This window comes from Streptopelia decaocto (genome assembly GCF_964273445.1).
Source record: "Streptopelia decaocto genome assembly, chromosome: 2".
NCBI classification, from domain to species: domain Eukaryota; kingdom Metazoa; phylum Chordata; class Aves; order Columbiformes; family Columbidae; genus Streptopelia; species Streptopelia decaocto.
This window is the reverse complement of record NC_138655.1, coordinates 13,911,467-13,983,555: the sequence shown is the minus strand read 5'-3', so window position 1 is coordinate 13,983,555 and position 72,089 is coordinate 13,911,467. Positions and strand designations below refer to the sequence as shown.

The window sequence follows — 72,089 nt, the reverse complement described above, 5'->3', positions numbered from 1 at the left end:
ACTGATGGTGCAGAAATATGAAACAACCAGGTTTAAAGCATATGTTCTCCTGACTGCAAAACAAATAATATTCTTAAATTTAACTCTGATGGAGTCAAGACATAGATCTGTACCAGGAAATTGAACTAAAGACTCAGAAATGTGCCTCAGACTAGAAAATCTCTAAACTCACCTTTAAGAAGAAAAATGAATACATTTTCCAAAGCATGTTTTCCATATGTGGCTAAATTGCAAAGCAATTTCTCACCACTTATCGCCCCAATCCATCTGGATGGCTTGCAGTACTTAAGGAAGTGGGGCAGCTCTGCAAGCTCAGAAGGAAACCAAAACAATACCGGGAACAGCTTTTGACACCCCGCCACAAAAACCCAGCCCTGCTGCAGTTCCGAAGACTATCATGTTCTATCTTAATGTTTCACAAATATCTTTGTCCAAGAAGCTGTCCTCCTCCCCGTGCCTGCCACTTCATTATGCAAGTTATTTAAACACACACTAACTAGGACATATACTCAGGTACATGGTCTCTACAGGATGGACTATGTTGCACAGGTCGCTGGGGACCAAAGGAGAAATCAGATTTAAGATGAAGTTAATGATCTTGGCACCACAGAAACAGCAGTTTCCAGACAGACTTCCTGGTTTAGTTCCTCTGCTCTCTCCCTTGTCCCATCCCCCTTCTTCATCACCTGCAGTGCTTTTCCATTAGTTGTCTCTCAGGATCTTTCTCAGCACCAAGTGACTGCTTTCCCTTGAGACATAACCCTACTACTGTTCTGGGAGGGTTTATTCCAGGGACTGCTTCCCACATGCACTATGGATGAGACAGGACTGTCCTTCCTCCCATACATCCCCCAGATCTATATCAGAGCCCTTTGCACCACGAAAACCCTCCCCACCATCTACGAACACATGCCACCCACTCCAGTGCTACAAACAAAAGCCCTGGGGTTGTGTGGTGAAGACCCTGCTCTGGAAATTGTGATGCAAACGGCTGAGTGAACTTCGTGTTGCAACATGCACATATGCACCAATGTGCTTTATGGTCTGTAATCAAAAACACTCCCTCACACAATTAGGTCTTGCCCTAAGGCTCCCCAGGATGCCACTGGAAAGGAGTCTACCTGTGTTTCAGTGTCGATATAAAACTAGGCATTTGTTTTTGAATAGATGAGTAGCTCCCAGCAGTTACATCATAACTCTATCCTCTGACTACAGAAGGAGGCTGGAGTGAGACCTAATTTTAAACAATTATGGTAAGGTGAGAAAACTCCTATAACCAAGATTTTTTCTCTGAATTACTTGTTAAGCAAAGACCAAGTTGGAAGAAACTGACATTTTCCTACATGAAAGGTGACATTACAATAATATTAACTAATCATGCAATGATGTAATATTTTATGTGTGCATAACTGAAAAAGTTTAAAAGACCTGTAATTTGCAGATGTACTGGTCTCAGTACAAAAAAATCCTGGAACCCAAGATGTTGTTTACTCTTTCTCTCTGATTTCTTGATACAAAATAAGTAGATTTTTACCAGCAGCACACGACAAAATATCAGCTAGCACAACATTGCCATGCTCAGCTGCTGAACAAATGTAGTGGCATTACTGGCAGGGAAAGAATTAAAGTTGTCTGGGTGGTGTTTTTCCTATGGTTCACTTTGGGATATATTTGTAAGCAATATGGCATGCTTGAACACCAGCTGGAGGAACAGATCCAACATGCTCACCTTCACCTCAGGAGGAGCAGTTTGCTCTCCACGATTTCACCCCCCCCACACTTTTAGAGGTGTTAAGAGAGTTCCAAAATCACTTCAGAGAGGATCCCTGCAGAGGGGGCTGCAGGGGTAAGTGCAATTCTCACTCACTTTCTCAGCACAGAATGATAAATAATCTCATGACATCATAAAAACCGTGACAAAATCCATTTACAGTGGTGTGCCCACAAATTCTCATTCAGCCTTCCTGTATGTTCAGATAGGCAAACATTGACATGTTATTTTAGGAGAGAAGGTTTAAAAATACTGACGGGCGGCTGTTAGAAAGAGCCATTGCTTTCCTGGGCCAGGAGACACGCTCGTCAGAGCTGAGGGCTCAGGCAGCACAAGAGCTTTATTGTATCCGTGCATCATACCACAGTGCTCATAAACAGTCATATTATTCATGTGTAAAGACTTTGATTTAATTTTAAGATTGAGAGCTTACATATCTTTAGCTGGAAATACAGTTGGTAGCAGCTTTTTTTTTTCTTAAATAAGTGATAAAACTGTTGGTATTCTGGAGCGAAGCAAGATGACAGAACAGCCTGTTTGTCTCTGGTGTTTACTCACTCAGGACAGGGAAGGTCTAAAGAAACATCTGGTGTTAGCTTTTTTCCACTGAGGAAAAAAAAAAAATTAAGCCAGTACGTTCTTTAGCCAGAAAAGTGGATTCATGAGTCATGAAAATTCAGCTAGAAATCACAGAAGTTACAGACGTTGAAGACCAACAAGGTTCACTCCTACGTAATCCATAAATGAGAATGGGGCATTCTTACTCAGATTTTTCTTTTTTTTTTTTTTTTTTTTAAACCTGAATGTGTCTTGATTCACATTTCCAGCTGGGAAGAAGGTTGTGAGAAATTTAGGTGCTGAGGCCAGGGGGGAGAGAAGGGCGGGAGCCAGACTGGCCGCAACTGTGAGTTTACAGCGAGCAGAGTAATGAGGTGGCAGGGAAATGTCTTCCCCTCTGGCCTCCCTCTCCACCTTCTCTTTCCTTTTTTTTTTTTTTCCACTTTGAAAGAGGATGAGGATTGCAGAGACACAAAAGGGTGCTTTCTTTCCCTTCTCTCTGCCCCCATATTGTCAGCTCTCCCCTAGTCTTCCCGCAAGTCACCTCAGGTTTCCTGCATCTTGGTGGGAGCTGCAAGAAAGCAGGTTTGAAAGCCATGGGGGAAAGTCCCCTTGCTCCTCATGGACATGAAAAGCAGGGAGGACTAGTCCAAAACCTGCCACTGCACCCTGTACTTGGGGCACCCATAACTGCACATTAAGGCCTCGGCGTGATTTAGTACGAAACTCCTTGAAGCAGATTCCCCATGCAAATTTTTATGGGTAAAATCAAGTGGTTGGTATGAAAAACTATCTTGTGTTAAAATTCCCTTTGCCTCAACAACATAACAGACTTGCTGGGAAATCCTGTAATCTCAATACAAGCTCAGCACCATCCATCAAAGGGAGGATGTGAGCAGCACTTGTAAAAAGTCAATAACTTCCATGGTGGGACAGGGCAGCATGAAGGGAAAGTGCTGAGTAATGGCCAGGAGAAGCCTTTCATCTCCAAGTGAGCTCAGTGACTGGAAATGTGAAGTTCACTTCAGTTAATGGCAGTTTTTTAATGTCTTTTAAAATCACTATGAATAAACAAACAATAAGACTCAAATCCAGTCTTTCTGACTTGAAGGTTTTGGAGTTATTTTGGGTGGATAGTCTCAAATTCATCTGAACAAAAAGAAGTTTAGCTTTCAAGCCAACAGTAACCAACCTGGGTAAATGTCCATTTTTCCTTGGTACAAACAAAAACCTGAAAATACGTTAGTGCATGTCTCAAAAACTGGATAGCAAAAAAAATAAGACATTGTTTCTCTTTAAGTCCTTACCTGTAGTTAATGTCTTCTGAATTCTTGTAAACTGCATCCCCTTTGGACCACAAATGCCTACGTGCGTACTTGCACCTGGATCGTACACAAAGGGACCTAATTTATTTTGGTGCCAAACAAGGCTGTGAAATACTTTGACTTCATTTTAAAGAAAAGCAAACAATGACCAGTGCTTGTGAAGACACAAGCTGTGTCATAAAATGCACCCAACAGCCATTTACATTGCAAAAAGTTGCCCCAACTGTTGTTTATATTGGAAGTAAGATTAGCACATTCATATCCTCTGGCTAGCAGATACCATCAGCTGCAATCACTTGCTACCCAACAGTGACAATGAAGAAAGGGACATTCTCAAAGTTGAAACACACAGAACATTTTTTTTTTAAAGCAGAACTCAAGTCCGTTTTGGTTTGTTGGGAAAAAAAAAAGCAGTTATTGTTAAAAACATAGTAAGTTTTCTGAATTTGTGTGAATATTGTGTAGAATATTCTATCCAAAACTCAGTATGTGTTTATGTTTAATTGGTATAAATCAGCAAAAACCTGCTGACCAAGGCTGATTTATACAAACTGAGGATATAGCTTCTAGTGTGTCCTATTATATGCTTCTTTCATTTATTAATGAAAAAATATCTGAAGTTGGTGAATTAGTCATAGTACACCTGATAAACACGATGTTCTTAACGCTACTACAAAATACTTCTTCTCTCAGATGTTTTGATCTACTTCACATGCTCAAGGTTAGGCTCACCACTAAATCTGAGACTTGAAGAAACTGTGTCCCAGGCCATGATGGCAGATAAAGTGGCATTTTGGTTTTATGTATTGGCACTCAATGTCTAAGGAACACCTTGTGCTTTTAATCAAACTAATCCAGGACACTATTAATGCCTTTTAATTCTCCTTTTCTTTCCAGGGGAAGTATTTTACGGTTACGGTGGATTGATTGATCTGCCAAGCCACCTGCACTACACAGACTTACCTATGGACTAAACAAGTGTACTCTTAACCTAAATCCCTAGACCATGTAATGGACCAGTCCTAAGTCACAAATTGTGAATAGCCTTTTGAACATATTACTGTGTTGTACATGTGCAAGTTTGCATCTGGGACAGGATGTGAGTAGATTTAGCATATAAAACTTTAAAAATAATTTAACATTTCAAATTTTCCTTACGCAGTTTGATTTTTTTTATTGAGCAGGACAAAAACATTAAAACATAGCTAATTTAGAAATAACTAAGAACACTGTTTTCAACGCTTTTCATTTTTGCAAAATTTTTACTGACTGAGCTTGGTGAAGAAGAATAATAATTTCATAAACTCTTATTTTCTTAAAGGGGAAAGTGGAGAAGATGAGTATGTGTAGGGCAGTATAAAAGAAAATAAAGGGAGGCATGAACCAATGATCTATGGAGACTCAATGTTGAAGTTACACATCAAACTGATCTCAACTGTCCACTTAGAAACTGGGGGAATTTGGGAATGTTTCCAGATTTCACCATTAGCCTCTGTTTTGTCACGAGACCAGCTGAGCCCTCACACTGAAGCACTTTCAAACTTTCAGATTCCAGCCCAGACCCTCCAGCCTGTGGTTGTCTCTCAGCAAAATAGAAACATTCATTAAGCACCAAGTGTCCCACTTCCAGCCTGGGATATACGTTGGAGCTTCCCATTGAAGTGCTGGTTCCCACAGTAGGACGGAGCCCTTTGGGGAGGTGTTGGTTGTCAGTAGTCAGTTGTCAGGATAATTCATTGCCTCAGGGGGAAATCTGAGTTGAGAAGCAACAGTCTTCTCCAGTTCAGAGGAGGTCAGCCACATCAAAGCAGAGATGTGCAGAGGCCTCTGAGCGGGGAGGAGTGGCCAATGCTCTTGAAGTTGACAGCTTTCCTTTTTCTGTACAGGCTAGGGAGTGGCAGGGGATGTGTTTGAAGATTTGGGGAAAATCTGGGATCATTCAAGCTGGAGATGAGGAACTAAAGAGAAGGGCTCCAGCTCAGTGAGGCTTGATGGTTAGATTTTGATCAAATGGGTTGGGAATCGGAAAGAATACAGTGGGGCATTGCTGCTTCGCATTGCTTTAGCAATGATACAGTGCAATTCACTTCAACCTCTCCTTTACAGTGGAACAGATAAGAAAGAGCAGATCCATCTTGCTGAGAGCTAAAGGCTATTCTGGGGGTCCAGGCCTTGTCCCTTGGGACTGTGTGGTTTTACTACGAACATATGTCTTTCCCACTCCTTTCATTTAGGGAATTGGGGAGTGAAATCAGGTTATGGAACTTTTTTTTTTCTTTTGTTTTTAAAACCTAAGCAAAAGTTTACCAGGTGTTTGAAACAAATGAGCTTTACTAAAGCATCTGTGTGGTGAGAGAGAGAGGGGACAGGTCTGGAGCTGTCAGGGGAGAGAACACAGTGAGGGGAGAGAGGGAAGATCACTGGGGTGGATAAGATAGGGCATGACCAGAAACCAAAAGTTGCAGAGCATAGTTCATTTCAGGTTTCAAAAGCTATTGATGTTCAGATCATTATTGATTTACAACTGGAAAAGTGATACCTATTCTTTCTCTTTCATTAAATCATACACATTCTATACAAATATATGTCTCCCTCTCTCTGCATTATGCACTTATGTATTTTTAAACTAAACAACAAATTTTACCCTGAAGTTACTTCATTTTAAACTGTCTGTCACCAAGGAGGGAGCTATTTGAAAATGTTTCACTGCTACTGGGTGAGTAAACAACAGAAGACAGCCCTGTGTCTGGGACATTACTCTGGCAAGGTGAGAAGAGAGTCTAACGTACAGATGGACTGAAACAGGATTTAAAAAAAATAAAAATAAAGGGAGGGGGGGATACAGTTCAGAGCATTAAAATGGATTCTGCATTTGATTTACATGGAAATCATTATTCATTTCAAGCTATGTTGTCGTATAGTCTTTGGAATACATTTGTCAGCCCATTATGTCTGCAGTCAGATTTACGAGAGCAGCTGTAATATTGAATGGACTGTGAATATAACTTGCTTTACTATATAATACTGGTTCTGCCATACAGCTGAGTGTGGCCCATTGAGAAGTGAACATGCTGCTTGGGTCATGTCACTAGAAAAGACTGCTGGACACTCCTGCTCGTATTCCTCTTTGCTGGAGTTTCCTGGGACTCCCCATCTCTTCCTTTCCTCACCTTTGCCGTGCTCTTTGAGTGCTCCCAAGCCAACCTAAAGCAAGTTCACCTGGTATAGACAGCTTAAGATGAGTTTGGCTGGCTCTGATGTGGCTAAAATGTGTCTAGGACATAATTGCTCTGTAAGCAGGCGACACAAGGAGCGTACATGTGCAGCAGTCCAGGGTTTTGATCTGGAACATACTGTAAAAAGGACATAGCGTGATGACATTTATCACCACTGGGCATCTAGTTAACAACCCTTTGAAATGAGCAGGGCAAATAACACCTCAAGCCTATTGTTTTAAGCGAAGTTGGAACAAATATATAAACTTGCCCCACTTGCTATGTGTTTTTGCTCAAAGATTTTCATAGCTGGGAGTTCTTTGCTGAAATCTGATTATCTAACTGACAAGTTAGCCCCCCAAAATAATTACAGGTGGCTAACATGGCACCGTTAACTGTGAAATGGTCTTGCCCATTTTGCCAGCTGTGAAAGCCGAGATAGGGTATCACAGTGAGTTAAATTGTGTAAGGAAACCAGGTGGTATGTTCCACCTTCTCCCTAAGTTCATATGTCAAAAAGCTGCCTGTGGATATCCTTGCTGAAAGACAGCAGGGAGAACTCCAACTGAATGGCCATGAGAGCAAAACTGATCAACAAGGTCTTCCAAGTAGGTCAAAAGCAAAGAAAACTGATGGAATGTTAAAAATACGTTATGCAAGTTAGGATTTCTGGCTGTACCTGTTGTTGCTGTTAGTCTGTGGGACTGTCATTCCCACAAATTTCACACATATTAAGCCTGATTAAAAACAACTAAAGGAGTATTTAACTCTCAAAGAATCCTTTCATTATGGAGAACACTGAGATGCTTGTTACTGTTACACTTAGTGAAGTGCATAAAAGACACTTGCTGAAATATGTTGTACTATGGCAAGCGGCTCAACTAACAGAATTTGTGGGGTTTTGTGAAATCTGGTCTCAACACCAAATCTAAAAAACCACACCCTTTCTGCAAGTACCGATCATATCTTGACTGATGGTATAAGAGGACTGAGTAGGCTACAAATAGCTAAGTAGGCAGAAAAAAGCCCCTGCAGAAATTCTTCATACCTTGGCAAAAATTCTCTCAACTGTCTGATCCCTTCCAGCACAGAAGTGGAAGTTTCCACTCTGAGCTCAAATTTTGCTACAGGAAGGTAAAAGAGCAAATGAAGGAATGAATTGCTCATAGTAAGCCACTCACTAGAAAATAGTAAATAGATAAGATAGAAATATCACAAAGCAGTACATTCTGTATATACCAAGAAGAAAGGTTGCAGCAGAAGAATAATTTGCACTTCAAAGAGCTTTTATTAAAACAAGTAACATAAAAAATAGTAATAAATACTCTTTCCTCAGGCAAAATGCACATTGAATTTAGAACTGTAAGAGAGTTTGGTGCCTCCTCTGCTAGTAGGTGTATGGGCTTAGTACTTCACAAGACTAGACCCATACCTATGTTACACTGGGCCAGAAACTTGTAGTAGTTTTACATGTACTTATACTGGGAAAAGCCTACTTCTGAATGTAATAGTAGCCAATTTGTGACTGGTTTTTATGAAGTGTGTGGGTGGTGGTATGTGTCAATTAGGTAATTCCCATTATCCTAGTGTCCCTGCTGACTTGGAATACACACATCTTGAATTCATTGAGTCCCATGTTGGTCTAGAGAAGAAAATGAAGAGAGTCATCTTGTCTTCTAGCTTACAGATAGAACAGATTCAAGGTCTAACAACAGCACAGGCTCAGTTTCTCATTGCTGCACAATACATTGAGACAGAGAATGTAAAGTGCTCTAAATCACCCCAAATTGTGCTGTAGCAACCAACAACTGAAATAAACCAGCCTCGTCAGGGAGAAGGGGTGAAAGTAAAGACTCAATTGCCACAGTAAACGTAGAGGGGAAGGCTGAGATTGCTTTGGGTGCGTGAGAACAGATGGAAAAAGCCTCAAAATCATGATTCACTTCTATCTTTTTGGACATGGTTGTGGTGCTTAAATTTGCCTGGATTTGGAGGGTGGCTCTGGACTACAGCTTAGGAACTAGCCAAAGCTCAGGGGAAGGAGCACAGGGCATGGTTTGTATAATAGGAATGGCGGTACACCAGCTTATGTGCCTTCTATTGCCTCTTATCCAATGTCTGCAGTCTGGGCCAAAAGGAAAGACTCCTGAATAAGCTGTGTATGCAAGTTAGCATGGACTTGAGCAGTCATTGAGCTAATGCAAAATTTTCTGTGGACCACTAGGGATTCTCTGGGACATGGGAGGCTCCAGTGGATTGAAGACTGGCAAAGAAATAACATCATAAAAAAGGAAGGTAGTAGAAAAGCAAGGCAGATCGAAAATAGTAAATGATAAAATTATCTAATGTGTCTTTTCTGGGAACAAATTCTGTCTAACTATTCAACACCTTTTCTGTGAGAACAGAACAAGGAGAAGCTGTAGACATGTTATTTCTCATTTTTATGAGACTTTCAAGACATTTCACAGAACAATGTCTTGAACAAACTAAGGACCTACAACCCAAAGGAAGGGGTCAGGCAAAACATTGCAAGGTATATGGTTGGTGAAAATACATAGACAACAATTATATGACAGTTGAAAGAAGAGGTTGTATTTCAAAGTGAGTGTCTCAGCAAGGACATGATCAATGTCTGTCTGGAATCCATTTTACATTTGGGGATCAGCCAAATGGTGGTTGAAATTTTATTCAAACTCTAGGACATGGCAATGGTGCCATAGAATTTTAATCCAAACTGGCCATCATTCAGCATGGATGATGCTTGTCAACTCATCTTTGAAACATTTCATCCAGTTTTATAAAATGTTCCCAAAATCTTAACATTCCTTTGGAGAGAGTGTGATTTCACTGAGCATTTGTATGCACAGAATCTGTATTTATGGAGCTGTCAAGCATCTTCAGATTTTTAAGTGGAAGACTTCTGAGGAGTCTTATTCTTACCAGAAGTGTGTTAAATGGGAATTAATTTCACAGGGCTTCAGAGTTTCTTAAATGGAGAGTTTCTGGTGTTTCTGCTGAACACTCAAACATAAATAGGGATGAATTTAAGAAGAAGAAATTGAACAGTGAGATTATAGCCATTAGAGATGGAAAAAAACCTCAGTGCTCTTCAGCATGTATTTAGCTCATGGGTGGAAGTTACAAACTGCAGAAGTTAAAAGCTCAGCTCTGCCTGCTGGTCTCGTCTTTAACTTATTTCCTCTGACCACAACCAGTTTTTGAGGGCTGTCAGAGTTGTGGGTTGGGAACTACTTTTCTAGAGTATACTGCCCTTATGTAAGTAATGTAAGACTGCTCCTTCTAGCATTTTAGTGTTGGCATGTTCCTGTTTGTAATGAGTTGTGGCTTGTCTGAATTTTACTGTTTGTATAAACATAGTAATATAGGACAATCCATGGGGGAGGCCTCTTCTACCCTTGGGTAGACTTATGGTGGAGTAAGAAAGGCTTTTTTGTCTTTGATTCCAGAGATTTGGCTTAAAATAGCAGAACAGGTATGCCTGAGTAAACTCCCAGGAGTTTCATTGTTATAATTGATTAAAATAAATGACTTAGCATATACTAAATAAACTGACATGTGCAGACAAGTCTTTAAAATATGCAGCCCCTCCCCTTCAGAGGTTTGGCAGCAGCAGTAAAGGATGATGCCAGCTGGATTACAATCTACACGTACCAGGGCAAAGACAGTGTCTTCCTGATGTAGCTGTAGCTCTTGAAGAAGTAAATATCCCTTGCTGTTGGCTGCTGTCGTTGCCTCCACAACTGGGATCATACAAGGGATTGAGAGTGTTATTCAACTGAATTCTGCTATTCAAGTATTTTATCTGAAGTTACCATTGCTGAACATGGTTTGCATTAACCTGGCTGATCTGGTGCTCAAGTAGGTGAGGATGCAGAGCATAAAATCTCCTGTGGCTGCAGGTAAAACAGTGGGAGCACCTTGCATGCCTCAGCTACTTCTAAATCAATCTGAAGTATCTGGTATGTAAAGACAGTCTAGACGCTAGTCTGCTAGAACACAATAATGTCCTAAGCAAGTTATTTTAGTGGCTTACCTCATACAAACAAGTAAGCAGAGCTCTGCTGTGCTACAGTCCAATAGCACAGTATGTTTTGCAGCCTAAATCGATCTAAGGAATGATGCATTTTCTGCTTTTCTGATTTACTTAGAAAATTGTGCTTCCCTGCATCCTGATGACTTGTCTATGGACAAGAGGACAAATCAAGATCAGATGATTTAACATTCATTATACTGCAGATAATTGGTAGATCTTTTCAGATTTCTGCTTATGCCAATGGATTCAACGTAGCTGAGGCAAAAGGGATTTTTCCCAATTATTTTAGATGCAGAAGTGCTTGAAAAAAACAGAGGCATCACTTTACCATCACTAGAAATGTGGCTTTGTCTGCCTTGGAAAGCATCTGTTTGGTGTTATGCAGCCATGTTTTGGGAAACACAATGGTTCAGAGCAGAGGAATACCTGCTCCATTCAAACTCAGGGGCAATTCAATTAAAAAGAGTGTTAACTACTGGAATTTATGAAGTGCTTCCTGTCTAATCTCATGAAACATAAGGTGTAATTGCTATGGTTGGTTAAGACTTTAGTTTTATACCTGCCTGGCTGTGCTGATTTAAACAGAGATGTAACAAATTAGATTAGAGGAAGTGGCTGGAAAACAAAAGGATGCAGGTGTCCTGTGAAATGATGCTGAGTTTCCCAGGGCTTTACTCATTAGCGCATAGTGTAAAATCTAAAATGCATAGGCAGAAACCCTAGAAGATCATAAGTTTTTTGTTTTGTTTCAACACCAGGTTGATCAGAAAACTGCATACAGTGCTCAGGAAGTTGAAGTCACTGCCAGATATATTTTGAAATAACTCCACTGGTTACGTGTTTTGAAGAAGAAAAAGCTCAAGGTATGGAGTGATCAATCGTGTGCAGAGCACACTCTCGCAGACCAGCACTCTCCCCAAGATTTACCCACATGCTGCAGAAATGTATTATTGGAGAGTGTGTTTCTGCTGACAGATTCTTTCCACCACAATTACAGAAAGAATAATGGCTGAGAAACAACACCCATATGTCCCCATTAACTTTGCAATCTGTCTAATCTGTGTACTTAGAAAGCCCTCATCACATCTCAGATATTATGGTGATAACAGGATAGATTAGACAGACTTCAAAGCTGCAAGAGAAATATGAACGTTGGTTCCTAGCCATTATTAACTTGGCCAGAACCTCACACTCCTTTAATTTAATTAAGAACATAAGGAGCAATCAGATCAGTGATAAAGAGAGGGTCTGAGCTGGCAGCTGTGGACAACATGTGCTGCCCAACAGGTATACATATGTGTGTGAGATCGTTCCTGCTGCCTGGGGAGCACGCTCTGCCTGGGGCATGCGGGTGATTCATTCTCCATTGAAGCATTTTAACCACACTTGCAAGGAACACTGCTACCCAGCTGATTACATCACATGTTTTAGTCCTGGAACTGAGTTGAGCCAAATGGCCATCAATTAATTAGTTACCAGAATTAAAGACTAATAATTATAAAAATGGTAGTTAATGGATCTGGCAGCTTCTTTCATCTTGCAGTATGTGAAAAACAGTTGGTCTGTCAGCAAAAGAGTAAACTTCTTCCACTGGGCCAAAAGTCAAGAGCCTGCACTGTAGCAAGTGCACCCAGCATAATGCACTATAGGTTCACACTCTTCTTCCTCTGGGTAGGAGGCTGATGTGCCAATGCTTCCAGGCAAAGCAGCTGGAGCAATGGTCATCTGCCCACAAAGGGATGTGCCATGCAGCAAGACAGCATATTTACAGTTTACTTACGCTGCTTTTAATGATGAAACCCTTTCATCTCCCTCTGTTGCTGCCAGAACTCTTACACACCCGTCTCCAGTGCTTCATGGCAAATATGGTTTTGCTGCACATACAGCATGTTCTGTTTTACTGCTTGGGTACACCATGTAGGCAACCTATGCATCTGTCAGGCACTGGAGTTGCTTCTCAAGGGCATATGCAGCTGTATAGCCGAGTCTGCTCCTTGCTCAGCCAAGAGCAGCCTGAGGAAAACCGGCGTTGGTAGCAGGAGCAGCTATTTTGGTTCTGGTATGTGCAAAGTCTTGCACTAGGCAGAGAGGGTGCACACTAGAACTGCCCCAGTTTAATTTGCTTTGTGGCAGACAGTATGTGCTCAGTATCTTCTGCTGCTGCCTGCAGGAGGGCAACTTCTTACAGTACGCCTGTGATCGTGTGAGCACATCTTGGTCAGACTCTTAATGTGCAAGAGGTAAACTGTATTAAAGTCCTATCTAAAAATCAGGGTCATTACTAAACCAAAGCAAAGTTGCTTTTATTCTGAAAACACATGCTTGATGGAGGCTTCCCACAGTTTAAATAACCAGCTTGAAGTCTTCGTAATTCACTTAGGCTCTCCTGGCTGTCTTTGTGTACACAGCCCCTGGTTTACCTAGAAGGCAGTCCTGATCAGTTAAAGGTACAGATACACTTAAAAGCTTATTTGAGCAGACTAGGGCATGAGTTTACACGGCTTCAGTCATCACACATCTGATGCTGCAGGCTAAGCAGCCTCACACTTACTGCAGAGCAAGGATTTGCCCAGGGCAGTCATTATGGACTGTCTGAAGTGCTGTAAACTCACATCTTGGCTTATCTTAAGGTAAATCATGCAAGACTGAACTAAAATATATCTGGCATAGATCGACATAAAAGTGTCATGTTTCTCTGCCAGTTTGATTAAACCAATTTATTATCACAATTTAAGTGAAGCTTTCTTCTTTGTTCAAGCTAGTAAACAGAAGTTCCAATTTTACAGTTATTGGCATAATTTCCAAAGAAATGTAAATCAAAACAAACCAAATAAAATAACACTTACACTACAATAAGTAAAATAACAAAGGTTTTGGTTATATCAGGTAAACTTTCTTGTGTGAACAAGGCTTTCACAGTGCATACGCTTTTACACCAATGTAAACCTGTCTTATATCTGTTTAGCTTTTATCTTTGAGAGAGGTTTTAATGGATAAAAGTGTCTAAATAGAACTGTACCATGATGCAAATGGATAAGATTTTTTAAAAAATGTAATTTAATTCCAATCTCATACCTAGTTTACATTAAATTTCTGGGACATAGCCATGCTAAGAACTACATGGATACCCCTTTTAGGTGGTTTTGTTTGAACTTTCTCTTGGCTGGAATCAAGCACCACAAATTTTGTACCTGAACATTTAATCTCTTTACATGATATGCTCAGCCAGATGGCAGGTCAGAGTATTAATTATCCACTTCCCCTCCTCCCTCTGCCTCCAGGAAAAGTTGCCAGCAAGTCTCCTTGGTGGTCGTTTTAAAGAAGACAAGATCAAGTATACATAGAGCTGTTTATAAAAATAACAAGGAAAAAGAACCTCTCTCTGCAGCATCGCTTCAGTGTGCAGGTTCAACACATGTGATAATGTCCATCCATTGGGATTTTGGCTCAGTATGAGAAATGGACTATTACAGTTCTAGGACCTAGGAAGGAACATAGCTAGATATAGATATAGATATAGATATAGATATAGATATAGATATAGATATAGATATAGATATAGATATAGATATAGATAGATATAGATATAGATATAGATATAGATATAGATATAGATATAGATATAGATATAGATATAGATATAGATATAGATATAGATATAGATATAGATATAGATATAGATATAGATATAGATATAGATATAGATATAGATATAGATATAGATATAGATATAGATGATACATGTATATGAACCCATGTATGGTGGAGAACTGAGGACAGAAGTACTGTTTGAAAGATGTTGAGCTGGGAGAAACAACATGGCAACAGCCACAACTCTTGCAAGGATTCTTGCCCCAACACCTAGGTGTTTGTCTGCTAGTGCCAAAGTGTGGGGTGGATGCACAGTGTGCTGGGCTCAGCCTCTGGAGCAAGATAGTGTTCTTTGCCTGGAGACAGCTGAGGTAGGACTTGTCTGACCAAGTGTGAGCTTCTACAAAAGTCAGCATTTAGGAAAGGCTGTGCTTATGCTGTGATTGTGTCTTGTTTCTAGTTGTATTTACTTCATAGCTGTCCCTACTTTGAGCAGGAGGTTGGACTAGGTGATCTCCTGAGGTCCTTTTAACCTGAGTTACACATGAGCTGATAATCTGAACTGATCACTGAGCCTCCCTTCATAGTCAGCAGAGAAACAGGCACTAGTAGGGAAGAAAGTCCATCACTTGACCGTGTAAATGTGAAATAGCCATCATCAGGTGAGCTGTGTCCAGTCAGGGCTCCTTCTCTCCATTGCCTAGAAAAGAAACTCAGTAATATCTACAGAGGTAGCAGTATCTGCTGCAGGTATCTAAAGTCACTGAAATTCACCCCAGTCTGTGTTTGAGGATGTCTTTTGAAGTCTGAATGTAAGTTAAGCTTCCACATAGATAAGCTCTCCTTATAAATAAAAGCAATTTTTTTTTTTCTATACCTTAATTTGCTGTTTCTGGTTTTCTCTTCTTTCTGTAGTCTCACACATCATGTCTTCTCTCACAACTTATCTGTCAAGATAGAATTTTGTGTGCTGTGAAATGCTAGTTTTTTATCTATGTTATCAAGAAGTTCATATTTCTTGGAGAAGCCTGCTCCTATGGTCTTCACAGACTTTGTCTTTTGATGCTGAGGTATCTTCTGACACATCTCACATTGCTGTCATGGTTATACAGGTATCATGGAAGCTGGCAGAAACCAGGCCAGCACCAGCTCCTGCTGGTAAGGTGCTGTACAAATTTGTGGAAGACAAAGAAGATTGAGAGCAGACAGAAACCACTTGTGGCCCTCAGCATCAACTCACTGGATGGATTCAGCCTATAAACTACGTTCATTAAAAAGAATCAGTATGGAAAACTTAAGAGCACTTTTGGTGAACAGATACAGGCCACAAACTTGTAATTAATTTAGAACAAGCTGCCCATTTAATCTATTTTTGGTCACATTCACCTCAGTTCTTCATCGCTATGGTGATTTATGTGTGCCTAAAGTGCTGTAGGGTCAAGGAATAGTTAAAAGTGATTATTTCCCTCCTGGAAACTGTAAAATAAATAATTATATGGGCAGAGAAACTTGCTTACACAATCTAATTTCCTGTGGTTCACTTGCTAGCTCTCTCTCTTGTGCTTGCTCTTTGTGTGAGTTCTCTAATGCCTAATAATGTGACTGATAATGTTAAATTCCAGATATCATTCTCTTGAGTAGTACAAAACAGCCCCAATCACAAGCAAGCCCTTCACACTCCCTGTTCTTAGTGAACCTTGTGGGAAGCAGATCAAAAAAGGTTGTGTCATAACCATTTAAATTCTACAGGGTGTGTCACACATGGAGCAAATGGAAGTAGATTGTTACCAGGAGAAAGGCAGCCCAGAAGGGATGCTGTAAAAGAAGCAATGGAAGTATTCATGTAATGGGTCCTAGACCCCAAGCGCTGTGCCTACAGTCGGGTTTGATTCCCAGGTGGTGCTAGTTTGTGCTTCCTGGACATGAACAAAAGAATTATAAAGCATGTGGGGTTTCTTAACTGGAAAAAAAAAAAATTAAAAAAGGAAGAAAGAAGGTGTTTTCAAGAGCTGCAGAGCTAACAACATCCACTGACCGCTTGAGAGTAAGATGCCATGTCCATGATGTCCCATAAGGGATGTGCTTACTATACGTTGCTCTCCTCACTGGGGTATCAACAGCTTATATTCAATCTAGTAAAAAAACAAAACAAAATAAACAAACCAAAACAAAACAAAAAACACAAAAAACAAGGGCTGTTCTCCAATCTTGGGACCAGCTGACAACAGAGATTGCACCTAAGTTCCTAAGTTCTAGAGTCCCCCAAACCTGTTTGGGTCCCACTCCATGCATTTCTCCTACATGTCTCCAGCATCATTTGGGACACCACTATCTGGCCCATGGCAAAAACACGTCATGGACCTTGTTTATATTTGAACAGTACAGAGTATTATTGTGTACCAGAGCTTGGACACATGGCCTTTATTGCATTTATTTAGTGTAAATGTAACTACAGGACCATTTTCCTCTGCGCATTCATGGTAAATTATAGAACTTTTAGGGTTGTTCTAGAAGAAACTCCAACTGGTTTTCTTTGGGAGAGGCAGAATACTTTATTATATGAAATACCATAGCTGGAAGAAGCAGAAACTAAAACAGCAAACTTAGGTCAAGTGAAAGCTGGGAAAAAAAATTGTACTATGTGTAAGTTAATTGTGTTAACTGTAGAGAAAAGTGGTATTTCCAGCAAAACCTCAGTAGTACCAAACCTCATCAACAGCTTTCAGAATATTTAGTCTTCTCTTTACTATCTTTTCTCTTTGCTAAGAATCAAACTCAAACCAAAATTTTTAACAGACAGATTTGCAACAGCTTGTGCATCAGGACATGTTTGGCACTATATGTCTGACAGTGTTTTTTCCATCTCCTAGAAAAGTTCTGCTAAATATTCATGCATTTCCCATTGAAAGAAACTTGATTCTTGGCCAAACCAGAGCTTGTCAGCAGACAGAACAGGAGGGCTCATTCCTTCCTGCTACACCTTTGATTCCCGCAGATTTTGCTTCACACCTGGTCTCTGCAAACAGATGCTCCCAGATCCAAGTTATTCTACTCTGGAAATGGGTTATAACTGAGATATTGCAGATACATTGCATTTTTTGAAAGATTTTCTTTAAACTTTTCTGTAGAATTTATAGTTTGTGGGAGTTCTTTACAACATTCAGCACCATCTGTCTATAAGAGATGGCTGAAAAATATCTGTGTTCAAAACAAAGCATGAATTTTTCTTTTAACATCTGTTGTTCTTTTGACAGAGATCTCACAATTACATTTGCTATTAATGAAAAACACATTTTTTTCCAAAAAAAACCAAAAGTTGTTGAAAATACAAAGAAATAATTTTGAGATGAAAATGAGCAGAGGAAGTGTTATTGAATAATCCAATTTGTCTAAGAACATTTTCATTAAGAACTGTTTTGTAGCCTTGTTTTCTGGTGAAACCTTTTTTTTTTTTTTACACAGCCATAAACACGGTGGGGACACAGAGTCACAGGAAAGGCTCTGATTTTTCTGGGTACTCAGCACCAGCTGCTGATGAGCTATTTGTGCCCGAGGTCACAGCGGATGTGTGGGGAACAGAGATGGGAATGAGCTTCCACGCAGGCGGGAGCTGTCAGTAGGAAGCAGATTGTCAGCACCTACTTCAGAAAAAATGACAGGAGAATTCATGGTGGAAGGGGCCTCACAGGTCTCCAGCCCAACCTCCTGCTCAAAGCAGGGACAGCTCTGAGGTTAGACCAGGCATCTCAGGGCTTTGTCTAGTACAGTCTTGACACTCTCCCAGGACGGAGGCTGCACTGTCTCTCTTGGCAACCTGCTTCAATGCCTGACTGTCCTCATGGGGAAGAAGTCCCTATTTATACACAGATCAAACCGCTCCCCTTTCAACTAAAACCTGGAGTCTTTCATCTTCCCATCAAGCAGCACTATGAAGAGCCTGGTTCCATAGAATCATAGACTCATAAAATAGTTTGGGTTGGAAAGGACCTTCAAAGGTCATCTACTCCAATGCCCTGCAATGAGCAGGGACATCTTCAACCAGATCAGGTTGCTCAGAGTCCCGTCCAGCCTGGCCTTGAATGTCTCCAGGGATGGGGCATCCACCACCTCTCTGGACAACCTGGGCCAGTGTTTCACCACCCTCATTGTAATAAATTTCTTCCTCATGTCTGGCCTGAATCTCCTCTTTTCTAGTTTAAAGCCATAACCCCTTATCCTATCGTAACACGCTCTTCTGAAAAGTTTGTCCCCATCTTTCTTTTATAGGCCCCTTTTAAGTACTGAAAGGCTGCAATAAGGTCTCCAAAGAGCCTTCTCCCTGCTGAACAACCCCAACTCTCTCAGTCATCTTTTTGATGACCTCCCTTCCTATAGGTATCAGAGGTGACCTTAGGTGTCCTCCTGCTAAAATCATTCCTTCTCCAGCTAAACCGGCCCAGGTCTCTCAGCTCCTCTGCTCCAACACGCTGGCTCTGCGCTGAACTTAGACCAGTTTATCAATTACTTCCTTGTACGGGGAAACTCAAATTTGGGCACAGTATCCAGACACAGGGTAAAAAGCACGAAGTGCTGAGAAGCTGTCACCTAAGTAACTGAGCTGTGACAAGCCTGTCATGGTCTGAGAGATGCATGACATGTGACTTTGCCCCCTGCTCACTCTATCCCTCTGCCAGTGGCTGCTGCCTGTCACCCTTAGTGATAGGGGAGATTTAAATTGGGTACTAGGAAAAAGCATTGTCAAGCATTGGAACAGGCTGCCCAGGGAAGTAGTTAAGTCATCATCCCTGGAGGTGTTTAAAAGACGCAGAGATGAGGTTCTTAGGTACATGATTAAAGTGGTGGACTTGACAGTATTCAGTTAATGATTGGACTCGATGATCTTAAAGGTCTTTTCCAACCAAAATAATTGTATGATAAAATACATTTATGCACTTTACCTGTGCCAGGGCAATGCGGGTTTGAGAAACTGCAGTAATGAGGAGCAGTAGAAGGCCAGGTACATATTCTCCTCTGCTTCCCCAGCTATGGAGGGTAGCAACTTCCAGTGGACAGGAGAGCTGGAAAATATCAGCTCTGGTGTAAAGTGCTTTGGCCATAAACTTCAAAGCACTTCCCAAAAAGGAGGCTGGATTGCCATTTGTGTTTTACAAATCAGGAATCTGAGGAAAGAGGGAAGGAAGTGGTTTGATCGAACTCATTTAGCAGCTGCTGGCAGAGGCAGGCGGGGACTCTGAGCACTACCCATATACTGCGCCATCAGGGCGCTGGGTACCAGCACCCAGGGGACCTGTGGTTGCCAATTCCTGAGCTGCCTCTCACAGCAGGGACCTGTCCTGCCTCCTCCAACTGCTCTGTTATGCCGTGGCAACTTGGAAATCTGGCTGGGGACAGTATAACAATGTGCTTCAAACTGTGCGGATTTGTGGCTTCAAAGCAGAGCTGTTGATCAGAAATACCATGAATTAGTCATAATCTTATCAAAAATATTTTATTTATGAAAGTAACAATTATACTATACAACCTATATTGGAAGTACATTGAATAATTGCTAGAATAAATACAGGCAATTAATTCAATCTTTTTATAGAATGAGAGGATTTATTTGACATTTGAATGTTAACCCAAGCTTTAACTTACATCATAAATAGTTAAAAGGCATAGTCAAGTTTTTTTTATTGTTTCTTTTGCTTTTTTAAAATTTTAATACTGTTCTATTTTGTAATCAACATGAATCAACTCTCCAATCATTAACATATTAGTATGACTTTCAAGCAACCATGTACCTCAAGATAATCAGACAAATAAGGTAGTGTGTGTGCAGTTCATTCTACAGCAGAATCTATTAATGTCTGCATTAAAAAAGAGAAGCTGAAAATGCTTCTAAGTTCTTTAAGCATCATATGCTGATTTCTGCTTTACCACAGTGCTTTTAAAACCAGAATCTAAAAAGGGCATGTGTCTGTATGCAGCTGGCTTTCTGTTGCTCTTTATAAAGTATAATGGGGCTCAATGCCACATTCCTTTGGCTGGTGAAGGATTGCAGAATTTAGTCCTGAATATTATTTCTCAAAACCATGGTCCAAAATAAATGTCCAGGACTGATTATTAGGCACCAAGGAAGTGATGGATTTGCTAAGACTTGATGTTTCTGATAAAAAATTGGCTTATTTGCTGGTAGATATGCTTCAGTCAAACACAAATTATTGGGCTCAGTACTGGGGTCTGTATTACACTGGACTGAAGAGCTGATGTTTGCATTTTCTTTATCCTCTGTGAAAGGCACTGCCGAAGTTTTATAGTAACACACCCACTGTTTGAAAGTGTTGATAAGCTTTCCTTCCATGTATGTTTTTTAAACTCAAAAATCTGAACGATCTGCTTGATACTAGCAGATTATGAACACCTATGACCATCAGTGAAGTCAGCAGTAGTTTTAGGTGTCCAATATTTCTCCAGATTAGAAGTTTTTGACTCCTCAGGTCCCATGAAAAGTCAGTGGGAGCTTTGCTATAGCAATGTCTTTTCCAATGGCATCGAGGCCTGCCTTGCCTTATGGCTATTGCGCATGCCAGGGATATTATGCTGTCAGCAGAGAAGCAAATTTCCCTTTTACAATGTTATCCAAAACAAAACCCCAAATTGCACATGTCTACCCCTTTGGCCTTTTTTATGCACAATATGCTTGTATTCAAAAACCGAAAATGTTGGGCCTTTCCTAATTAATGTCTTCAAAGAGCACATTTAAACATTTTTTCACAGAAATAACCATTCATCAGTTTCCAAAATGCAGAGAGGTTTTTTTATTCTTTCTGGTGTGAACAATATCAATTCAGCACAATTTTTGGGGGAAGAAGTAGGATTTTTTTTCCAAATGTGTTTAAAAAGACTAAAGAACAAAATGTTCAGGAGGCAGCTTTTTTTGGCAGATAGTAAAATATAAAATATGTGATTTAACAAAAAAGTTGGTTTAAAAATACACACACACAAATAATACAATAATATAAAAATACAGCTCAGCCAATGGCCTCTTAAAATTTACCTTTGGCATTACATTTGGCAGCCTAACAAAAAAGACCCTTCCTATAAACAGAACTATAAAAAAGAGAAGTTCATAAATTAGGTTGCAAGGGGTTGTAAGATACTTTTCTCGATTCTCCAAACTCCTTTCATTCCTGTCCACACACATAAGCATGACCAGTGAGGTATATAGAACGTAACACTGTCAGGCATATGCACAATAAAAAAGTGCATAAACATAGAAGTTCTCCCATTTTCTTGCGAACAGGTCGAAACTGTGTGGTTTGTGTTTGCCCCCCCTTGGCAATACAAAAAAATAAAATAAAATTTAAAAAAATCATTTTTTATTGTTTTTTTCTTACTTTGGCAGGATGAAAATGAACCCAGAGGAATATAAAGGTCCTATTCCCAGCAGCAATGATCCATTTCCCTTGGCAACATTCGTCTGATGCCACAGATACTACAAGGTCGTTGGGTTGCTTTACAACTCTCTGGGTAACTTCCCACGGAAACATCATACATCTAGCACCATGTCAAAGTGTGGCTCTTTCTTCCGCCTGCCACATTTGTTGATAAGAGCAAAGTACAAAGTCAAAAGCATAACCCAGTAACATGCATAGAGTATTGTGCCAATGATGAGAACTGTCTGTGTTGACTCTGAAAATGGCTTTTTTGATTCCTTGTAGATAGTGAAAATTACGCCACCTAGGAGGATTGTAAACCAAATGGAGACTGGAATGAGTCCTATAAAATTAACTACAATGGTTTTTCTTCCTGACGTGCCCCACCCTGCTTTGTTTATCGTGGCAATTGCAAACATCTTTGCTGGCAGTAAACTTGACATGTACAACACTGAGTAGAGTGACATGAAAACCATGACAACGTTGCCCCTAAGGAAGCTGGCAAAGGAAGACTTTATCAGGCCCACTAACTGAACTGTCAGCAAGAAGAGGAGGATGTTCCAGATTTTTCCCCTGTAGAAGAGCTGAATGACAGTGGCGATAAGGAAGAAAGGAAAGAATCCAGTGATTACAGCTTCATAGGTCATCCACAAATGATGCTTGTGGAACCACATTGCATTATAAAGCCACTCTCTAAAGTACGATTTACTCCAGCGGGTCTGCTGATTCAGCCACCTGAGATACTCTATCGGTGTTTCGGTAAGGCACTTGGATCTAGCTGTGTATTTTGTTGCATAGCCCAGACTTAGCACTCTGTTAGTTAGATGTCTGTCATCTCCAAAGCTGCACTGTGAGCCCATAAATTCTTGATTGTACCAATCTTCCACGAATTCATGGAGTAAAGAGTTTCTGTACATTCCCAGAGGTCCGCTGATGCACTGTACACAGCCGAAATAGGACTGACAGGCTCTTTCTATGTTAAATGCCATCCAGTATCTCACACTGCTCAGAAAGGATATCCAGGAATCATATTTGTTCAAAATCTGCAAAATACAAAAAATTTTCATTTTAGATAGGCTCTTGAGAAAGGAAATACACACATTAGATCAATAAAGAATTTGCAGAGACTAGACCACCATTAGCCAAAATACAGGGGGAACCTTGCTCCTGTGTCCAGCTCATGACAAATCCAGGAGTAACCTGTACAGTCCAGGACATTGACAGGAAAGATGAGATGAAGACTTTAAAAGTCTATTCTACCAAAACATTAACTTTTTCCTAGCAACCTTTCCTCTTTTCCCCCATGAAACTTCTTCTCTGGCTCATTCTTCCTTTCCCTTCATCCCCAGTTAAGAACCTGCTGGTCTCAGCCTCTCTTGAGAGGAGATGGTAGACTCCCAAATGTGGCCTCCTGCTTCTTTCTTGTAGGTCTTTGGCCTACATTTTTGGTATCATAAGGCTTGCCCTAGAGGCTTGACCCTGAACTATGTCCCCATATCTGACATTAGGCCCTCTGAAGAGCAACCCGTTCTGATTTGTCTTCGCAGTACCAGCCATGTTATGTTGCTTCAAGACCTGTTGTGATACTCCAGTAGCATCATACTTTGGCCTGTATAAAGGTCTCAGTCATTCTCTTCTGTATGCTCCAAAGCTCACCTGAAGCTCAAACCTATACTTAAAATACAACATAGGCATAGTCTAGGAGTCTGAATGCTCAATGGAGGCATGAGTGCACGGAGACACTTAAGTCCATGTTCCCACATCCATGTTCTCAGCACACACCTTGTGCTGGTGAATGTGGCAAAGAAGTGTGCAGCAGAGTGGCTGTGCCAGCTCTGCATCGATATCTTCTCAGTGTGGGGATTTTCACGGGAAACTGTGGCCTTCTACAACTGGAAAGCAGTATTCTGCAACTAGAAAAAAAGAAGTGGTTTGCTCCAATGGCCCTGACTTCTGTCAGGTTTGAAGGCCAAGGGCCCAACTTTTCTCTGTTTCGACCTAATTCCAGAACGTTTAGAAGAAGCAGGGCTCAGGGATAAGCTCAAGCCTAACTCAAATGTATTTGGTGTATGCTGGAAAGTGAATTAGGAAAAAAAAAAAAGCCCAGATCCTTCATTTTAACCACCTTTTCTCCCAGAGGACATATCCTTCTCTTTCTCTGCAGATACTTATGAACCTTCTTCATTGTCATAGTTGAGCCCATACTGTCCCATGCCAGTTGGACTCACATGTGTTTGGCTTCTCACAAGTTTAGGGTGAGTGTGATGCCTGGTTCATGGTGAGCCCACAGCTGAAAAGATATTCAAGCTTCTGTGGGAAACTTAATTTCTGGAGTTAAGAGCCACATGTCTGAAATACTTCTGACTACTGGGGCATTCATTAGTAAGTGCTTGCCCATATAGATGGCCCTTTCTCTTTTGTTTCACATAAAAGCCCAACTGAGTACGAGGGACCGATCCCAAGGCCAGTTGAAATATTCATATGCAATTTTCTTTATAAATTGTCACAGAAGCAATTGTATCAAAAGGAATGAAGAGCCTTTTGCTGTAGTTGTCAGCCAAACTCCACAATAGTGGAAATCCTAGCAAAAGTGGAGCTGGGCTGACTTGGGGGCTTTCCATTGTCCTGCCTGACAGAGGTGCAGAGGAAACCCAACAGCACAGAGAATGCATAGTGCACTGCATTGCAAAAAGGCTTTTATTCCTGACAATCTTGGCTGCCAGTAATAACATAATTGAAGTGCTTGGTGTGCTGGACTTGGCTTTGGGAGACCTGTTCTCAGTTGCGTGCTCTCCTGTAGCTTTTCTTTGGTACCCTGAGCACGAAGTTATACCTAGAGACCCAAAGATGCCAAAACAATCCTAAAAATGCCAGTGCCCCACTTTTCACTTGTATGGGGGATAATAATATCGGTTTGCTTTCTATGGGTGTTAAAACCATACTGTGCTCATATCTCATAGTAAGGGTTTCTGTTTAACAGATAGAAAGGTTAAGGTTTTATAAGAGCCTCAATAATGGTATCGCAGTATATTCAAAGCCATTCCAGTCAGCAAAATCTCTTATGGTGCCAGTAGTTTCTGCAACTCCTCTGCTACTCTGAAAATCATCGCACTCACCTGCACATCACCTCCAACTCCTCCAACCATTGGATCTTCTTCTAAAACCTTTACCATCTCCACTGATGAGGCTGGATCAAGCATGGTATCTGAATCACAGACCTACAAGTAAGAAAAAACAAGAACAAAAATGAGCTAAGGAGTATACTAGAGGAGAAAATAATCTGACTGTAGGAGGTCTATATGCATATTCTCCTGAATGTAATTAAATCTCACTTTGGAGTCTGCATTGATACTTCTGTTAAAGGCCAATTGTATCAAGCAGCAAGGAGCGGTGCTGAACAAAACAGAGCACTTGTTAGTGCTGTGCACACAAACAATCCTCTCTTCTGTATCAGCTCTATTTGTTTTACTGGCACACTGAGCTGGCTCCTTTGAATAAGAGATATGCTCTCAGAGATGGGGCACTGCAGAGCAAGACGATGTTTGTGGGTATGTGGCAGATTCCTGCTGAGTCCTGACATAGGGTTTCTCTGCTTTGGCTGCACAGTTGGAGTACCATGGTCAAATGCTTCCCACTGCCATATGAGGGAAGGAGTGAGAAGTTAAATTCCAGACACTTGTTATAAAAAAGAAAAAGAAAAAGTCAGCTAGGAGTCTGGGAAGAAACCTAATAGTTCTTTCACTCACAGAAGGCTTTAGCAATTCATGTAAGATATGTATTTTGGATTCCAGAACAAACTCATTTATAATTTTAGATGTGTGGTGTGTTATTATTAGTGCAGGGATTTGACATTTGATATATAGAAATTGTTTGCTATTTTCCTCTGACATTCTTATAAAAAACGCGTAAAGCCAGAAGGAGCGAGTCCCGAAGTGCAGCATTCCACAAGACCAGGGCAGAAATAGATGACACACACAAGGCGTTTCAGCCACACAAACACTCCTAGTCAACTAAACACTGTGTACATTAGGAGCTAGCTTTCCCCCGGAGAGTGGGAGGAGGGCTCAGACAGGCTGGCCGAGGCAGCTGGCATCGCTTTCGTTTGCTCGGAGGCGAATGACACGGGCTGCAGCCTGTTTAAAACAAGTGGGTGTCTCCTTGTTACAGCTGCTGCTGAAAGCGGTGCCCCCATCGTGTGTGAACTCATTTTGCAGCAGATGCCCAGAAACTGGAGCAGGGCAGGGGAGGTTGTCCCAGAAACACCCTCCTGGCCGGCTGGATCCTGCCCTACAAATTCTCATACTGCTTCCACTTTAAACCCATATTGCATTCCTGTGATCTCAGATGGGGACGGCAGGGGCAAAAGTCAGTAGCGCTGCACGAATAACCTATAAAGTCAGATTCTGGTAAGGCTTCATATTGTGTATCCTAATTTTGGTGTCCTTTCATCCAGCCTTTCAATTCAACTTAAGGCCCCTTGCTCCAGGGGAGCAAACACCTTCATGTGTATTCTGTGAAGGGTGAGGTGAGCATTTTGGGGCTCTACTATGGGCCCAGTTTCAGAGAGGAGGTAGCCCAGGATAGTCGGGCTGCATAGCTTGAGATGCAGCTGAGTGTCTGCTAACATACTCCTCCCAACACTCACATGGAGATGAGAGGAGAAAGCCAATGGAAGGTCTTGTATTTCCCTGAGGAGAAAAGCCACAAGCACCTCCAGCTCCTGCTAACTTGATGCATCCAGCACCTCTCCTCAGAGGACTCATTCTGAGGAGCAGCTCTGTATCTTGGCCAAAGTGTCCCTCTAGCTTTGGTGGAAAGATGTCATCAGTGACAGCGGTGATAGAAAGGGAGCAAAACAATTATTCTGAAGAGGGGAAAAGATGCCTGTATTTCTATCTGGGGCTTCCTGGACAGACCTGTTGTTGAGAGTTTTGCAGGAGGAATCTGTAGTTTGCTGAGTACCCAGGGCTCAGGCAGCAATACTCAACCCATTTCTTGTAACCATGAGTGGTCGGATGGGACCAGCTCCCTCCCCAGCCCCTCTTTCCCTCTGGTGCCTGTCACTTGATGCATTTTATCTATATGCATTTATCTATAGAAAAAAAGATCTGTCCAAGAGTAACACTGCTAATATGAGATGAGGAATACTGAAAACACTGGGTTTATTTACAAATTATCAGCATGTGTTCTGGGCCTGTCAGCACATTGAACATGTCTAGGTTTCTGGGGTAAACCAGAGAAGACATTATTTTCCGTCTAGACGAGGTTTTTGCAGGTGAAAAGAGGACATGCCCAGAGAAAGCCAGACACTTAAGAACCCAAATAAAACACACCAAGGTCTGCCCAGACAGGGGTGGTCCAGCACAGTCCAAGAGTCGATTTGCCATCTTTTCTCATAAGGGCTGAGTGACCTAGAAATTATTGCCTTGGGTCATAGACCCTAAGTGAGCTGGTCAGATACTTGTGATGTAACCAGTGGTGGCTTATCCAAGGTGCTCTGAGAAGTTCAGGCTGTGTTGGCCTGTTCACACAGACATCTCCATCAAGTCAAGATGAATTGCACCCTGGCTGCTCCAGCCAGCTCCACACTGATGTCTGCCAGTTTAAGTCCTCTACCTGCTTGCTTACACCCCCCTATCCTCCTCCAGGATGGAAATAAGCCTTCACAACAGTTTCAGGTATTTAATGCGATGCCACTAATAAGCAACAGCTTATTATCTGCATTGTTCTGACTGCTTATGATTGCCTGCCCATAACCCCAAGGTGTCTTTTAAGAACCTTGAGGCCCACAGTTTCAAGGGTGGGCAATGGTGCTAACTGGTCCACTTTTTAAAGTGCTTGATCATTGATGTAGATTGTTCAGCCCTTAAAATATCAGTCTTGTTTAAAGTAGTTTACCCAGGGTACCCCAAAAAAAACATTTGGAAAATCTCATCTTTCATTCATTCATAAAACAGAGCCACAGTTCAGCTGCATTGCTTCATGACTGTGTAGTAGCCAGGGCCACCAATGTGCTGCATTTCTAAAACACATGTGACTGTGGCATTAATCATTAGTGCAGCCTTTGGTGGCAGCTTGCAGCTGCGTTACAGTCCCTGACACATTCATCAGGACTTAAGAGCCAGGTCAGGAGTGTTAATTGACTGAAAGATCAGAAACATCTCTTCCATATTCTCAGTTTATGCTATGACTGTTGAAACACTTTTTCCAGATTCCCTGAACAAATGCAAGAGCTGGACTGAGGGAGGAAAGTTGCAATGAATCTGTTTCCTCTCTGCCTTCTCTCTCTGCAATCTGATACTTCTAAGCAAAGTGATTATAAAACCATGCTAATAAAGAAAATTGGCATTTTTATCCCATCTTAGTCCATCATAGCAAAGAACCAAAGTGCAGACAATGGAGAGCTTAAGCCCATTGTTTTCAGCAAATAAATCAGTCTCAGTTTTGGAAGTGGTAGGGGATGGGTTTTAAATCTTTGCCTTACTCTCCCAGCTCCAATAACAGAGCAGTTCCCAGCACACTTCAGTTTCTGCCCCTGCTGTGTGCAGAGGACTTGCTGCTCTCACCCCAGCTGCTGGCAGCCTCTTCACATTGCTCGGACACTGTGCCCATGGACACTGGGCCATGCGGGACTTGCATGCACACCCCAGCACAAGGCTGTGCATGGACCCCAGAAACATATGTGGCTCAGCCACGCAGCTGCCCCAAGCCAGAAAAGAGCATCTCACAGGGAGCTGCCGCTCCACTGAAGGAGAACACTGGATTCTCTGCGGTCAGGAGAAGGTAGGAAGGGCTGATGGTACTTAGTTAAGAAGATCATCTCATATTAAGAAAATCATCTCATACGGGGAGACCTTAGTGGGGTCTTTCAGTACTTTAAAGGGGCCTATAAGAAAGATAGGGACAGACATTTTAGCAAGACTTGTTGTGATAGGACAAGGGGTAATGGTTTTAAACTGAACGAGGAAAGATTCAGGTTAGACATGAGGAAAATATTTTTTACAATGAGGGTGGTGAAACACTAGAATAGGTTGCCCAGAGAGGTGGCAGATGCCCCATCCCTGGAGACATTCAAGGCCAGGCTGGCTGGGACTCAGCAACCTGATCGAGTTGCAGATGTCCCTGCAACTGCAACCTGGAGGGTTGGACTAGATGACCTTTGAAGGTCACTTCCAACCCAAACTATTCTATGATTCTATTAACAAAACTGCTCTATTCAGTGGGATTAATCAAATGAGCCTGGCTAGCCTTGATTGATAAGGAACGATCCTCAGCATCCAGCCAGAGACCCTGATCCCACCCGCTTTCCTCCACATGTAACCTCTTCCCCTTCCCACAGTCAGCAGGGTTGTTTGCAGGAGTGAGGACTGCTTCCATGTGTAAGGCAGAAACATAGAAAATCTTTCACGGGATCCAAGGCAGCTGGAAAGAAATGTGTCTTTGCTGCTTTGGAAACAGGGAGAGAGGACCCAGCCTAATTCATTTTTAAGTGAATAGTGTCATAAGGGTTTTAAAGGCCAAGTCGTGGTGAGTGAGGTAATGCAGCTGTAAGTGATGAACCAAAAGCTCCTTCAAGCTTTAGCTGAAGAAATCTTTCAGGCTGCACATCGACCCTTTTATTGAATACTCTGCACAGCTTTTGAAGCCTTTAAAATATCCCCATCTTTTTTACAGACTCCACCACTGCTCTGAGGTATTCCCTAGTGCCACTAAATACCTGCCTGTCTGCTTACATTGAGGCTGCTAACAACCTCACAAAATAAAACCTTGCTGAGATCTTGTCTTACAGGAGCAGAGAAGGGGTCTTCAGGAGGCCACTGGCTTTGTCTGAAGCAAAACCGTTTGGGTGAGGAGGCAGTACCAAAGGCTGAGGAAGGATTTCAGATTTCTCCAGTAGCTGGTGCACAGATTTAACCTATTCACAGATAGGTTGACCATTTTAAAAAGTAGCAAAATAAGCTTTTAACGGTCAAGCTGTTTCCAAACAGACTGAAAGGAGCACTGTGTTCATCAGGGACTAGGATGGCCTCTAACATGCTGCACAAAATATACAAAAGCTGCTTTCTTTCAAAGTGTGTTTGAATTGGCACTGACCTGGTGCTCTAATACCTACCTGTACATAATCCACGCTTCTCCCCAGTGCTTTGAATGCTGTGTACATTACTTCTCTTTTTCCACCCCATTTCTGCATGATGCAAACACTTTTGTTGGACAGGACCAGCTGAGATACATGTTGCATGCTCTCTCTGTGAGACTCATCTGTCTCACCCGGACCTTTGTCGTGGAAGTTATTACTCCAGATATAAGTGGCAGATTTGTCCCTACCCATGATTTCAGTAAAAATGTCCATCATGTAAACGTCATCTTCTGAGTTCCCATCAATGACCATAACAACTTTAATTCCAGGGTAGGTCAATCTTTTCACAGAAAGTAAACATTTTCTTAAGTAGTCAGGATCCTCTTGATAGGCAGCAATACAAAGGGCAACTGTTTTGTTCAGCTTGATTGGAGTTTCTAGCGACCGCTTCATTTTCCTGTGCTCTAGGTAGGCAAACAGGCTTTGGATGATGAGATGTGATGCCAGGATAGCACCATAGAGTCCAAAGGAGAAGTAGTAGTTGTCTGTTTGGATGAACTGGTAGCCCACAATGTAAGCAGCGGTGATTCCCAGCAGGAGGGACACCCCGAAGAGCGTAGTTCCAAGTATTCTCAGGATACATATAAACCTCTCACAATGCATCTGCAAAGAAGCATGGAAAATATTAGCAGAGCCACCACTTGCTGATATAAGACCTCATAAGGGATGTGCATGGCTTCAACATAGAACTCAGTATCAACAGATACACCCAGTGCTTCTGGCTGTGTCACAGACTTACTGCATCACCTTGCTCAATTCAACTTCCCTTGTGTAAAGTACGATTTAAAGACACCTTAATGTATCAGGGATGTTTTCTACTACTTGTAATATCCTCACAGAAGATTTTGTCTGTGTCAGGATCTTATTTTGGCAGCCTGGGCTTGCTGAATCAGATGCTCTGTCATACTACCCTGGGAGAGCTGGAGAAGGGGCTTTTGGGTCACCACTCACTTCACATGGTCACAGGCGAGCAGAACAGCTGAATGTCTGGGCAGCCCCTCCTCATCCCCCATCCATGTCATGACTGCATCGCACCCTGAATTGCCTCTGTCGCTTAGTTGTGTTTGCAAGAATATTGGAAAGACATTCTTAAAACAGATGTCTGAATGTATTTATAATTTTTTAAACAGATGTCTGACTATATTTGTAATTTATATTTATATAATCAGACATCTGCTTTAAAAGGTCTTCTCAATACCATTGCAAAAATGTATTATTCATACATTTGTGTACACAGATATATGCATGTGTGACCACGTGTATATAGCACTAAAGCCTGACTGAGATTAAGTCTGTGGCAAAAGTATGCACTAATATAAGAGAGCCAAGACTCCACCCTGGGCTGAGAAATTCATTAGAACATCAGTTGACTCTGACAACTCTGCGTATTTAGGTCACCTGACTGTGAAACCTTCTAACCTAAGCTCTGAGCTATGGAGGAGCTGGCTGGCATGGAGGGCCCTCTGGTATTTTTGAGGCAAATGATGAACAAACGTGTAGGCATGTAGGTAGGCAGACAGGCAGAATATAGTGTTGTTTTTTGTTGACAATCAAATTAACCGTATTACGCAACAGCTTTCTCAGAATTACAGGAAAGTTAATGACGATGTTTTATGTCACTTGATGTGTTTGACCTTGAGGACATAAACAAGATAATATCTGTTTAGGGCCAACCCAGCAAGCCCATTGTAAATTGATGAAACTCAAACACATGCTTGAATATTTTGCTGAATTAGGGGATCTCAGAGTAATGGACTTGTGTTTTCTTACTATTATTCATATTTTCCCTGCTGCTGTCATCTTACTCGTCTGCTGATCATGTTAGTTCCACCATCTGTTGGCCAAAGCTGATGTTGGAATAGTGCTTCCTTACATCATACGTGTCTTTAACTCTTTCTTGAAAAAATACTACCAGGCTACAGCAGCATATCTGTCAACAATTATATTTCTGTCTGAAAAGTTACAGGCTTGGAAAAAAACAGGCAACACAAAATCACTTACAAAATAAAAATAAACCAGGCAATCCTAAAGTCTGAAGTTATGACGACTATGCTTTTTTCCACTGGCTATTTAGGGTCTTAAATTTCAAGACAGGAGGAAGCCTCTTAAATGTATATTTGGAGACACTGTTAAAGAAATTGGACCCTATCTCTAGGACTTCCTTGAATACTTATGGCTGGGCTCTGACAGGTGGTGTAATCACCCACCAGCAAAAGGGACCGTCTCTGCTCTGGCCTGTCTGAAAGTCCTTCACAACAGGGGTCATGGAGAAGCCTAATAAAAGATAGTTTACACTCACCACAACTGTAGGTGAATTAAAACTCAGCGTCTAAAATAGATTCATTTCAGAAAAAAAGATTAAGTAATGGATACCCTCTAGATTACCTTGAAGTCAAACAGCCCGTGTGTTTATTAATCCCTCAAGCAGGCAGAAGGTCACAAACATCAGGGTACATGTTTCATTAACGGGGTCCCATTTGGGGTCCACTACTTCTCTTCTCTTGCCAGAAAGAGAAAATTCCTATTAGTGAGTAGGGGCTAAAGTCTGCTAACATTAAGAATTATATGGCTGACTTCAGTGGGCCACTTGTATAGGTAGAGCTGAGAGGATTTAGATTAAGATCTGAGGCGTTTACATTTGACTGACTATATACCCTCCCAAGCTTCTTTTATATTAATTTGCTATTGCTTTTTCTATTCCTATGAAGTGTTTCTGCACAAAAGGGAAAAAAAAATGAAAGAAATGAATTCTCTGATCTTGTCATTACAGCACAGCTTCCCACCCTTGCAAAAAAAAAAAAAATAAATAAAAAAATACAGCCTTTTAAGATCAAGGAATGGATTTCTGGTCTTAATAAAACAGCATTTTTTTTCTATCCTTTCACTGTCAACCTTGGGAGAATAAACTATGTTTTGATCTAAATTCCTGGCTTTCATCAAAGAAACTTTCCCCTTTGTATGTGCAATTGGGGTTTTTATATATCGTCTTTTAACTGACTGAATCTCAGAGTAAGTCTGGAAAAAGTTGCTCAATATTCTCAAGCTATAGCACGTGAGCTATTGATAGCTTGCCCAGCAGAACTGATCTTTATCAACTTGAGCATGCCCAAACAATGGCAAAGAAGCCAAAAATTCTCCACCCTTCTCCAATAATTGAGCCAAGAATTTAAAAGGAAATGATGCTTATACAAGTCTGGGACCAAAAATGAACTGCTGAGTCAAATAAGAGCACTGAGGGCAGGGAATAGCTGCATCAGATATTTCAAGGTCAGACAGTGCTGTTATGAGTATCTAGCCTGGCCTAACACAGTGAAATGTAAAAGAACATCCTTCATAAGACATCAGTTAAAATCCATTCCTGAAGTTTCCTGAACTTGTCACACAAAGGTAAAATCAAGTATTATCAGAGAACCAGCATACAGATCTGTGTTTTAACTGTGTAAGCCTAAAATAATGCCATGCTGAGTCAATATGCATCAAATCCTTGGTGAAGGACAAACACATTAACTTTCAAAGGTACAATTATTTTTCAGTCATTTCATTGATAAACACTCTTTCTAAGGGTTAGCAATAGGCTTTCAGCAAAATGTAATTGCGTATTCCCAAATTTGCCATCACTGCAGACCTACTCAACAGCTGACTAACTGGTGGAGGGTACTGTAGACACCTTGTATGATCAGTACATCTTAGTATTTTGTTTATGTCTCAGCCTAAAGGATCTTCAGTTCCTTGTGGGATTTAATGCAGTAAGTGTGTCACAGAATCACAGAATGGTTGGGGTTGGAAGGGACCTCTGGAGATCATCTAGTCCAACCCACCTGCTAAATCCTGGGAAATGGGCACTGTAGAATGTAAAAAAACAGAAGAAAAGCAACGCCTGAGCTAGGGATGAGGTGCACAACACATGGAAGACATGCAGCCAGTCCCTATTCTTGGATCAACAAAGACAATTGCAGGTCACTTCTGTGTACACATGGAACTGGTGCTACATGGGAAGATGTGTTGGAGTGAGGTGAGGGACAAAGCTCCTCACCTGTTGAGAAGGTGAGTTGGTGGGTTACCTCACTGTCTCTGGAGTCAAACCTGGATCTTGCACTTTCTGAGCAGGTTTTTAACCAGTTCTGTGAAGTAGGATGAGGAAGATACTACCTGCAATGCTCTTTCTTTCTTATTATTTTTTAAGATGAAAGCTATGTAGCACTGAATGAAATTGAAGGATCCATTGCTTTGCATTACCTCTGAAGGACATTTCCAGGGGGCAATAAGACTGCACCGGCTGTGTCAGACTCTTTTTGGAGGTGCCTATGTCCGCCATATACTGCACAAGAAGTCTGAGACAGGATTGCTAATTCTACTCTGCAGTTTGTCCACCTAAATCCTCTATTGGCACCTTCACCTAACCCCACAGTGCTGAATCCAGTACAAGCCTTGCACAGCCTCCAGCAGACAGGGTCAAGGTTTGTATACAATAGATGAGTGTATGTAGAGCATCTTCAAAATCTACTACTGAGCAATTTGTTGTCATGATCTTGCAGACATTTATTTCCATGGATGGACCTGGTCAGAGCTAACCAGCCCACCCAGTAGAAATGAAATATGAAAGCCATGTGCTAAATCCTAATGTTATGTAGGTTGTTGCTGATTCAGTGACACATTTTGATACACCAAGCAGTCCCAAGTATGCGTTTGCTTTGTGGCAACTGCACAGGAGGAGGCAATGCATGCCTCTCTTTGGAGGCTCCTATGGAAAAGCATGGCCAAGAAATGAACCCTTGCATGTACTTGACATCAGAGTCCACCTAGTGAACTATTTGGCATTGTGTCTTTTGGCATCTTGATAAAGCCACACAAAGAGTATTTTTTGGTCACACCTATGATGAAGGAGAAGTTACTCTACTGTTAACAACTGGCATAACTAAAAGTTGTAGTCTTCTAACATTATTTTCATCAAAAATCTCAGGTTAACAAAGGGTTGACTGATACCTACAATGTACATACAATGACTAGGTTATTAACTCTGTAACACTAGAGATCACAATTTTTTCTCTGAATTAATGCCTTGTATTGCAAATTAGAAGAACATAGCAAAGTATGCTTCAGTTTTCTCTATTGTGAAAAATATTTAGGCTAGCATTTAATGGTAGTTATGGCACATAGATCTAACTTTAATAAGATCTAGACACTTGACTGAAATTCAGCAGCTTCTTCTGTCCTGATTGGGACTGGGTCTTTACTCAGCAGAGAACACTGCTGACTTCCATGGTAAAGCACCACTTTTCCACACTCCAAAATGATACAGCATAGTCTGTCCATGTGGTTATTACTCAGATTTCATGCATCACTGAAACTAACAGGACCTGGAGATAGTTCATGAGGAGGCAAAGAGAAAAAAAAAAGCTTGATTTGTTGCTAATTCATGAAGAGAGCGATAAAGAGAATAGGGTCAAATACATATTCAGAAAACCCACACATATTGGTGTCTGAACACATCAATATTAGCTGCAGTCCATTCACTTATTGTGCATCAGCCACTGTGTAGCTGCCCTGAGGATTAAGGAAGTGACCGGGTTGTCCCCTGCAGCTGCTCACACAGGATGTGGAACCAGTGACTGACAGGAGGTCAAGCTGAAGCTGGGCTTGCTCGCAACACATGCGATACAGCTCACTACATCATCTGTTTCAGAAGTCATCTCTCATGTACAACACTCACACGTATTGCTGTGTAGTACTTCTGGCTAGCTTTCCCCCCAAAGTTTAAAAAGCAAGAGAAGGAGACACAGGAAGTTTATGCATAAAATGCAACAATTTGGAAGGTTGTTTGAAAGAATTGGAGCTTATTAATGCCAAACATCTGAATGCATTTTTAAAAAAAATGTTACACTGCAAAAGTCAATATTTGTCCAGGAGACAGCAGTAGAAGTTCAATCACAAGTGTGCTTATTTGTCTCATTCACCTCTGAAGGTTCAAAGGACCTGTGCCTCTCTCTATACATCTCAGGCTACAGCCACGTCAGCAAATAGTCCAATACTACAGGAAAGGATCTGTAAAAAGGAATACCTGGTGCTGAGTGCATAACTTCCACCCTCCATCCATTCTCATGTTTTACTCTGACCTAGTTTTAGTCAGACCCTATGGACCAAAACCCCATTAGTGTCTGAAAAGCACACTCCAGGGGTACATCTTGCAATTAATTTCTTTCAATAAGAATCCAGCGTGTGTGCCCAGCAATCACTTTGCAATACAAACCCAAGCAATTCGGTTGAAGGAAGGGAACACACTCCTGATTCAAACCGAAATGCTAATGCAAACCCACTCCGTGTACGAGATTCATACATCGGACTTGTCTGCAAATCTTTGGTGCAATCAGAAGTGCTGAACACTGAAAACCTTTGAAAATGCCTCATTTTCACATGCCTGTATAGAAGCTAAATTTTTGAATGTCCACTAGCCATGGTTCTCTGAACCTCAGTGCTGAGGCTTTGGATTCAGCAAAGCTTGTAAGTATGCCATTAAAGATAACTGTGCACTTCAGTATTTTGCTGAAGAGACAAATCAGTGGATAACTTATCTTGCAGTTCTGTAGAACAGGTGAAAAAAAGTTTCTCTGTGAAACTATTTCTGGGATACTCATTATAAAAATGTAGACATACATTTGACGTTTATTATACAGATTAATCTCCCTTATGAAGGCTGTCAGATGAGTCATTGCTTAACCACTTCGTTTCTTACATTAGGGAATCTAAGAGAGGACCAGGACTCAGACAATTTGGATTTTGTTCCTGGTGTTGCTGTTCATCTGCTGGGTGACCCTAGGTAAGTGAATTTGCCTCTCTCTGTCTCAGCTTTCTCACCTGTAAAATGGGAATCATCATCACGCCAGAGGTTCTTGGAGATCTACAAAACCCTTCATACAGCTTCGGTTACTGATATGTGTAATGATACTCTTTTCTGGTGTGATATGGGACCCCAGCGCTTCTCCAGTTCCATACAACTGGTTTTCCTCAAAAAAGCCATCAAAAACCAACACATCACTTCCTATTTTCCTTGCCTATATTCACCTGAAGGCAGAGCCAGTAGCAGTTTGTCTGTAATAAACACACAACTCCTACTCAGCATGATTCTTGGGATCAGTGAGGTCTGCAACATAAAGCTGACACATGTGGGTGTATGTGCATGCAGCTACTGAGGGCTGTTTTGCACACAACCAAAGGAAGAGTATCATCTTTTATAAGTCTTAAAAAAAGCATTTCTTACTTGTGAGAGTAATAGCAGCTGCTTAAATGACATGAGCGTGTTTGGGTGCGTGTGTGTGTGCATGCACACAGGCTGACACATGCTGAATGTGGCCTTATACACATACGGTCTGGGTGTGCACACAAACTGTATCTGAGCCTTACTATTTTTTGACCAATATTTAGATTCCTTATTAGCCTTAGTTTGGCGGCCAAATAAATCATTGATCTTTGAAGTACAAATGATTCCAGGTACACGTTAATTACAAGCAGAAAATAGCTGTCCAGACTCCCTCTTCTATTTTACAGCCTGCAGAGAGGAAACTGAAAAGTTATGTTACATCTGTACATCTTTACTACAGCAGAGTTACCATATCTGGTGCTTTTGGTTATTTATCACTTCCAGATTTTGTCATGCCATTGATCTTCTGGAAAGGGTTCACATAAGACTAAAATTAACTCTGGGGTTAGGTTTAAAATGAAGAACAGGATTAGTAATGATGGTGAACTGTATCTGCATTCACAGACTTTGATCAGCAAATCAAGAATCTCCTGTCTGCTCAATGCATGTTTCCCACTAAACCACCCAAATTTAGTCTCTTACAGGTTTGAGTAACTAACAGCTGCTGGTTGAATTTGTCCCTAATGTAGACAGTGATACACTAGTTGATAAATTAACCAAAAGAAGAAAAAAAAAAAAAAGCTCTAGGAAATAAATCAAGGAGTAAATAATATTTGTATTCAGACATTTTGGATTGCAGTTAAACAAAAATATAGTTTAGAAATATTTTACGGTTGCTGGGTATGAAGTCCATGGTGGTTTTGGCACAAAACTGACTACTCTGCTTTACCCTAGCAAATAATTATTTATTTGTTGTTCATAGCTTATTATCTTGCAATTTGCTTATAAATCACAAGTCATATCTTGTTTGACTTTGTCAAGTCCCACCACACTGAATGGAGGAGTAATTTGCCGCTTTATACACTAATCTTGAAGACCAACAAAATGAAGCATATTTGCTTGCACACTGTAAATAAGAACTGCTGAGTTTGTTGCTAGTAAACTAACATGGGAAACACTGCTGAATCCAGAGGAGCTGCTCTTCTCACTGGGAAAACTTTTCCCAGGTTTTTCTGCACTTGTGTGTATTATAAGGAAGTTTCACTATCATGAAATAAAATCCTGGCTTTATTTACAACACTGACAGACTCCTCTAACCTTGGTGTGGGCTGGATTTTGAGCAATTTTTCAGGGAAAGGGAATACATTTCACTGCTACCACCCCCAAATGAAATGACCTATCCATTCTCTTCAGCAAGTCCCAATGCACCCACGTTACAGCAATGTGTGCTGGAGACAAAACGTGTGTGTCTATGGAAGGATGATCCATAAGGAAGGAGACCATGAAGCAGAGCTATGCCTTGGGAGATGTGGGGTCATTGAGTGCCCTGAAGAAAGGTTCAGACAACACCTACCACAAGTGATGGAGTACATACTTTTTTTCCCTTCTTGTTCTCACCATACTGATAAAGATACCATGAATTTCAGAAAGATGATCACCATACTGCAGAAAAGAAGGCTACAGGGAAATATTTATTGTAGCCTTTCAGTATTTAAAGGACACTTAAAAGAAAGATGGAGACAAACTTCTTAGCAGGGCCTGTTGCAATAGGACAAGGGGTAATGGTGTTAGACTAAAAGAGGGTAGATTTAAACTAGATATAAAGAAGAAATTTTTTATGATGAGGGTGATGAAACCTGGAACAAGTTGCCCACAGAGGTGGTAGATGTCAAATTCAAGGCCAGGCTGGACGGGGCTCTGAGCAACCTGATCTAGCTGAAGATCATAGAATCATAGAATCATAGAATGTTAGGGATTGGAAAGGACCTTGAAAGATCATCCAGTCCAATCCCCCTGCTGGAGGAGGAACACCTAGATGAGGCTACACAGGAAGGTGTCCAGGCGGGTTTTGAATGTCTCCAGAGTAGGAGACTCCACAACCTCCCTGGGCAGCCTGTTCCAGTGCTCTGTTACACTCACTGAGAAGAAGTTTCTTCTCAAGTTTAAGTGGAACCTCTTATGTTCCAGTTTAAACCCATTACCCCTTGTCCTACCATTGTTTGTCACCGAGAAGAGCCTGGCTTCATCCTCGTGACACTTACCCTTTGTATATTTATAAACATTAATAAGGTCACCCCTCAGTCTCCTCTTCTCCAAACTAAAGAGAGCCAGCTCCCTCAGCCTTTCCTCCTAAGGGAGATGCTCCACTCCCTTAATCATCTTGGTTGCCCTACGCTGGACTCTCTCCAGCAGTTCCCTGTCCTTCTTGAACTGAGGGGCCCAGAACTGGACACAATATTCCAGGTGTGGTCTCACCAGGGCAGAGTAGAGGGGAAGGAGAACCTCTCTCAACCTACTAACCACTCCTCTTCTAATACACCCCAGGATGCCATTGGCCCTCTAGGCCACAAGGGCCCAGTGCTGGCTCATGGTCATCCTGCTGTCCACCAGGACCCCCAGGTCCCTCTCCCCTACACTGCTCTCTAATAGGTCATTCCCCAACATATACTGGAACCTGGGGTTGTTCCTGCCCAGATGCAAGACTCTACATTTGCCCTTGTAATATTTCATTAAATTTTTCCATTAAAAATATCCCTGCTCACTATACGGAGGTTGGACTAGATGACCTTTAAAGGTCCCTTCCAACCCAAACCACTCTGTGTGATTCTCTCGGAGCAGGGAAACAAGGAAAATTGTCTCTTAAGGTATTTTCATCCCTCTTTGCCAGCATCGCCGTGGAGTCTGACAAGACAAGGTGAAGGGCATTAAGACTCTCAAGAGCTGGGTCTCGGCGTGTCCCACAGACACGCTCTGACGCGCCACAGGCTCAGGGAAAGGCCATGGGGGACGCAGAACGCCGGGGTTTCCAGCCGGGGGGACACCCCAGGACCAGCGGGGGGCGGTGCCCCGGCCCGGCGGGTCCGCGCGGCTCCGCCCGCCGCGGGGCTGCTCGTGCGGGGATCCCCGGGCCGCCGCGCAGCCAATGGGGGCGGGGCTGTGCGTCACAGCGGGTGGGCGGGGCGCCGAGGGGGATCCCCCGCGCTGCCACGTCACGGGGGGCGGAGCGCGGGCCGTGCCCAGGCCGGCGGGGACGACTGGAGCACCGCGGGCAGCCGGGCGGAGCGCGTCGGCCTTCCCCGCCCGACGCCGGCCGGGCAGAGGGCGTTCAAGGCTGCGCTGGAGCCGCCTTCGCTCTCCGCGGCGGCGGCCCCGCGGTGTGACCCTCCTTCAGCCGGCCCCCGCAGCCGCCGGGCGCCCGCCGCCAGCCCGGGTCTCGCCGGCGGGTGCGGCGGGCTGCCCGACGGGGCGGGGCCGGGCTCAAGGCGCGCATCGCTGGAAGTTCGCGGGCAGCCCTGCAGCTCCCGCCTCACAGGACCGCACCCCTCCTCTCCAGTCCCTCCGCCGGGAAACCGCCCTCTCCGCTCCGCGCGGCGCCCGGGCAGCTCGATCCGCTCGGTTTCTCCCCTCCGAGGCGGTACTTGAGCCCTCCTCCCGCCGGCCGGCTCCTCGCCTTCCTTCCTGCAGGCCCATCCCTCCCTCCGCTCCTGTCACGTTCCCCCTCCCGCTCTGGATGCAGAAGCAGGGGACGGCCGGGGAGAAGGCAGCCGGGGCTGCGAGCAGCTCTCGCCTCCTCCGCTGGGCTCAGGGGAGCGGCTGCATAACCTGTTGCTTGATTTTATTTTTAGGTTTGGTTGGGGGTCTCATTATTTATTTGTTGGTTTGTTTTTGCAAATCGTAAGGCTCAGCAATATTTTAAACGGATTACACGGAAGAGAGGTTGAAGCTGAAAACCTCATTCATCCTCACTGCGGTTCTATTCATTACTCAAATAGGTGTAGCATAAACCCGGTAAGATCCTCCCCCAGCCCCACTCGTATTTTGGGATCTGTTTCAGCTTTCCTCCCTTGAACAGTGGGGATGGGAAAAGAGGGTCTTTTGCTCTTGAGGTGACAGAAACATAATCATAAATCACCTACCTTGCTTGTCCTTCTGTCCTTTGGTCATAGAGGGGCTCCAGCCAGCTGTGTGGTCTCACGTACCGTTGCTCCCGCTGAACAGTTTCCAAGTTTGAGGTAAAAGATCAAATCGCACTTTTCATGGACTTATTGAGACGCTCAGAAATAAAAAATAATTAAAAATGAAGATTTGAAAAAAAAAAAATCGTTTCAGGCTATTCAGTCCTACTCATTTTCTCCCACGTGTTTTCACAATTAATATGTATTTGTCTTTCTCTGCTTCAGTTTCTAGCTCAAAGCTGTGGGATTTTTCTTTTCTTTTTCAAATAATAATAATATCAATAAAAAAAGTTAAAAGTAATAAATTAGGAGTTAGTTTCTCGTGGTCGAAGCTGGAGATCTTATTTCAAATCCGGCTAGCCAGGAGCCTGGAGAAGTTGCAAGGCAGCGTCTGAAAGTTTGAGAGATGTATAGTATAAGATAAAGTCTCTTTGGTGATGCCTTGCTGACCGAGTAACTGTTTCAATGAGGTTTCTCAGCAGCAGCAGCAGCAGCAAACGGGTAATATTTTCCAGACGTCTTTTTCTTTCCTGCTGCTGCTGCTTTTCTGCCTCCTCCACGTTATGGGGTCTTTTAACAAGTGAGACTTGAGTTGTTTTAATAGGCGGAGGATGGGAAGAAGGAGGGGAGGGAACTCCTGTAAGGAGGAAAAAAAAAAAAAAAGAAACCAACCCTGCCCATTGAAATGATCTCAGTCAAGGACCAGTTCAGCGTCAGGAATTCAATTAGCTAAGTTGCAAATTTCTCAGAGAAATGCAATGCGCATATATTGCCACCATCTGATTTCCTCTTCATGTTCGGTAATTAGGGGAAACCCCCACTTTCCCCTCTCCTTGCTCCCTTCATCTCTAGGCTTGGGGTGTGGGACTTGTTCCTCCCACAGCCGCTATTCGTCTGGGACAGTTTTTGCTGCTGCTGGTTTTTATTAATAAGGGAATTGCCTCTATGAATGGATGAACTTTGCAGTTTCCAATCCTGCTTTACCCATTCATTCTCGGAAACATTTGTTGTAGTAAATACCCAAGAAAGTTCCCACTGGCACTAATACTAATGCCACTTGCTTTGAAACAACCAAGGAAACATGTTAGACAATATAAGAACTGGAAAATTATGTGTGTTGTGGGTTTTTTTTGTGCTTTTTGGTTTTTGTTTTTTTTTTTTTTTTTTGGGGGGGGGGGGGCGCGGACGGGGTGGGGGTGTCACCAGAACTGTTCACTGTGCACTCTGTTGACAGTTTAGTTAGCCAGGGGCGGGCAGGGCCATCAGCCGTTCACAGCAGACCCCACAGGAGACCCCACCGTCTGCCCGCAGCTTTCATTCGCACCGAGCGGCTCCTGCTCTCCCTAACTCCTCTCTCCCTCAAATTCGGATTTCCCCAATTGCGAGCCCCAGTTCCACTAGAAATTGTTTAAAAAAGGCACTAGGTGGCACTGTTGAAGTGAGAGGAGCAGCGCGGAGCCCGGTAACACCCAGGGTTGGGATGCGCGGCCGGGGGGGCCGGGGCGGGCGGCTGCGCGGAGCCGGACTGGGCGCTGCTGCTGTGTCCTGGCAGGGACTCTCCGGGAACGATGGGGGGTCGGCTTCTCATTCCCCTGTGCTATTTCCTCAAGGACCACAAAAGTCTCTACTTGGAGGCGTCGAGCCCGCAAAGGGGACTATGTCCAGACACCGTTGGGAAACTTGGTGATGACTCCTCGCCGAGTTATCACCCGTCGTTAACCTTCTGGCATGGGAAAACTTCACGGCACTCTGGGGACTCCTCATGTGCAAGAAATGGTTTTAAGTCCTTGGTTACCTAGACTGGAGTTTTTGGGGTGCCTCAGGGAAGTGGTCGTATTTTCAGGTGTTGTTCAGTTGCTGCCAAGGGGAAGAGTGGCTTTAGGTTGTGGATCAAAGTGGTCCACCTCAAAAAATAAGTCTGCCTCTAGTTTAAGCTGGAGTTTTGCGGCTGTTTTAACCTGGCAGTGCTAGGGACAGCAGCTGTCTCACCTTCCTCTTGCTTTGAGGTCCTCATTCCTGCCTCCTCGTTGTCCCTTTCCCTATGTCGGGAGAACTGACCTAGGTTACGATGGTTTAGAGCATTCTTGGAAGGACAGCATGGCTTAGCAAGCATGAAGTCTGGTAGGGCTTTCAGGCATTCTTCCATTTCAGGCCTTCATCCCAAGGCAGCACTGTTTCCGTACTCCAGCCATCTCCAAATGGTCTGTGTTGCAGCAGCTCCTGCTATAGGGCCCAGCATATCTCTCTCATCAGTGAGTCCTAAAGCGTGATTTAGTGACGTCAGACTTTCTCTGCTGCTGGCAGAGGCAGGAGAAGATTAGATTGTAACACTGATACCCCAAGTCCATGTGTGAATTTGGCAAGCCCCAAAGCTCTGCCTTGGGGAGCTGTTGTTTCCAGTATCTCTTGGGTTCCCTGGGCACTTGTTTGCTTTAATTCAGGGACACAAATGTCCTTCACAGGGGACTTTACATCTAGGACCATTTCTGAAATGAGGGGTTTTTTTTTGGGGGGGGCTTGTTTGATTTTTCTTCTCGCAACCAAATGAACCAAATGTTACAAACGAACCATTTCAAATGAGAGTTTGTTACAAACTAACTTCTTTTTTTTTTTAAGTATTCCACTTTTTAATAGTTTAAATGTAGAGGCAGCATGTCTCCTCTACTGATGACTGTATATTACTCTGGAAATACATGGTGTCCCATTGGCTTAATCCCATGCTCTTTAAGTTTGAACAGAGATCAAGAGAGAGAGTCTGGTGAGGCACAGATCTTTGTGTCCTGCTTGTATTACAGAGGCAGCAATAGCAGCACTTAAATCACTCTGAAACTTTGTTTTAGAAAATGACATAATGGGAGTGGTGAGTCTCTCATGTCCACAGCTACTTCCTTCTCAGCCATAGCTCATGTTGTGTGATCGTGCTGTCAGGGCAAGCAGGATAACGTAGGTCACTGAAGCCAGGTTCGCCTACCAGGAAAGAATTAAAAGTAGGAGGATATGATTAATGCCAATCCATCCAGTGCTATAGAAAACAGATGTAGATGTGTTTCATTGGAAGTATATCACATTTACATGTTATGTTACGTCTACATGGTTACCATTATCAAACAATTCTGTTTTCTAATTGAGATTTATAATCACAAGTAGTGGGGAAAAAAGGACTTGGCTGTCACTGTTCACAGGCATAGATGACCGCTAGCCATAGGAGAATAATTTTAATAAACTAACCTGACTTCATTTTCTAATGAGGCAATGGGTTTGCTTGACCAAGGTCAGATAAAACATAATTTGGGAGAAGTTTGACATAGGCTATGGTTAAATAAATTGATTAGCACAGAGCAAATTAGGGGATGAATTGATAGTATGCTAGCCACTCTCCAGCAAGTATTGAGCACTTGCTTTTATCCTGAGGGGATGGCTCTATGTGCATTTTTCCTGCCTCTTCTTTCTTATCACCCTTAAATGTGTCAATCCTCCCTCCCAACACACACCACACACAGAGACATGTCCTTTTACACCCTTGCTTGGAGCAGCAGAGGTTGCAGTGCTTAACTGGTAGCTTCAGTGAACTGATCAGTGTTGAAGACAGACACAAAGCATGAAAGCCATTTCCTATGTCTGTGTATGCATCAGCTGTCCAGGGCAAAGAGAACCCAGCGTGATGGAAACGGGGATGTTTGCAGGTGGAAATGAGCAGCCGGTGGTAGCTGGCAGCAGGACTGCCCTAAACAGCATCTTCAGTACCATCGCTGCCAGTAAAATACAAACAGAGATGGCACCTCAGCCAAGCTGAGGTGGCCGTGCCCATCCATGCTGAACAGCTCTTATCTTGCATCTTCCCTAAGTAAGGATTTACACAGAATCTTTTAGTACAGATCAGCTACTGTGCAGAGCTTATCAAAAGAAAAGCATGAAGCAAACTGTTTGCAACGCACAGTTGTCTTCACAGTGAGAAAATGAGAGACAATAAGGATCTTTTTCATGCAACAGTGAAAAGTTAGAAATGGAAGGTAGACATATTCAGGCTAGACAGGAGGCACATTTAATAGTGAGCTTTCTTTAACATTTGACTGAATGATGAAGGGGAGTGGTGGATTCCTATGTTTTGAAATCCTCTGGATGCTTTTTTGGAAGCTACATTTTAGTTCAGTGCAGTTTATTGGACCCAGTACAAGAATAGCTGGATGGATTTCCACAACGAGGATGTCAGACTAAACGATCTAGCAGTTTCTTCCATCCCTAAACTCCATGAAACTACCTAACAACCAGACTGACATGTCAGGTGTGTTCCACACCTATTTTTACATGTAACAGGGAGTGATTCTGCCTTCTCTTACACCCCTACCAGTTTCTGTAACTCTCTCACATCCAGCAGAATCACTCCCTAAATTATGATTTTATAGCAAATGAGAATTCACTCACAGATTTTAATATAAATGTTGTGGACAGTTTGAGGCTCACAAAGACTGGGTGCAGGCAGACCTAAAACTCTAGATACAGAACCATTATAGAGGCTGCCAGTGTGCTGGGCATTTAAATCCAAGGTTATTTATAAGTGAAGCTTTACAGGATCTGGAGAAAACCACTAGTCGTTAAAATTAAGTCACTCATGCAAAATTGAATCTTCCCAACAATTTCTCTTTCATATAGCAAAGAAAGCTGTAACTCAAAGCAACAGTTAGAAGTTAAGAGCAGACAGGTTCAGACTAGAAAGAAATTATGCACATTTGAATGTGCCCAGTACTTTTGGCTGGAATGGGCTGTGATTGTTAGCAAAAATGCCCTTCAGGATGGTTTGAAGTAACGAGTTTTAATGTGTAATCAGCATGGAGCAGAAGTAAAAGCGGGTCAGTTAGAGGTTTCTTTTGTGAAGTCTAATTTAAGAGAAATGACTTAACCGCATTCCTATAGTCTAATATGACAGTAGTGACAGCCCAGTTTAGAATGACTTGATGTTATTTTTAAATAGCAGCATTATATTCTGTGTAGGTTCTATAGATAACACCACAGAAAACAAAGAGCTTGTGCAATTGAAAGATAGATCTACAAACAATGACTGGGTAAACTAAACTGACCTGAGCCAGGTGGCTCCAGGTTGGCACATGTTCATTCACGCTATTTCACTGCTGCCAAGCTCCTGGCAGGGCTGATCCTGACCAGTCTGGAGAGCCTCACCATCCCTGAAGAGGATCAGTTCCCCATCTGGGAGGATGTCAGGGCTCTCACCTCTAATGGGCTACTCACAGGATGGGGACATACTCCTCTACATGCCCAGCTGCCATCAGATGGAGAAACTGGACAGAATGGTGCTTTTTACACCCCCTGGCACAGTGGTTTTTAGAAGCCTCCATGACTGGTTGGAGGTAGTTGCCTTTATTAACCACCCCACTGCCTGGGCAAGACACTGAGGTGGAGCAACTGATCACAGCCCGTCTGCAGTATAGCCCTGGCCTCTCCCAGACCTGGAGTCTGGGCTTGTTCTTCCAACTGTGCTGCCAGCTGAGACAGTGCAGTCATCCTCAGCTGCCATGTGGGAATGAAGACACAGGGATCTAGACCCTCAAAGGGGATTATTATTATTATTATTATTATTAAGAACAACAACAATAACAATAAAAATAATAATTAATTGAAATGACATTTACGTTTTCATTGCATTTCAAACTTCAATGAAATGAAATTTTTTGTGACTGAAAGAAAAATAGAGTGATATTTTCCTAGAGCAGCATATGAGATTTAGGTGGGGGCTCAGGACACCCCTCTAATTCATTTTTAGGATGATCTTTTATCTGATGCTGGTACTTAACAACCTGTTCACCCAAACATATCATTTTGCACAAGTAATTACATAGTGTCTTTCTCACTTCCCAACAATATGATTTGTGTTGCAGATCAGTGGTAGGAAAGTGAATACTATTAAAATGACAGCCCCTCCTCGCTCACCAGCTCAGTGAGAGATGGGTCACCATCCTGCAAGCATATGAGTACAGCTGTCCCAGAAGACCCCAAGGGGTGCAACTGCACTCATATAACTTGGAGGTCCATTTTCTGGCTACGCTGTATCAAAATTTGCCAGAAATCAAAGGGCATTTATATCTCTTGTTCCTCTCTCTGGAAGTCTCACATCTGAGCAGCAGGTCACTTTACATCAAAAATAGCTAAAAACCAGAAGAGAACCTAACACTTGTGGGGTGCTGTGCACCCCCAGCTGGCTGCTGGGCATCGTGGCTGTGTGATGTGTCTGCGACATGCACACCTCGCCAAGAAAGGGTACATCTCAAGATGGGACCCATTGCACTTCTCTACAGCAACGTCTTGTATGACATCACTAACCACCCATTGCTGCCTAAGAAGTCTGGTTTTGCCTGGATTTTTATTTGTCTGGGATGTGCTATTAGGCTGTGGGAAGGGTGCAAGTGACACTTTGTGGAGCTTTCTGGCCTTCATGGATTTTTCTCAGCACGCGGCCTGGGTAGGAATTGGGGATTGGACTAGATGATCTTTCGAGGTCCCTTCCAATCCCTAGCATTCTATGAATCTGGGTTGCTGTATATGACAGCTGAACTGTTTGGTTAAATGGATTGTCAGGCAGTCACTTAGTTGCTGAAGATTTGTGCCCCATGTCACAAAATGCATCCAGAGTGTGTGAAAATGTCCAGCGGTGTTGCACTGAGGAGCAGGAAATGAACCTGAAGAGAGCAGGACTGCTTGCAAATACCGAGTATCAGAGAGTACTAATGATCCCCAGCAGCTTGCACACAAAGAAGGCAAGACCTCATCACAGGCAAACACAAACCAAATAATTTTCTTGCTCTCCATGATTCAAACACAGCAACTGTCCCACAGACCTTTTGCAAACATGTGTTTGCGTGTACGTGCTGATAACAAAGCGGACCTGCAGGTGATGACAGGCTGCAGAGCCTGCTGACTCAACTTACTCTCCTAATCTTTTACTGAAAATGTTGTTTTCAGTTCTAGTTACAAGGGCAGATTTCAAAGACACTTCTCTTTGATGCCTGTTTTCAGACTGAAGCCCTGACAATGAGGTGGTCTTTTCCCTAACCACAGCCACAGGAATAGGTGACATTTCAGAGCTACCAGTGAATTGACAGAGATTTGGCAGCATTAACATACCCAAATGCAGAGTTCAGCTTTTCCTGCTGCTGCTTGCTGTGGTCTGAGGTGATATTGACTGTCTGGCCTATGGCAAGGGAAAGTCTTTCCATTGCTGGCCACGGGAAGAGGAAATCCTCTGGATCAACACAGGAGTGGAAACAATGCCAGAAGAAGCATGAACTTCCATGTTCATCTGCCAGGGAGAGCCATGAGCCTTGTCACCCTGCTGTCCCCACTGGGGCTGCTGGCCTCCACGGTGTCTCTGACCCCCGAGATGGGCAGGAGGGGAGGGTGTGTGAAAGCTGGGTGATTTTTCCAAAACCTTTACATAGTCAGTGGAGGACGGCAGCTTCCTACAGGGTGTAACTCAGAGCTATAGTGGACTGACTCTTAAAGGAGCATCATGGCTAAAGAGACATTCCACCGTCACATCTCCTTGTGTTCTAGTGAGTGGCTTCTCCCTGCTGTGGCTGGAGGACACAACAGTGATCTGGCTATTCAAGAATCTTCAGTGCTGCTGGCACATGCCTGTTTCTGTTTCTAGAAGTTAAACATACCTTACTCTGCTGATTTTATTAATCTTTTGAAGTAACCCTCTGCATCTCATACAACAGTCTGTGCAGACAAACACATGATTTAGCATAATGCTCTGATACTTTTGCTTAAACAGTGATTTCTGTGGTCACTCATGTTCTGTGACTGGTGGTTAAAAGTGCCACCCTCCACCTGCTATCCAGCTGGAACTCAGGCTCCTGCTGGGCATGACACTTTCACAGGTTACTGGAGACAGCACTGTCCTCCCATGACATTTAAAGACACCTGCAGAGGTCTCAGTTTTCTGACCTCAAGAAAGGTTTTATTTTTCTTTCAAACACACTCACCTGACAACTTGTCCACTATATCGAACCAGGGGAACCAGCTGCAGGCTCCAGCCCAGTCATGAGAACACAAACCATAACATGGCCCTTCAGGACCAGTGGAAAGACTAATAAATTTAATTTACTGAGATAGACACAGACTTCATAACATATTAGTCATATGATTGCTGGAATCTGAGTTACAGCAGCTTAAGATTTTGCAGCCCATCACTTGACCCAAGCAAATGCACTCATTCAGGCCATGCTAATGGATGTTTTTGCATAAATCCCTTGGTGTTTTTTCTTTGCAAGTGGTTCAAGCATACTTGCTGTGACTCATCTCAGATGTGGTAGCTGGGTATGCAGCACAAACTTAATCGTATTTGGTCCTACATACAGTCAGCAAACATTTGGCATATTCCAGATTACAGCAGACACAACACCTTTTAACACAGATGTATTAACAGCCTTAGTCCCTGTGCTAGTCCTGCTAGGTTCAGCAAGCCCTAAGGGTCCTATTTCTCTTGCTCTCCCCTCTTATCCACAGTGTTGATGGATCTACCCTGCATCCTGCAAGGTATAAGAAATATGTTCATGACTTCCAGGCCAAAATCAAGGGTACACATATATGAAGAAGGACAGATAAAACCTCTTCACAAAATCTCTGTATTTTGTGGCATTGCTTGGTAATTCAGATTGCTACCTCCTGTTGATTCCCTTTCACTAAAACAACTTGACAGCCAAGTGCCACCAAAAAGATCTATGCAATTTTCTATCAAGCTGTCATTGAATGAACAGTTACATTAGAAATTGTGAGCATAGTATGATTTCTTCGTATGCTTGCATAGGGATATTCTCAAAGGACTTCCCCCCTCCATTTTCTGCAGTTTAATTTAACTGATATTAATTATTATTAATGATTAATTTACTTGAATTATAAATTTTTGAAAAGAGAAGTGCAAGATGTTTAGCTCCAGTGATGACATTCAAGGCACAAAGCTCATACTCTTCGTTTGCAGATGTCTGGGTCAGCCTGAAATACTGGGGGACAGTGTCTTGATTTGATTTCTGATGTGAGTACATTGGAGATTGAAGCAACTGCAGCAGCATAAATCTCTAACTGCTGTCTAACACTCCAAGTCCACTCACTCTGAGCAGACCCATTTTGCTGGCTGGCTTTTTGCCAAATCTGTCATGGGGAAGAATCATGTTGTAATGCAATAGCATCCTGACGCTGCAGGATACTGTTTGATCTTGCTTATATAGACGGGGCTAAGCCATGCTATGACGGCACTGTGGTGATGTGCTGGAGCCCTTTGAAGATCGGGGGTTTTATTCATCTATGTGAGTTGTACTCACTGGAAGGAGACCCGTCCTGAATGGAGGCAGAGAAAAGCAGAACTATTTTAGGGCAGGGCTTCTCATAAATCTCTGTTCTCAAGAGAAAATTTTGCTGATGCTCTTTGCATCCTGGTCTAAGGGAAGTCGCAGCTAACAGACATTTCGTTTCCCACTTCCCTTCCAGACTCATCTGTGGGGTTGGTGGCTTTTTCCTAGATCCACCCTCTGGTGTCCCCAGGTCAGTGATATACTGAGGCTTTCTCTCTCCTGGGACGTAGGACAGAAGGAATTTGTCTCTATCCCTTAGTTCAAGTCCTCAGAACGATAGAAAAAAGAGGATGTTGCTTGTTTCATGTGTTCAAGAAATGTGGGTGTTAATGTGAATGTAAAGAAATGATTTGTAAAAGCAGGCAAACACTAGTTGTTGCAGAGACTTATACCATTTTTGCTTCTCCCTTGGGAAGGACAGAGCCATTCCTGAGGGGCTTTCCCTGCTTGAGCTCAGGTCCACACCCCAGCTAAGGGTATCTCCATAGCATCTGTGCACCTACACTCACAGTCCATAACGAAGGGATGACACCTCACCCTTTCTCGAGGTCTGATTGTTATTTCTAGAATAGAGCAATGGGAAAACAAAACCTCAAATCCTTCTTCTCAAAGCTGCCTTTATCTTGTATCCTGCCTTTGAGTTTGCTTAGCTGCTCTAGATCCACTCTTATGGAGGAAGTAAAGGGCCATGTGTTCCAATGAACTGGCAGCATTTGCTTTCAAAGAGATGGATTTGTACCTCTTAACTCTATTTCAGACAAACATTGTAAGCTTAATGTAAGTGTGCAGATTCAGGAGGCAGTATCACCTGTTCCCTACAGGAGGTAGCCAAGAAATCAGAAACCATCACCTGCATGTTCAAAGGGAGTTTGCAGGTGCACACCAGAACTGAGGAAGATTGGAGTGATGATAGTTCATACATGAGTGTCTGAGGCCCCAGATGGACTTTTCAGCCTTTTGCCTCTCCCAGGGCTTCAACTTTTTGCCCATCGCCAACCCAAAGCTGCACAGGATTTGCCACACTCTGGTACTTTGGTGGCCCTGTACAGGCACAGGGACAGCTCTGCACCCAGAATCAGGGTGGGTCTTTCAGCTGAGAGCTGCTGGGGATACCTGACTTTGGAGCATGTAGTGTAGAAGGAACTTGGTAGTGCCTACTGTTATATCATCCCCAGTAGGCAAAAGATTTGATCCTTGTCCCTGTGGTCTCTGTTTACAGCTGAACAAATGAGAAACCTGAACGGCAGTCTTGTTTTGCACAGGTAACTCAAATAATGATGTACTGTACAAAGCAATGAGAGACAAAGGTGCCACATTAGATTTACCTGTGAACGGGAACCACAGAGGGTAAAATTAAAATTCTATAAGTATCAGTTTGTATCACAAAATTTATGCTGAAGCTGTCAAGGCTTGCTTCTACTAGGGGTTGTGCTCATGTTTATCTCAGTGAAGGAATTTATTTTGGTCTTCTTTTGACACTTACTTACCGAGTGCTTGGAATACCTTCATATTTTTGAAACTTCTCTCTCTGATTAATTTCATAGAAATTGGCATGGGAGCTAAGAAACACTGACAGATTTTTTAAAAAGTTGAAAATAGTGGAGGCAAAAACAACTTGCCAGACATTAAAGAGACAAGGTAATAAACGCTTTTGAAATAATACTCTAAAACATGAATGAGAAAGCCCACTACAGTTAATCTCCTTTGCGTATTCCGATATCTTAGCCACTTTTTGCCTGTGCAGTGGAATAACTACGTTTTTAAATGCCAGTGAAGTTTAACAGATCTTAGTCATAGGGAGTTGCAAGGGATTAATAATGATTCTGGCATAGTCAAAACTTCCCCTTACAAGTGCTTTCATTTTTTTTTCCGCCATTAGTCTTTGATGATCTGTTCATGTCTCTTTCTTTATCTTTTTCTCTCTTCCAGGAACCAGTGTTCCCAAAGCAGCTCAGCAGTTGTGTGGGCTGCTCGAGCTGGCCGCAGCAGGGAGGACGTGGCGGCAAAGTGTCTGCCACTGGAAACCTCCATCTCCTCTGGTGTTATTTGTTTCGTCATCTTCTGGGTGGCTTATCAAACCCCTCAGCAGCCAGGCAATGTTTCAGTAAATGTGAATCAACACCTGAATCCCCCAAAGTGTGGAGTTGGGCAGAGCTTGTTCGTGGTGATGTGTTATACCAGCTCATCCCTAATTCTTTCTCAGAAACAGAGAGAAAACTTTTATTGAAGTAAAACGTAAATGGTCTTTTAGAGTTTTTTTTTTTAATTATTATTATTATTGTTTTTTTTAGCTTTCTGTCTTCCTCTATACCTACAGAAACCAGCAGCCCCACTGAATATTTCCCTCATACCCTTCACCCTTCTGCTAGGGAGATAATCACCCAAGCACCACCTTGTGTGGTGCAGGGTTAGGCTTGCCTTGTTGTATAAACTCAGAAGGAGCTCACAGGCCACTTCTACAGGATAGAAATAGTCCCAAGACCAGGCTTGAGAGTCAGTTCTTTTTCTGCCCATGTTTCTTGCCTCTATGACCACTTGTGGGACTGTTTCTGGCTTGCCCCATGTGCTTCTCCAGGTAAGCCCTGGAGGGCTGGGGAAGTACTTGCCTACCATGCAGATCAACTCCAGCACTTTGTGCCTGGCCAAAAGCTTCAATGTCCCTGTGCTGAGTCTTATGATCTCTGCTCAGCAGGCAAAGCCACCTGAGGGTTTTTCTAGGAGGACTCATTGCTGTCTAACACAAGATCAGATAGGATGTGGAAACCTAAGCTCAGACTGAGGTCTTGAGAGTGTCCTTTACACTCTAGGCTGCTTCTACTCAGTAATTTATGCATCAGGCATTTGACAATCTTTTCTTCTGGTCTCAGGTATCCTTGGCTGCCCTCGGGTTGGGTGGACCCAACCAAGTGCACTTTAACTGCCTACTCTGCTCCCTTTCACCTCCACCCAAGAGAGGTGCTGGCAGAGAGTAAATGAAGCCATTCCCTCCCGGTGGGGTGTCCCATCAGTGCCTGGCATGGACAGGGGAGGTTAGTCAGAAACCAATGGAAACGGAGCAACCTGGGAGGAATCTGCTTCATCACGCAGCTGCTATTGCCTAACGTGAGCTTTGCACAACCCAGTAATTGGTTCCAACTGACTCACGGCAGAGCCTTGGCAAGGGAAAGTTCACGTCAGGAAGGATGTGTGGTTCCTACCATGGGGGACACCACATTTCAGAGGTCCTCAGCTGGCAAAAGAGCCGGGAAGAGAGCGGCAAGAAGTGATTTGTCACCAAGTGTTACAAAGAGAGCTTTGAGCTGATCTGAGTGAGGAAATGCAACCAAATCTCCCTCTCCCCAACACATGTGGTGAGCTTACTTTTTTGTCCAGAGAGGGCACTCTTATTGCAGATATACTAAGAGGTCTGGAGAGACAAGGGATAACACGGCTGATCGTAAGTTATTAATCATATTAACTAAGACAATTTCTTACCTCTGCTCTAAGCTGTGAATATTATATGAGCTCAAGTAAATTGTATTTGGAAAGATCTGAAATCTGGCAAAAACAGACTCACATTTTTCTCTTTGTTCAGTGTTACTGGCCAATAACATTAGCAATGCAAATCGTATCCACTAAAAATGGGATAAGTGACAATAAATATAAAGACACCAAGAATTTTGTCTTTATTCACACAGGAAAATATTAATATTTACTCACTCTCAGTCTGGATCTGTCGTAAATTTATTTAAGCTGACTTAGCCAGAGTAAATCAGGTTCGAAGCATCTCTGCTCAGTATATACCATGGTTCCCATATAGCTATGATGTGACACCTTTGAGTGAGATGAGTTTTGAGCTACAGGATTGTTTTTCAAAAAAGTTGCACTTTCTAACACTACCTTTTCCAGAGATTTACCAGTGGTATAGCTTTCTTTCTTTCCTTCTTTCCTTCTTCCTTTCTTTCTTTCTTGGATTGGGTAGTGTCCTTTTATTTTGTTTTCTGTCCTTTTTTGCTACAACTCACTGGCTACTGCCCTTTTTTTCCCAGCCTTGTAGTGTTTCCTCCCTTCCCTCCCTTCCCCCAGTCTGCCACAGTGTCAATGAGAAACAAAACTGCTGAAACCTGAGCTTTCTGGCTAGAGAAGATGAAGAATGAGAGGAGGAGGTGGTAATTAAACCCTCCCCCATATTATTCATGCAAAGGAATTGTCTTTGAACACCACTTCATCCTGGGAGCTGCTCTGAGTTCAAAGAGAAAGCTGAGTTGTTGTCGTTCTGGGGCCTTAATCTAATCACAGTGTCCCCCTTTGATTTAAAAATCTTCTTAGGAGGTGGCAAATACCTCTCTGCATCTACTCTGTTATATTTTATTTTTATTTTTTGATCCTAAGAATGTCGTGCTTGTTGTTTTGGTGTTTTTCTTGTAGTGCAGGGTTTTATTGTCTAAGTTAGGTTTGTTCCTGTCACCAGCTATCATTTAAGAGATCCAAACCTTTGGTGGTATCAAGAACAGAAAACTCTTGCTCTATCTCTATCGCTATTTCTCTATACTACATACATTATAAGACTACATTATAAGGCTCTCCGGGAGCCTGAATGATTCACGGTATTTCCAAATTCATGCTTTAAGAAGCAGATTTGATATATCTGGTGCTTCCTGGGACAGACATCTACTATCTGCCTGGATAGATCTGTGATTTTCAATCACTTGGCAGGTAAAGAGCACTGAATGTGTTTCTTAATCCTTTTCTTTCCCTGTTTTCTATGAGGAAGCCCAGAAAAAAACACCTCTGAACATCTAGACCAGCTCCACACAGACTATAAATGCTACTTCTGACATGGGTACATGCTCACACACATGCAAAAACATTTAATCTGTTTTGCGTTCTAACTTGTGAAGGCTGTTCTATATAATTGGTTCGAAGCTGACAAAAATAATCCATTATTGGGTTTGAGATTTTCAAGTGGAATTTATACTGTTACTCAAGAGCGTGGGTGAGATAGGGCTGATTCCCACTTCCACCAGCTGCCCTCCTGCCAACATCCTCCCTTGATGTTGCCATTTATTAGGGCTGTTCAGAGCACACTCACTTGTACAAGGTGCTCCCACAGCTTCTTGCAGAGTTCAGAGTATGCAGATGAACAGAGGAAAAATTCAGACACAGTTGTTGCAAGCTGGGGTGTTTCTGAGCACATGCAAGTGAGTTGCACAGTGAATTTTAGCTCTTGGCAGTGTAAAGGTGCTGGAGAATTGCCTGTCCAAATGTAAGCATGTCCTACCTAAGGCAAGATTTCAGGACATCTGAATAATGTCCTTTGATTTTAATATAAAACAAAGCAACAAAATTTGTTCTTTTGTGGACATATGTGAGGACAAAAAAACCCCTTTAGACCAAAATCAATAACAGTAATAGTAATGGCATAAAATAGATTTCTCCATCAGTTTCAAGTTTTCAACACATAGCTGCATTTCAAAAGCACCAAACGCTAGTAGCTCTCCTCCAGCCCATATGGCTCTACTCAATATCACACTTTAAAAAAAGTTCTTACCACTTCGTTAGATGTCTAAATATACACCTGGCACACTGTTTTTTAACATCCTGGGTTAGATATTTATTCCTAGCTCTTTTAGATATAGATTTACAGAAAAGTGATAGCTGTTTTAATCTACATCTAGGGGAAGGTTTTCATGCTACTTGGATAATTATGATTTCAAAAGCTGCTAAGTAGTTTTGGCATATGCTTCTCACGCTTGAGTTCATATCTCCCGATTTTGTATATGTAAGTATTAGGCTTTGCGTCTAAGATGGTCACTTAAACTCTCTCTGACTATTCAACAGAGAAATGTAGACACTGCTGATGACTGTTCATCCCTTCCTAAGGCTGTTTGGATGAGAGTCTCTTGAGGAACCTCAGTGATCATTTAAAGAAAGTGCCTAATTCTTCAGCAGCTAAGCTAAGTGAGAAAAAGCCTATCCTCAGACTCTAAACCTTGGCTTTCCCAGTAGTCAAAATCTGCTTTGTTAAGAGTGACCAGAATAACTAAAATGACACATAATTATTATATGAAATCTCTGATAGTCAGGAATGATAATGAGGAAGAGCTGAGAAGTGCAGATCGATAGTCCTGTGTCTGACTTGTTTCCCATCTCCCATATGAAAATGACCAGGCTGAACCCTGTTTGGTTTTGAGCTAGAGCAATGGCAAGGGAAGAGATCAGCCGAAAGATGCTTCCCTCTGTCAAGACTGTGTGACTGTGAATGAAATATTCAAATACATGAGGAGACGATGTGAAGGAGAACTTGTTTTGCAGCAGTCTGGTTGGAAGGTAATATTTGTGGGTTTTAAGTAAGTCCCTTCCTGTAGCGGAATAGATCTTTTTCTCCTGCAAATAGATAAAGCTTGACTTTGTGTGTAAAATACACCATAACTTGCAAAATGGGATTAAATTCTTATGAACAGACAACATGAAAGAAAGTAGTCTTTTGATAAACAGATGTGAGTTCAATTGCAGATGTTATCAATAAAAAATGAAATGCCTGACAACAGGGAAATAAGTAACTGAACAATAACATATAAACACACAACTTTCTGTAAAACTAAACCAGGCTATTAGAATCACAGTTTCCATTTCTAGTAAAACCTTAGATGTTGTAATTCTGTAGAAGTTGGTTGTCCTTCTCTTAGATGATATTTATCTGCACAAAATACACATGGAAAGATACCAAAGCGTGGTCTTGAATCTCTCTGTAATTTTATGTTGGTCAGCTTAGAGACAAAGTCAGGATACTCTGATCTAATCTGAATAACATCAGGTTATATTAAATCAGATAAATATCCACAGTAGGAAAACCAGTATTCTGTTCAGACTAAAAAAAAAACAAACAACAAAACACCCACACCAAACCAATCAGCCCTCTATAACAAATAGACCAGATCTCTGATTTCCATTCACAAAAGCCAGATGAATGAATAGGCAAGGTTATTGAGGTGACTTCCCGAGCCACACTTCCAGCATAAAGCAACCAAGGCTGAATTTGTGTTTGGATTTGTCTGATTCAGTGACTCCAAATCAAAGTTGTGGGTCTGGTTCCTTAAAACAACTAACACAACTATGATCAGCAATTGCATCAACATTAGGCAATTTTGTAATGTTTAATGTGGCTTAAATCTGTTAGTAGAGGACAGAGAAAACAGATTTTTCATTTTCTTTTACAAGTATCACATTTCTTTTTTAAGAGAAAAAGCAGTGTAAAGCCACCTTAAAAAAAAAAAAAAAAACACAAAACCCAAAAAACTACAAAACCAAAAACAAAACCACAAACAAAAAGTGGGGGATTTTTGTTTGTTTGTTTGTTTTTCAAGAATAAATACTTACAAAATGGCTAAATGTTTTGCTGACATACATCAAGTATGTTTCCTTTGTACTCTTTCATTCATGATTGACACCACCATAAAGAAAATATCCTCAGATTAAAATAAGGAATAGGTTTTACATTATACCACAGCAATCCATTGCGTAGCTTGGGACAATCAGCTCTAAATTTGAGTGGTGGGTTATGGGGCTCTTAATCGAGTTATTCAGCAATATTTGTCATCTACGAAATGAGCTTACCATCTTTGAAGTTTTTAGATACTTGTAGATTTTTGTGGTGAACAGCATCATTATGGTATTGGTAATTTTATTAGTCAATGAGGTATTGGGAAGCCAGTGTTACACCACATCCCCATCTGCTTCCACTACTGTCATCGATGATGATCTTTCCTTTCATGGTCTGAGGTCAGCCTTGGTGACTTGCACCACCAATGCCCACCCTTCCCCTCACGCTGCCTGAACCCTGCTGTCACTTTCCTTCTGATGTTTTTAATTTCCTTTTGCATTTTTCAGCTCACTGAACTTCAGTGAAATGTGTGTCCTTTCCTGAACCTTGCCTGTGCTGGGAACAGAGGGCTGTTGGTATTTTAGGGTGCACCGTGATTTACACAAGCTGCTATATTTTGCATTTCTCCTCATGACAGAAAACTCACCCCAAATTCCAGCACTTAGTGGCTGCACATGGAGACTCATTTTGATGCTTTGGCCAGTCTGAGTGTCCAAACTAACTCAGTGACAAGATTCCGTTACTTGTCTCCAAAGATGCATGGACTCCTAGGCCAGATGTGAAAACTTTAGCCATTTTGGTTCAGCAGTTTCGGTTCTCATGCAGTCAGAGCCTAAGGGTATTGCTTTGAATGCTTAGCTGGAAATGAGAGCCAGATAAACACAGAGCAGAAGGCCAATGAAATCCTCTCATAAATCTATCATGCAAACACAAAGCTCTCCCTGACCATCGTACTAGTTCCAAAAATGTGGTTAATGGAAGATTCATGTGCCAAAGCACTCCTGTTACTGGATCATGGGGAGCTGAGCTATTATTGAATCCTGCGTCTTCCTCTGTATTTCCAGCTATGTGACTGGACCTCATATCCTCCCCTGCACTGGCCCAGTAGCTGCAGAAACAAATTGAAATTTTATTGAATGTGTGAGATTCACTTGATTCACTTATTCAAAGTGTGAGGCTGCGATATCTTCCAAAACACCCTCCAGACAAGTAATCCTTAACTTGGCCATAGCTAAAAAATGTTCTTAAATACACTTCTGAGGCCAGAAGCTCTGTGATAAAATTGATCGAGTGTGATAGCTGCAAGCATTGGTAAGCACATTTCATACAAAATTCTGATGAAGGAGACGCACATAAATGTTGCTGACAAGCACGCTGCTGGCTGCTGCTGCTCGGAGGGAGCCCGTCGAGGCTCATTCTTAAAAGTCAAAGATACGCACCGGAAAATCCTTGGTATTTATTTTTGGATACAGGGCTAAACCCTGGCTTTGTAGAGGTGAGGAGAGTTTCCATTGATTAGATTAGAGCCCAGACTTCTTTTTCCAGCTTGATTTCTAGCTGGGCCTATTCTCAAGCTGCTTCCTGAAGGAGAAGCAAGGAGAGTTTTGTGCTTTATGGTTCACCAAGGGCAGGATCTGAGGCTGGGAATCAGTTTTTGCTACCCCTGTTTCACTAACCGAGTGATTAACAGGGGTTTGATAATGACACATTCTGACTGCAACCATATAGATTTTACTTCTGGGTAGCCGCAGATTACTAATCTCTGCAGCTGTTGATGAGAAATTTGTCTGCTAATAACAAATTCTTTCGAGAGCTCAGTTTCCCTACCAGAAGTAAAAACATTTAATCAAATGGATTAAGTTTCTTATCATCTCTTATTGCATGTATTTTTACCTCCTTACTTCATTTCCAAGTGCAAAATAAGAATACGCAGCTCATCTCACCTTTTCTGTCTATAGATTTTCATCCTCAGAAATAAATAATTCTCCAAGGAAGGTCAGGCTTACTACCCGCTTTGCAGATGGGGAAACTGAGTAATAGGGAGAGGTGATTTAGGTCATCAAGAGGCAAATGGAAAAAACAGTTGCATAAACTGGTCTCTAGAGTCCCTGCCCAGTTGTTAGCTCCCTTAAATGTCAGTCCCACAGGGTTTAAGCTAAAGCTAATGGTGATGAATAGGAAACTTCCCAGTAACTTGGATGGGCTTTGAAACCAATATATATGGCCATATATATGTATATGCTTTCACAACCTCAAATGATTTTATCACCATAATATCTTGAATTCATCTAAAAAGTGTTAGATTGACACAGTGATTATAGTTCCTGTGGTCAATCAACAACAACCTTATCACTACTGCTGTGGGTTGACTGAGGGACTGATTAGGCACAACTAGAGGATGGTTTGCCCAACGAAATATGCCACAGTCCCATTGCTGTGGGCCTGATGTCAAGCAGGTTTCCCATACGTAGAGGTTCCTGCACTGGGTCGTTGAAAGGTTTCACTCTGTCTGGATGCTGCTGTGTGAGTGTGCATGGGGTGGGTACAGCTCTGTGGTGTACATGAGTGACACTGTGCCGCTACAGACCCAGAGAGACAGCCCCAGCCCTCCCTCGTGCAGAGGTAACATTTTCCAGGAGGAGATGAAACCTCCGGAGCTATCTGCCCAGTCCAGCACTGGATCTCCAGTTCTTCCTCACACCTTTCAAATTTTTGCTCTCCCAGATTATGAGGTCTCAACTCTATAGCACGTGACAAGGTAAGAGCTGGGCAGCATGTAGGCAGCTCTCCCTCCATGGAGGACTGCCTTTTGAGGTAATCTGTCACTGCACCCTCCTGCCCAAACAACATGCACACCTGCTCAGTGTGTCCCAGGTGGATCCCACCAGTTGGATGGGACACAGAAGGTCCCGGAGCAGCAGGGAGGCCACAGTGCTGTGGATGAGGCTTTACCATGCAGGAGTCTGAGCTGGGAGCCATGCTTTTTCCCCTCTTTGAGTAAAAAAAGTCACCTAAAGCATGTCTCCTTGAAACACTCAGATCATAGAATCATAGAATGATCTGAGTTGGAATGGACCCATGAGGATCATCAAGTCAAACTCCTGTCCCTGCCTATGACAACCCCACAGTTCACACCATGTGTCTGAGGGTGTTGTCCAAATGTTTATTGAACACTGTCAGGCTTGGGGCCACGACATCTCCCTGGGGAGCCTGTTCCAGTGCTCCAGCACCCTCTGGGTTAAGAACCTTTTTGTAATGTCCGACCTAAACATCCCTTGACACATCTTCCTGCCAACCATGTGTTTCTGCAGGTGCTGTGCTTTACCTGAGCACTCACTATGGGAGTGACCATTGTCATCACAGAGCTTTCTGGCTGTGATGTCCCGGATGGTGCGTGGTGTCCCAGCGAGGCTCCCAGGGGTGAGGTGAGCAGCATTGCAGCTGCTCCAACATCTGGGTCAGAGGTCAAAACTGGTGATGCTTTAGGCCGTTCCCTGAGTCTGCTCATGCTGCTTCCTCTGCCCATGCTTGCTCAATGCTTCTCTAAGAATTTTCTGAAGAAAAGGAGCAATAGCAGCTCCAGGAAGCCACACATCTTTTGTTAAATTTTCTTAAAATTTTCCCTTTTCCTAAATGTAAGAGTTCAAATCTTCCAAGTCACATGAGTGTTACTAATCAACCTTTTCCTGCCCAGTCTGTTAAAACTTCCACTAATTCATCCTGAGTCCCCCATTTAAAGACATGATAACATTTTGTATTCAATTTCCCCTGTAATTAGATTGGACAAACACTGTTAATCTTACTGAGAATGAGACTATCAGTAACAAAACACTCCATCAACTTCCAGCAGTTTAACAAGATTCTCCTTTTTATTTTATCAGCCCAATGTGAATCCCTCTGATTAGGTGTTAACAAGCCAGACTATTTTTCCTTGATAATTGTCAAGCATTATAAATATATGTTCACTTCTCAGACATCAAGTCACATGTATGGTAAAGGTTTTTAGGTTGCCCATTCACTGCCTCATTTTTATATTTTATATTTGTTGTTTAAAATCTCCCATGTTAATTGTTCATAACTGCAGCATGAGTATCATATCTGGAAAGGAGAAAATAGTTGTTTTTAAGGAAAAGGACAGCCCTTATTTATGTCCCTGTGTTGCTGGCATGTCAAAAGTAAGGTATTCAATTTATGTCAGATTATCCAGAGACGTGAATTTTTATGAATTTTATCAGTGGTCCACATCTATCTGTCAAGAACAACTCATTTTTGCCTGATGGGTAATATATCTTCAGCTGATCATGACCATACAAGAGAAGAGGGCTGACTTCTGATTTGTCCTTGGGAAAGACACTTCAGCTTTCTGCACCTGTTGCTCCATCTGGAATGACTGGGGTCTTTTTGAATATATCGGTATGTCTTACTGCCCTTCAAACATACTTCAGGCTTGGCAGATTCTTCCTTCTGAGGGATTCCCAAAACAGAGATAGGAAGTGGACAGAAGACATCCAGTAACTGAAGAGCCCTGAGGACAAAATAATTGTGTAAGAATGCAAAAATTTTGTATAAGAACATAATTAACTCCTACCTCATTATGCAGTGTCTTATATGGTCTTAAGGATGTTAGAATCACAGGGAGAAGAGGCAAATAATGACATTGGCTGGAATTGTGATCTGGAACTGTACAGATTTTCAGTCAAAAAGCTCTTAGGACTGTATATAACAAAGGTTCTAACATCATCCCTACCATTCTTTCTTCTGTATCTTTGTTACAAGCTGTAAGTTTTTTTAATGTTGATTTTTGCCATACAATCCAGTAGGTCAAGGCCATAATACATGAAACCCAGAGCTATTGTTTAAATAGTTAAATAAAATATTTAAAACAAATATTTAAGTTCAATTAATTTAAATATTGAATGCTGCACAAGACTACATTAATATTTCTACCTTTATTTATATTACCTCAAACTCTTTACAAACTTTCCCCAGGGGAACATCACTGCCCGAGATCTCAGTATGTGAAGAATCTACTCATAAATAATTACAAACTGTTACATGATAACTGGAGTCTTGCAATTAGCACCCAATCAGTGCTAAAGCTATTTTTTAAAATAATCACTTTGGGTCAACAGCTTAAAAACTATCCTAGCATAGATCTAACAAGTCTAAATCATATTAAAAACAAAGTTTCAGCTTATACCAAAAATAGAACAGATAATGAAGAAGGAAAAGAAAATTAATCATAAAAAGTATCTCCAGGGACACAGTAATACAGTGTACTTTTGATGACATATGATCCTTCTCCCCTTTGTGTGAAAAACTTTGCCCCCCCAACCACATTATTAATAATTTCCTTACCCTTAAACTGTCCCAGACAAAGAGAAGTGGTGATATTGAGCATCTGTAAAGATTAATTTACAGATTCTGGCAATGTTGTTTTGTTTTGTTTTATCTTCTGTCATTATTAAAAGAGGTTTTGGTTTTGTTTCATTTTTTTAAAAAATTTTCTGGGTGTTTCAATTTTAAATTTAAACTAGGTAGCTTTCACTGTCACGCAAAATAAAGCAGAGACAAGATCAACCAGTAAAGAATTATCGAACACAATCAATCAATAAGGAATCATAGAACATATTAATGCCAATCAACATGAATTCGTGGAAAAAAGATTTTCTGATATTTCATTTTTAATGACATCACATAACTGTAAAGATTTAGCATAGGTATATTCCAGCAAAGTTATTTGTTTTAGCGCCATAGCAGTTAAAATATCTGTATTGCACACAATAAATGGATTAAGATCTGGCCAGCTGGCAGATTTCAAAAAGTATTTGTTGGTGGGGAATTGCTACCAAATGGATGTGTTTCTCATGGAAATTCCCCAGCGGGCTGTTCCATGTCTAACACACTTCAACATTTTTATCAACTCTTTATTTTAACATTTTGTAATAAGCTTTGATTTTTCTTGATACGTGTGACAGATAAGATAGCATTTAGTGACGTACGTGTTTTCTGCTGTTAGCTTCTTGTCAGACAGAGTTTTGCTGCAATTCATTCTATTGCCTCTTGTGGCCTGGACATAAACTTTAACTTTTTAAGGTCTATCATGAAGGTCCACATAGAATTGTGATTATTTTTCTCTTTCTCTCAGAAACAAAAGAAGATATTGCCATTACAAGTTCTGGTTCTCAACTCCAGCAACTGGAGAGTACACTCTCTAATGAGCTGAGCTATGGGAAAGAAGAAAGTTTTGTATCTTTAATCCATGAATGGTTTAGTTATACATTGGAGCCTCTGTTTTTGAATCTACAAAGGGATTTTAACTTCCACTTAGAAAAATCTCTTTAGCTGTAATCTGAATGAGAGATGAATAATTCTGGTAATGTTTTGCACACACATAATGTTCTTTATTTAAGGATGTTTCAGAGATGAAAAATATTAAATAATTAGGAGGAAAGCATAATAATATAATCATAATAATCAAAGTAAAGTCACCAAAAGCAATGCCAGCAATGACACTTATGGCGTAAGTCTGCTAACTTGAAGGCTGAGGAAACACCCTGAATACTGTCAGAGGTTGGTATCTGTTCAGAAGTTAAAGGAAAGTGTCTGGAAGAGGCTAATGCAATAGGATGAAGTGTAAATATGATCTGAGCATTTTTTTCAGTATTTGGGACCATTTCTTTTATGAACAGCCAGATTTTGAAGAGGGAGAAAACATGGTATCATTCTTCACACTGAGGAAGAAGGTGTTGGGCAGTTTTTAAGTTTCAGAAGATGACAAAAGTTGCATGAAGGGTGTCCTCTGGTTTTGGAGTAAGGAGTCTATGGATTTTTCATGTCACCAACCCTAACAGAGGAATTGGATCACTGCAGGGGTTGTTGTGAGAACCTCTCCTGCAGACTAGAGCAGCAGCCAGCAAATTAACAGGCAAAGCGGTAAATGGGTAGTGGGAAAGATTACTCTGGAATAAGCCTTGTTGGGACAACTCGTTAGGAGCAATGAGGAGGGCAGCTAACAGCAGCCCTGATCAGTGGGAAGAGCCAGCCATAAACATTCCCAGTAGAAAGCACCCACCAAGAGTGGCAGTAAGGGAAGGACCATTTGCAATTGGAGCCATGTCTGGCATTGCAAGTACTGCTAGCAATGACCTGGGCAGTCCTAGAGACCAACCAACTGCATCAGGAGAGAGGTAGAGCTCAGGAATGACTCCGCTCTAGAATAACCATCCTGCTACTGGGATTTTCCTACGGCTGGATCAAAACCCATGAGTGGGATGCAACAAGAAGAGGACGTTCATGGCTGGCACCAAAGCACCGATCTTTCAGAGGTCTCTCTTAGCTACTGTGGAGTGAACAGGTACTTCAAGGGGGGATGGGATTGTGTTTCCTTCTCTTGCTTGAATTTTCTAGGTTAGAAAGATGTGACTGGAGCTCAAGCACATGCTATAGAAGTGCACTTACAAGTTAAATTCTATGTAGGTTGAAAAAAAAAAATAGAGGTACTATTAGCCTCATAGTTTATAATTTAAAAGCAAACTACCAGTGGAAAATTCACTTTCAATTTACTTACCTTTTTTAGCTTCATATCTCTTTGTTTGCACATGGCTTGCCTGTAGCCAGTACCTCCCAAACTCTGGCTTCTGTTTCCTTGCTCTGAGGAACCCTCAGCCATGCAAGAGTCAGATGACTCTGATGCCATCTTAAATGGGAAATAAACCAAAACTCAAAAAAAAAGCTTTTGCTCCTGAGAGTGGGAAATATCCTTGTACCAAGTATATAACTACTAAACAGAACTGAATATATAAAGATATATATCTCCAGTCATATCTCTATTTTATTAAACTGCATTTAGAGCTACCCTAATTATAACTTCCCCTTCCATCCCTCCAATTAGATGTTTTATTATGACTGTTGCCAGTTTTACTCAGTCTGCTACTCAGATCTATGTGGTGTATTGTGAGACTTTTTCAAGGGTAGGATATGGCACGACTTGAAGAAAGGAAAGGTTCTGTCATTAGCATTTCATAAAATTTACTGCAAAATTTCTAAAGAACTAGAGAATCATGTCATTAGCAATAACATTTTGCACTTTTCATTTGAAGATCACAAACTGATTGGCAAATATTAAGCACTACTGTGTCAGAACAGCCTTCTGTCTTTGAGACATGCATCTTACAGATTCGAAGGCTGAAACGTGAAGAAGTGACACAATGGGCTAGAAGGTGGTACCCTGCTGAGAGGTCAGATCCATCAATTTCTGCTGAAGCCAAGAGGATTTTAAGTTTTTTTTCAGAGGAGGAGTTTCCACAGCCCAGTGTCCTGCTCTCCTCACAGACCAGCAGTTTTTCTCCCTTGTCGTACCATCTTATCTCTTTGCTTTCATGAAGAGACTTCAAACAAAACTCTCTGCTTTTGTAATACTTGTGTCTTGGTGGCCTGTATGGTGTTCCTCTTCCTGGCAATGTTTTGTCACTTATACTCAAGACTGAACTATTCTAGGAGCCAAAGGATCAATACTACTGAGTAATGGTAAACATCTCTGTTTTCTTTAGACTGGTAAAATTATTAAATTATTGGCAAATTCAACATTGAGTTGCAGACTGCAGTTTGCTCTCTTTTAAAGCACATGAAAAACTGCTGTGAAGCACAAACTGTCAGGATTATGTGGTGTAAGCAAATATCTTCTATCTTGACTGGATTCACGTGGGTTGGGCAGACTCGTTCCCATTGTAGTTGTGCCATTTCAAAATGAAGTCACAAACTGGTAGGCAAAAGTACAGAAAAGGTGCCATTAATTTTTCAATGTGGTTGCTACTGGATGTCACAGCATCACTGATAAAGCAAGAAAAAGAGAGTTCATTGATCATTTAATGTAATGCCAATATCTCAGGGGTTAGGGCTTCACAGACTCCACTGTGAAGCAAGTGGATTTATTTCAAAGCTTCAGAAAAGCCTGTAAGGAGTGAAAGTAAGTTATGGAATAACAAAGAGAGAATTGCATTCAAAACTCCCAGTTTAGGCATGAACAAAAGATAAAATCAAACAACAGTCGGCAGAGATATGCTCTTTGGTGTCTGTTACTGGTAACATGTGCAAAGAGGAGAGAAAAGCACACCAAGCATCACCTCCTGCACACCAGCAGCACGGTAGAAGAAGAGCACATGATTTTCTCACTGTTTTCCTTCTGATGGGGAGATGTGTATGTTGAAGTATTTCCCTCTAGCCACAGCAGTATACCCTAAAGAGAGTTTCATTTTGGTTCAGTGAAACAAGATAATCTATAGTGTCACAAAGTGCCTCAGAAAGGTATAGCAGCTTAAAAAGTAGATTTAACCATGGCAGTGAGGAACTCTGCGTTTACGGAATTGCATAATTTAAAAACTGAAGCACAGACAAAGCCTTGGGGTACATGATTCTGGGATGAAAGTACAAAACATCTGTATTAATAGTATAAAAAAATTACCCATAGATTAACTAAATCTGAAGTAAGCCTTTCTTCTGAGGCTTTCCTCTGTCTGTTAGACTTCTGTTTGTTTGCAAAGTTTACATGCTTCCTGCATTTGACCAAAACCAGGGCTACTGAAATAACTTGAGAAATGTTATCACTCTGATGTTTCTGAGCCAGCTAGGATTAGAAATGACTGGAAATGTTATGGAAGAGCCTGTTTTCATGAGATTTCCATCCAGATATCTATACCAAGGGGGTTTCTTGCTCTATGAACTTACAGAATACCTTTCAGTACTCTTTGATGTAAACTACATGTTGCCTGTAGCATGAAGTCTCCCTTGCATTGTATCTATGCAAATTATGGCAAATAGATCAATGTAAATTCACCTTCTAAGACCTGACCTTTTGTTTGAACTGTTAACACCTGAAAGATGGAGGTTTTTGAGTTCTCAGAGCTGGGTATCACTGTTTTTTTGTTTGTTGAACTAGGAAAGGATTGTGTTATTATCTATGCTTTCAGGACGATGCAATAAGCATAGGAAATATTGTTTTATTTTAAGCCAACAGAAGCCAGAATGTACAGAGTTAAAGTCCTAACACCATCCTTAGGGTACCTTGTTTTCTTTACACAATTACCTGTGGTCCCAGACTGTTAGACGATCTCAGCTTGGCATTTGTAGCAATACTGAGACAATTGACTTAGGGATGAAGTTTCCAGCTTTAACTTGAAAGATCCCTTGTGTTTGTGGATTCAGGTCAGACATTTAGTGTTACCTGAACTTAATTGCTGTTTGTTTTTGCTCTGCATTGTCTTCTAAAAGGCAGACTAGGGAAAGAGGGAGGCCTGGGAAAAACAAACTGCTTTGCAGAACAAAATGGCTTCAAAAGCAGCATTAGGACCACCTCCAAGTCTAAACAAAGCTCTGGCAGAAAGGTTATCTTCTTGCTCCCCAAACCCTGCCACTTCCTCCAGAAGCCCTGCTTTTGTCTTTTCAGGCCATAACAAAACCCATGAGTGCTATTACCTTCCTCTTGTCTCCTATATCAAGTTCAGCTTGTTTGTGTGGGCCCTACTTTGCTTCTTTTTTCCCAGTTTTGCCCCAGAGTTTCCTTCTCATTCCCATACAAAGAGGCTGGGTGACTGGCTGTACCAACATCAGTCAGGTCATATTTATCTCTAGTATACACCTATGGTTGTCATCTTTGATTAGCAATTGCATAGTCTTGCTTGTCCTTTCCTGGGTTAGGCCAAGCAACCCCCTTTTTCGATTTGGGCCTCCTTTAAAAGTTAAGTCAGTCTTGCAAGTGTTTCTAAATGCTTCAGGCACTGCCAAAAGGACACTGCCATTAGAACATGCAGTTTGTGTTTTGTATGCATGTTTACATTGCAGTATTTATTTTTAATATTTTAATGTAGATATAACAAGTGTTACCCGTATGCATATTGTAGGCTCAAATTGCGAACGGTATTGACTCACAGTTTTATTTGATTTTATATCTAGTAAATAACTCTTCTGAGTTTTGTTGATATGGTGATGATCTTTGCAGTACGTTTGAATGTTTACAAAAGATAGTATAGATCTTTGCAGTACGTTTGAATGTTTACAAAAGATAGTATGAACTACTGAGACACTTGTCTCAAGATTGCAGTATCTCATCAGAATAAGCATATAAAATACCTAGTTTAAGCCCGAGATACCTTGTTATCATAGTTCCGACAGGTGACCTAATTGGCTATAAATGTGCACATATTTGTAACTGAGACATATAGTGGACCGATAGCAATCAGTTAATGCTACTAGTTCCCATGAACAAATGACAATTAGTTCCTAATTTGCTTTTGTTTTGCCATAACTAAATCTATACTTGTCAGCGGTTACCATTGCTCTGATGATGCACAGCAACGTATTAAGCTGTCATGACTTGACTATAGATCTTTTTTTAGTTAATTTAGCCTCTGCTACAAAGGTATCATAAGCTTTCTTTTTTATCTTTCACAGAAATTAATAAAAATGTATTTCAAGTGTAGTTGCAGTTGCTAAACTTTCCCACAATTCATATAATAATGGCAATAATAATAATTTTTTTAAAATCCCTGGATGAAATAAGTGACAGTTCCCCAGCTTTTCGTGAAGAAAAATCTGAATCAAGCAAGCATTACTGTCTGAAGGCTCTAAAAGAAACTGGGCAATTTCACAAAGTGGATTGGAGGCTTTGCTTATTTATGTGAAATCAACTTGTAACTAAAACAGTGTAGAAAGAATATCTGGAGAGCTCAGTAAATCTTTTTCGGGGTGAGTTCTGTGTGCAAACTACAATTATGGTAATAAATAGACTCCATTCTGCCAAAGCAGTATAGCAAGTGAAAACTGATCTCAGACTTTGTGTAGGAACTGAAGGTAAAAGTTAGCACTATGCAAAGTAATGACCATGAACTTAGCTGCAAACAGGTTTTTGTGCTGACAGCAAAGACCGAAGAAAAAGCTGTGCCATGATAAATGTTGCTGCGTTCAGGAGCATGCAATGACAGCAAACCATGCAAGAGAAGACTGACTGGATCTTAGAACAAGATCTAAAAGCAGATGAGGAATACATTGCTCTACAGCATAGGGCATTAAAAGTAAAATGTCTGGGAGAGCTACTCACACATATTTCTTAAAAAAAAAAAATTGGCCAAAGTTGGTAGTAAATAGCAAATGTGTTGCAAAAATGCAAGGAAACAGGTTATCTGGATGTGACAAAAGAGACAAACCACATCATGCCCATAATATTCTGTGAACTGAGAAGATCTGGGACTGTTGGTGTGGAGCAGGCATGTCTCCCTCCCATGTTGGGTCATATCTGTTCAAATCACTTTCACTCTGCATAGAAACTCTGCAAGCAGAATCTGCACAATTTAAGAGTACAAAGTATTATGTATTGAGTAATGCATAGGACAGGTAACTAAGAGTAGCAAGCATCCCTAAATGTGCTTATGAGGAAAGGCTGAGGGAGCTGGGTCTCTTTAGCTTGGAGAAGAGGAGACTGAGGGGTGACCTCATTAATGTTTACAGATATATAAAGGGTGAGTGCCACGAGGATGGAGTCAGGCTCTTCTCGGTGACAACCAATGATAGGACAAGGGGCAATGGGAACAAACTGGAACACAGGAGGTTCCACTTAAATATGAGAAGAAACTTCTTCTCAGTGAGGGTGACAGACACTGGAACAGGCTGCCCAGGGGGTTGTGGAGTCTTGTTCTCTGGAAACATTCGAAACCCACCTGAACACATTCCTGTGTAACCTCATCCAGGTGTTCCTGCTCTGGCAGGGGAATTGGACTAGATGATCTTTTGAGGTCCCCTCCAATCCCTAACGTTCTGTAATTCTGTGATTCTGTGATTCTGTGCTCATTACCACTTATAAGACACTCACTGGTGGCCTGGCAGTTGCCACCCAGGGGAAGGTTAGCCCCTTCTGCTGCTAGGGACAGCAATGATGCTGTTGAGTCACCATCTTTGAACTGTCTGCTTTTTTCTTGGGGCCATATACCTCTCATGATGGTATTTTTCCTCTTTAAACCTCCTCCCAAGGCATTAAAAAGGAATAGAAGTACTGAATTGCTAAGTAAATCTAGCTTTGTATAGAGCTTTGCTTTATCAGTGTCATGCTATATTGATAACCCTAAACATATAAAATGGTCTTTATTAATATTCATTAATCTTGAATACCAGCACTTATTTTTGTAATAAATATGTCAATTGGTAATTACAGACTGATTAAATAGAGTTGAAGAGAAGTAGGCTTCACATATTATCATCTCTATAAACATAATTGTGAACTACTGATAGTGAAGAGCAAAGCACCTGATAATCATCATCTGGGGATCTAGAAACACTTACCATTTTACAATATCAACATTCATATGGCATCTTACTGACAGCTGAGATATGACCCTTAGCAGTTTTATTAACTACAGGTTTAATGACGGGTTAAATCTTATGACCTGCTCAAACTGGATATGAATGGTTAAACCTTTCTTTCAAACTTGCTTTCCTTTTTGAGCCATAAAACTCATTGTGATCTTTTTTGTCATCTCTTTCAAGTGTTGAGGGATGTCTTTAACCAGTTTTCCATGAGACTTCTATACTCTTTCAATTATATTATAAATCTGCATGCTATCATTGCTGATTGTTATTGCTCTTAGAAACACACTGATTCCAGCAAGATATTGCCACACAAGAAAATAATATTTAAATCTCTTTGATTAGTGGATAACTTCAAATGAAAAAAAGAAATCAAGCAACTCATTTTTGTTAGTGACTTATCTATGTCAGTTATATTAATTCATGCAGAAAGCCCTTTATTTTGTGGAGTTTATTAATAAATAATTATCACAATCTCTTGAGTCAATCTGTCTACATGGAGAAACATTAAGACAGATTGCCTTGTAGCTTGTAATTTGTAAGACCATTTTTCCTCAGCAAGTGGATTGTTCTGTATTGTTACTGGTTTAATATACTGTTCTTTAACTCCAAAGAAACACAACTTACCACTT

General features: G+C 41.8%; 1 protein-coding gene across 1 annotated transcript; it reads right to left on the bottom strand.

Moving 5' to 3' along the window:
• Nucleotides 1–19,983: 19,983 nt before the first annotated feature.
• HAS2 (hyaluronan synthase 2) lies at nucleotides 19,984–41,927 on the bottom strand. Its single transcript, XM_082045766.1, has 4 exons — nucleotides 41,341–41,927; nucleotides 30,046–30,672; nucleotides 25,049–25,150; nucleotides 19,984–22,975 (listed from the first exon to the last, which is right to left on the bottom strand). The coding sequence occupies exons 2-4, from the start codon at nucleotides 30,670–30,672 to the stop codon at nucleotides 22,046–22,048; spliced, it is 1,659 nt and encodes a 552-aa protein (XP_081901892.1). The 5' UTR covers nucleotides 41,341–41,927; the 3' UTR covers nucleotides 19,984–22,045.
• Between the last annotated feature and the right edge of the window lie 30,162 nt (nucleotides 41,928–72,089).

What these genes read in the sequence shown, in the direction of transcription:
- HAS2 (XM_082045766.1), bottom strand. Translation starts at nt 30,672, where the DNA reads ATGCATTGTGAGAGGTTTATATGTATCCTGAGAATACTTGGAACTACG. An exon ending in GAAGCGTGGATTATGTACAG is followed by an intron (nt 25,151 to 30,045) that starts GTAGGTATTAGA and finishes TCTTACTTGTAG; the next exon opens with GTCTGTGATTCAGATACCAT. An exon ending in GAGTTGGAGGTGATGTGCAG is followed by an intron (nt 22,976 to 25,048) that starts GTGAGTGCGATG and finishes TGTATTTTGCAG; the next exon opens with ATTTTGAACAAATATGATTC.